The 66,000-nt window shown below is 42.8% G+C and overlaps 1 long non-coding RNA gene across 3 annotated transcripts; it reads right to left on the bottom strand.

The window, feature by feature from the left end:
- Positions 1–20,556: 20,556 nt before the first annotated feature.
- On the bottom strand, positions 20,557–35,365 carry LOC121868434. Of its 3 annotated transcripts, none has more exons than XR_006089400.1 (4): positions 35,232–35,365; positions 31,688–31,796; positions 30,493–30,782; positions 20,557–22,169 (listed from the first exon to the last, which is right to left on the bottom strand). It is a non-coding gene; the product is annotated as an uncharacterized LOC121868434 (long non-coding RNA). The 3 variants fall into 3 exon arrangements; XR_006089399.1 differs by lacking the exon at positions 35,232–35,365 and adding an exon at positions 34,990–35,041; XR_006089401.1 differs by lacking the exon at positions 35,232–35,365 and adding an exon at positions 34,716–34,956.
- Positions 35,366–66,000: the final 30,635 nt, after the last annotated feature.

Here is a 66,000-nt window from a genome sequence, read left to right as displayed (position 1 = left end):
ACCCCAGTAGAAACGTCCCCATTTTCTCTCTGTTTTCCTTCGCCCAACTTTTGTCTAGGCAGATGCTGTATGCTGGGACCTCATTTTATCATTCATCAATTTAATTTTGCTTCGATAAGCTGAGTCAGAAACATTATTGTGAAGATATGTGAAAGAATAAAAAATAGGTTCATAGTCTCAATTTCAACGTCGAGGTACATCACGATGGTCGCCAGACCAAGGGATGAAATTGGACATCCCTGATTCTGGTTTGGTGAGGAGACACCTGAACATGCTAACTTGAATTAGTAAAGTACCCGTCCTTCATCCGCCTGGTATGCCATTCCCACGCTGTGTTGTAATTTGCCCTTCTTTTAAGTGATTTAAACCCAGTGATAGTTGATTGTTGTGCAGTGTTTACAATACGTAAGTTAGTATGCTCTGGTAAAAGTCATATTCGTCTTCTTGTCCCCTGAAGCATATTATTTGGTATTTTGATTAAAACAGTACCATCCTTCATCCATTGAATTCCCTAACGCCCTAGGCCGTGTCTGTAAGAATGGATATTTGCACTATATCTTGAGGGACATGTCCGAGGGTCGATACGGATCAGTTGCCTTAGTGAGAATCTGGCACGTCAGGCCCAGACCACCTATATTTTATAGCTAGCTCAAATCCCAAGCCCCTACTTGGCACAGGTCCCACACGGTGGCCCGGAGACCACCAAGCCACACACACTACCAGCCTATCATTGGTGGGATGAATATCTACCTCAGTAGAGGCTGTATTTGTGTGATTTGGAATTAACCACTGGGATCTCAAGTTCGTCAAGATAGTACTCCATGGTAGCTCTGGACCCATGCTGTTGTGAAAGTATTATCACTCTACCAGCGACTGAATATTTATGTGTGATTTTCATGTTATGGTGCTAAAAGTATTTATCGCCAGATTATGTTATTGAGTATGTGTCCACCCGTGGGTGAAATGTATTGAATCTTCACTGATGATGATTGTGGTATCATGGCCTGAGGGCCTGGTAATAGATTTTAGTCTGTTGGTACAAACCAAATCTGTACCTGTTTCATATTCTATTTGGAAATGGCTTTGTGCAGCCTTAATTGGGTATATTATTTACCTACAGTATTTTACTGGTTGTTTTCTTCCCTGTTGGCATTTATCTCCTTCACCCTACACAAACTCCCACTATCGTCTAGCTACCAGTATTGATGTCTCTCTAAGAAAATACTTAGGAATTGTTGCTACTGCTTTGAAGCCCTCATGAGAGAAGATGGTAGCAACCCTCATAAGTAATTGTAGCCCTCCTAAATGGTGGCAGCAGCTATGGTGATGTAATGACCCATAGTATGCAGTTGACAACTGTGATACTGTGGTTTATGATTATAACCATTTCTCTCTATGCAGAGTATTTAACATAACCATTCTTTATAACTAACTAGTATTTCCAGGTGCTAATGATTTTGTTCCATATTTTTTCCAAGGTGCAACTTTTTTGTGTGGTTTGAGAAGTGAAATAAGTTCTTTAATGCATGATTGAAAAAAGTCTTGTTTAAAATAAAAACTATATATCTTTTTGTAAGAGTGTGAATAGGTTCAAATTATATTGAAGAGTACTGATGTGTTTCATCTACCCAAATTTTTTAACTCAGTGATGCCAGACGGTGAATGCATGTTTTGGGCATTCTTTAAGTGCCATGAAATGTTTCCATCGTGGGAAGTGCCCAGTGTTTAATTCTGAGTGCTAACAAAGCTTATTGCTATATGCAAAAGGTTAAGTGGATGCAATTACTGCATTTGTAATATTCTTTAAATTTATATTCTTAGAGATATATTCCATTTTATATATCTAAGAGCATTTTACGAGTTCCTCTATTCAATATTCCTGTATTATCTTTATAATTTTGAGTTATATTAACCGGGTGCTAACAGATTAATTTCTTTATTATGTATAACGAACTCTAATGTATTATACTTTCAGAATCAGTATTATATAATGTGAGGATATATGGTGATCGGTGTGGAAAATCTTCCTTCTAGATGTGGACAGAATTGTGGAGAATTAAAATTGAAGTGTTCTGATATTCTCTACTAAGGTCTATAGATGGCAAAGTGTCTGAGTGAATTTTTGATGTTCCTGCTCGTATCTTTGGGGAAGATATGCGTCGAACAGTAGTTTGAATAGTTGATGCATGGAGTGTTAGTCGTGCCAATAGTGATACCAATCCTTAGGTCATAAGTGGCTTTCTCGTGTATTGTATTTACAGTAAGGGTATACCTGTAGTATTGATTTGTTTGTAACCTATTTCTTCGTCTGCCTGTCAGGGGAGACAATGACCCAACCGCTGTTGATTTAACAACAAAAGTCAAGCACTTCTGGCTAACTCCTTTAATATGGTAAAGGAGGAGAAAAGCAGTGGATTTGGAGCTGGATCTTTAAAACAATGGGCTTTATGGTGAACCTCATTGGTTGTTGATGGGTAATTAATTTTAATCTCTTTGTGTTTAGTGATGAAGAAGAAAAAAAAAAAAAAAAAAATGAGGATTTTTTTTTTTTTGATTAAAAAGTATTTTTACAGAGAAGGGTCAATTTGCCGGTAAAGACAGAGATTGGAAGATGTATTAGCAGTTATACAATCATCTGAAGGGTATCTGTTCTCATTGATATACCAGTGGTGAATTCTCAAGTTCTGGTTGAGTATAAGTCTCTTTGACCATTTGTTAGGGCCTCTAGGTGTAGAGTTAGTGACTTTCAGGAATGATGGACTCTCAAATATGGTGCCTATTACTTCTGCATAGCTAAATACCATAAAATACTAGACAGTTTTTTGGTTTGGTGTAATTGTTCTCCTTGAGGACGTTTAGATTTAACAGCCCATTCTTGAGAATACCACGCTCGTTGGTCCCTTGAAGGGTGCTTACTCTAGTCACGGCCTGCTCTGGGTGAAACGCCGTGCTGCTGGCTTGATACGGGTCCGTTACGTCTATGTCCTACTTAGAAATCTGTATTCGTCTCAGTGTGTCCTGTCAGCATTTGACCAATCGCGTAAAAAACTTTCGCAATCTATGAACATGAAATTTAGTTCTAGCAGAAATTTTTGAGTGTATTTTATCTCTACCGGGTAGCGAGGTTGTATTTTTGTAACATGTAACACAGGCCCCATTATTATTATTACAACCTTGATAAATTATCCTCAAATATTCTCGATAGTCATAACACCTATTTTATTATTCTTATAATCTTATTCCATATTTTACCTTCATTCAATATTATTATGACATGATGTACCTAACCCCATGTGCTATTATTTTTGGTGCTATTTTTTTTTTTTTGTAATATGTATCCCAATATATTTTGCAGCATGAAGGTGTGTCACATTTCTGAATTGTATGTTAACAGATTTTCCATTTCTTGTACCCTGTCCCTGACCACATTGAGAATTATTTTTCTATTTTTTATTGATATAATTTGTGCAATGTTTTGTATGAGGATTTTATGCTTTATATTATGATTTGATGTAGCAATATACTACTTCGTGTTTCTGAGCGTTACATAATGATGAATCTTGGGAAGAGAGCTTTTGTAATGAATCCTTGATAAGAGCTAACCTGAAAACATAGAGATTCATATTACGCTCTAGCGTCCACAAAACCTTCCGGGGTCACACAGTGTCCCCAATTTCTCTGTTTTTCCCCCTGCTTTATCTGGGAGCAGATGCTGTGTCTTGGACCTGTTACCCATCATTCATTTTATTGATAATTTTAATTTTGCTTTGATAAGCTGGTCGAAGCATTGTTAGTGAAGATAATAGTAGAATATGAAAATGAGTTCATAATCTCAATTTCTAGCGATCAGAGAGGTGCCGTAAATTAATTCATGAAGACCAAAGGTAGGTGGACTCCCTAGTCTAACGGTTTTGAGTGAGGAGCAACCGTTAATGAGAGTACGTCCTTCATCCCATACAGGTATGCCATTCCCATATTTGTTACCATATATAGTTGACCCAATTGATGATTGAGATTGTGCAGAATATTTTAAATGTAAGTAGTTGGTATGCTCTGATGAAATATCTTCGTCTTTAACGTCCCCTAAACGTGTTGTTGTTGTCACCAGTTGTGGTGCCATCCCTTCATCTACAAGGTCCCCTAGCACTTAGCCTAGAGCCATGTCTCTTGTAGAATTGGATGTTGTTATCCACTATAATGCAAGGGACATGTCAAGAATCAGTAGAATCAGTTACCTGTATAGAACCACGTGTCCAGACACTTCAGAATACTCTACTTCCTGCTTTAGCTCGTCTGGCCCCTAACGCTCTGATCCCACAGGGTGGCCGGGACCACCAAGCCACACCACCAGCCCCATCATTTGGTGGATGAATCATACCTCAAATGAGCTATGTTGGTAACAGAATTAACCACCTGGGATCTCCCAGGGAGTTCGTCGAATGATACTCCATAGTGGCTGGACCCCCATAGTATTGTAGTATCACTCCTGACGACTGAGATGTTGCTAGTAACCCAGTTGCCTGGTATTTTATGGTGCTAAGTGACTGTCATGGTTGTGTTATGATGCCATCACCGGCCAGGAGTTAGAGTGTGAACCATGTCCCACCCCGGTAATGGTGTGAGTATATTGACCCTGAGGGCCTGTGTGGAATTTCGTCTGTTAATTTCATCAGTTCTTTCTCTTCTAATTTCATATTCATGTTTAATCGCTTTGTATTTGTATAATTGTTATATTATTTTACCTACAGTATTTGCGTTATTTCTTCTATTGCTTATTCTATCATTACACCTACCCAATAACCTCCTATCGTCACACTTCTGTGGTGATATATAAGAATATGAGAATTGTTACTGGCACACCAGAGCCCTCATGAAGGGTAGCAGTAGCAACCCTCATAAATAGTGGCGCTCAAGCCCTCACTCACAGTGGTAGACATTTACCTCAGTCCTCTTACTTATGCTTTATCTTTCATTCTGACTATATTTCTGCAGGAAATGCTCTGTTATCACTAACTTTTTAACACTGTTTCCTATACGCCTTCATCATTCATAGCTGCTGCATTTATCCTATAATCTTTTTGGCCAGCACAATGCTCTTCTTGAGTGTCCTCTAGTTCCTGTATGCCTTTACTTTTTATATGTAGACTCGGACAGTTCAATTTCCTCACTATAAAAGTTTCACCTGTCATTCCGGGTAAGTCTCCTCTACCTCCACTAGCCCCACAGGCAAAAATGCGAAAGCCGTTATTGATCCTGCGACCCTAACAACACCGTTTACAGTGGCAAAATCTCTTCGTGGGAGAAGCAGCTTCATATTCCACTGATGTGAGAAGTGAAGTGAATTAGGTGGACAACTCTGACAAACAAACGCTATCATTGATCGCTCGGGCTTTCGACTGAAAATTTCCGTTATTCAGAAAGTCAATTCAATGGATATCTATTGTAACTTTTCGTTATTGTCAGCGATTATTATGGGAGTCGTTGATGGCGAGAGCCTGCAGCCGCATACATGCATACATATGCTGCCTGCGCCAGCCTGCATAATATATGTCTCTCTATATATTATAACACACACACACACACACACACACACACACACACACACACACACACACACACACACACACACACACACACACACACACACACACACACACACACACACACACACACACACACACACACACACACACACACACACACACACACACACACACACACACACACACACACACACACACACACACACACACACACACACACACACACACGTCACGTCAGTGAAGTTGTCAAATCCTCCAGTTTCCGTCTCCACCTCCTCCGCCGACTCAAGTCCCTCGGAGTTCCTGCACACGAGCTCCTCAGTGTATACACAACATTCATACTTCCCAAGCTCACCTATGCCTCCCCCACCTGGTCTTCCTCCCTAAATGCCACACAACGTAAACACCTAGAAAAAGTGCAAAAGAGGGCATGCGAGATTATTCTCTCCCCTTCCTACTCCACATATCAAGAAGCGCTCAACACACTGACCCTTTCGACTCTCACTGACCATCACCACGGCCTCATCTGCAAATTTGGTAAGAAGCTTCTACACCATCCCTGACACCGGCCCCTACTACCACCTGAGATCCCCTGTCCGAGAATTGCTGTTCGACACCACAACCGCATCCAGCCCATACGTGCACGAACTGATCGCTATAAGAACAGCCCAGTCCCAACCATTGTAAAAATTATCAATAACATGTAATAAATCAGTGTATTCACTCCCAGTAAACACTGCTCCTCACACTGTCACTATGTTGAAATGAACTGTAGTTTGAGCTGATCCCCATCTAAGTTATTATATGTCTTATTTGTGTCACTTATGTTACTTGTATATTATTTGTAATTCGTAACCCATTCCCCAAATATGTAACTGTATATTTTCAGCCTCTCTACAAGCCCTTCAATAAACCGTTAATTATTATTATTATTATTACACACACACACACACACACACACACACACACACACACACACACACACACACACACACACACACACACACACACACACACACACACACACACACACACACACACACACACACACACACACACACATATTTTTGTTGACAATTCAATGACGTCAACTGAAGATTGCAATTTCAACACACACTAATAGCAAAATATGATTACGTGGTTGGGTAGTTTGATGGCTGAGATTCATACAACACGCTGAGGGTGATATGGATGCTTGTGGGGTATGGGTTGGTTGCAAGCATTGAGTAGAGAGAGTTGGTTGGTGAGGGTGCTCAGAGGAGGACAGCTTGTGGGTCGCCATGCTCGCCGGCGGGAGCGAGGACCGCCAGGCAGGCGGAGGAGGAGGAGGTGTAGCTTGCTGCGGCTGTAGCTAGAAGAGAGAGAGCTGGTTGGTGAGGATGCTCAGAGGACCAGCTTGTGGGTCGCCATGCTCTCCGGCGGGAGCGAGGACCGCCAGGCAGGTGGAGGAGGTGTTGCTGGCTGGTTGGTGTAGGTAGAAAGAGAAAGATCACCACGAGGTCAGGTCTTAAATAGCGGGGGTTGGCGTGGCTTAGTAGTTGACCTCCGCTCCGTGGGCGGCACTGGTTGACCTAGACCACGAGGCATACACTGGGGAATTCGTGGGGTCGGCTACACAGCGACAAACAGCGTTTGTAGGGGAGAAATCCACTACAATACTCCCTCCTTCCCTCCAGGCGGTGTAGGAGACTTGTTGTCTGCAGGGTTGCATAGCACATGTGAGGCAGAACGGGTGGTGCATGCCTCATGTGAGACAACGGCGATGGCGTGGATGAGCCGGTCGCTAGAGACAACTGTCCAGATACACAACATCTGTGGGAGCAGAGAGGGAGAAATAGGGTATGTGGAGGCGATGAATGTTGTGCTTCCCTCACGGCAGGTACAGAGTCGTCAGATGCGCCTGCTGGGGTGTGTGGGCCTGGGTCATGAGCAGGGGCTGCGTCAGCAGAAGTGGATGAGGGCTCGTGACAGCAGCTGGGTCCACGACAGCAGCAGGGTGCAGGACATTAGCAGGGAGTACCTGAGGGAGAAAAGAGGGGTGTGTGGGTCCGCACTCAGGAGCAGGGGCCGCGTCAGGAGAAGCAGCAGGGGGTACTGCTGGGCCGGGGCGGCGTCTGAGGCAGGACGGGCGGTGCATGTGCTTCCCTCACGGCAGGTACAGGGACAGTAGCTGTAGAGCCGATGAGAGCTGCCTCTGCGTGGGTAAGCTAGTCTTCCATGTTGCTTGAAGACTGGGAGCGTGATGTGTTTCTCCTCCATCCTGTGTGAGTGCGAATCTCCGGGGGTCACCATTTGTGGGGTATAGGTTTGTTTGGTGTTCACACTCAGGATGGGTTGGAGAAAGGAAACTCACAATGTGCTCTCTGTATTCATGTTGTATTGGATGTACAATGCAGCTTGGTGCTGGGAAGGCAGCATGGTTACAAGCGTGATGTAGGGAGAGCTGGTTGGTGAGGGTGCTCAGAGGAGGACAGCTTGTGGGTCGCCATGCTTGCCGGCGGGAGCGAGGACAACCAGGCAGGCGGAGGAGGAGGAGGTGTAGCTTGCTGCGGCTGTAGCTAGAAGAAGAGAGAGAGCTGGTTGGTGAGGATGCTCAGAGGAGGACCAGCTTGTGGGTCGCCATGCTCTCCGGCGGGAGCGAGGACCGCCAGGCAGGCGGAGGAGGTGTTGCTGGCTGGTTGGTGTAGGTAGAAAGAGAGAGGTCACCACGAGGTCAGGTCTTAAATAGCGGGGGTTGGCGTGGCTTAGTAGTTGACCCCCGCTCTGTGGGCGGCACTGGTTGACCTAGACCACGAGGCATACACTGGGGAATTCGTGGGGTTGGCTACGCAGCGACAAACAGCGTTTGTAGGGGAGAAATCCATTACATGCTTTCCTGCAGTCTCAGGTTTTATTACTTTTTACTTTTTCTTTTTTGCTGCATGAGAATGTAACATCTCACACTTATCACCTCACGTGTAAACACACACAAATCCATAAAAAAGCGAGGCCAATTTCGAATTTGACATTGGTATGAAATCTGTTGAAAATGTTACGAATAAGACGGCTTTCCAAGAAAAATAATTTTATCAACCTTAGAAAATAATTTCCAGTGTATTCTTTGTTAATATGGTATTTTCCAATTTGTGACAAAATGATGACAATGACTGTTCCAACTAAAAAGATTCAAGTGGAGACATACAGCTGTATCTATCCTACTCGCTCTTTGTTTCATAACAAAAAGATAATTGTATCTATGGTACTCACTGGTGACCTTTAATACTGTATGATTAAAGTTGGTGAGGCGAGTGAGAAGAGAAACTGATTAAATTCACGACATCAGGCAAGATACCGGAGACATCTATTATAATTATATTGTTGTTCCTTAGGCATTGGAAAATTATTAATGCCTCACACTGGTTCCGTAATATAATCAGTTTAGAAACAAATTAAAATTATATCTTATTCATTTAGATTTAGATTAGATCAGACCAGAAAACAACTAGACGGTTATAAGAAACCACAAAACAAATTGAACACGACTGCTTCACTTCAAGTTTTGTAAAATGAAAAATGAAATAGTATACAGCAACTTTAGCCTTTACTGAAATAGAAGACTTTGTAGGAGTTCGTGGTATAATGTTGTCTAGCACTCAGGATGGATGGAAACTCTAAGGTGGTTTTCTCGTATAATATAAGTTATATGATAGACAGTCTGGTGCTGGAGGTGCCGTGTGGTGAGGAGCTGCTCAGTAGAGACGTTCGGTGAGTAGCGTGTTGAAGGAGGTAGATGTGCAGGAGCTTCGTTAGAGAAGATGTTGCCTGTTGCTGGCCTCCTGGTTGAATGAATGCTGGACAGCGAGGAGCTTGTTGGAGTAGGTGTTGCGTGTTCAAGAAGAATGGCCAGAATGAGAGCTGGTTGGTGAGGAAGCTCAGAGAAGGACAGCTGGTGGGTCGCCATGCTCGCTGGCGGGAGCGAGGACCGCCAGGCAGGCGGAGGAGAGGCGAGGGCCGCCAGGCAGCGGTGGAGGAGGAGGTGTTGCGTGTTGTAGAAGTGAGGCCAGAATGAATCTCAATGGAGAGACAGAGCTTATATACCCAGCAGCCGTGAGTCACCTATGAGTCATGTTGGGAAAACCCGAGAAAGTCGCCGGTCTTTGGTTCCGTTGCTAAGATAATGCGGCGCATCTGGTGACGCCGCTCGTTTGGTTGCTAGGGAAGGCGGTAGCAGCTGGTGGCTGTGGCTACGCAGTTGTAGGCAGTTGTAGGGGAGACGTCCACTACAACTTACGTACGATTTTATTCTAGCTGCCGCTTTCAAAACTCATATATGTAATAATATTACCATAATACACGAAGCAGTTTACTAAATCAAACGCCAAAATAATATAATGTTTTATGATTAAACTAAATTCTTTGCTCGATAAAATAATGTATTTGCGTTGTGAGAGAAATCGTCAAATCCTAGTAAATTATATATATATATATATATATATATATATATATATATATATATATATATATATATATATATATATATATATATATATATATATATAGCAAGGTTTTGTATATATATATATATATATATATATATATATATATATATATATATATATATATATATATATATATATATATATATATATATATATATATATATATATATATATATATATATATATATATATATATAGTTCTCCCGCATGAGGAATTAACGTGATGGATACCCTGTGCACGTTAAGTATAGTACAATATTGTATTACTGTACTAACGTAAAGCTTTAGAGATCACAAATGGAGTGGCGGACCCTCTGAATAAACATACTCTCAAGGAGTCAATAAATAGACGATTTCTGTTAAATAAAAAATTAAGTGTCTGTCAAAGTATATTGCTTTTGTTTCTACGAAATAAAACTCACACTCAAGACGTAACGTGGGGTATATATTTGTGAAGAAGAAAAAAGTAAATAAAGAGTAAAAAATAGTTATCACTTCATCTCGAGAAATGATAACTAAGAATGGCAGAAGGATGTACGCTACACCGTTAGGTCCAGGAACCAAGCCAAGTCAGAGTCTAGAAGAGCTGAAAGGAGTTCCATATGAAGATTGCAAACACAGCCATGACAAACCCTACGGCCTTCTACCGTTTCGCCAAATCGAAATTAAAGATGAGGACATACCTGTACAGGAATTTAGTTTGAGATTTAAGGGTGGTAACAGAGACATGACCGATCGCTCAAGCGGCTAACGAGCCGATCAGTGGTGAACGATGGCAAACGAACGGAGGGTAGGGGCAGGTGACCTTGAAAACAGGTAGTGGGATGAGGCCGAACAGTGACCATACACTTCTATGCGACGGGGAAAAGTGGACCCGTACCTGTGCCGACTGGAGAATACCTTGTACCATAAAGTAGTGCAATATAAATTACCTTGACATATTTATTATTTCATATTATGTTTTATATTTATCACACTGTTCATATCAGCGCACAGTAGTGTACAGTAGTTGCCTGTCATGTCCTTGCAGTCTAGTAACAGAATTGCAACAGTTTATTTAGCCAGAAAAATACAGATACAGAGTGGATAATAATAACAATATTAACATGGCTGAGTCAGTTGAGAACCTGAGCTCTCTTTGAGGCACCTGATATATACTATACATTCACCTCAAGGAAGTATTATGTAACATTTAGTATCACCTGGAATAGTACAATAGCATGGTAGTAATAATTACATCTCATAGTGTTACCACGGTTATCACTTCAACATTTATTTATTTTATTATTTATCATTTTATTTTTTTTATTTATACATACATATACACATACCTACACATATATACACACACACACACATATATATATATATATATATATATATATATATATATATATATATATATATATATATATATATATATATATATATATATATATATATATATATTAATGGGTCATGTAAAATAAAAATAGGTAACTTCTGGCAAGTATTATAAAGGGACTGTAGGGGAGATGAGCCACTACAGGACCTTATCTTTGCCCAACTAGTAAATTGTACAGTACCGAAGTTGCTGTATCATACATTACACTCACCTTTGGATGCCATGTTCAGAATGAATACTTTGAGGAGCAACAACAGTAGCCAATAAGTTGTCAGTGAAGTGGCATCAACAGATATGTAAGCGACTGTTTATTCCAGATTCAGCCAACCGCGATCAACAACACTCCTACCCTCTACACAACTGTATAACTGTAATCATTGCGAGTCCACTCTCCACAACGCTCGGCCAGTAGGCCACCCAGATGAGTTGCCCGTTCGGAATTCCATGAGATATATGTAATGCACGTTTTCATTTCTCATTTTTTATGCATTCACTTCTCCCAGTTTAATGTTTTAATTAATATTCGATGGAAATAAGTATTGTGAACTAATTATCTCTTCCACATAAACTCTCAAACGAAACATACATGAAAAATAAAAACATTGGTCATGGCGTAACCAGCTAATCGGCGAAACAAGGCACTGTTACTCGTACGGGAGTAATTTAATCCCTGTTAGTTGGATGTTTGTCTTAGACGTGGCACTGGATGGCTGGTGTGTTGGCTGTCTGTTCACATCTGCATCTCAGCCTTGAAGACTCACGTGGGTTTAGGGGGTGTGGCGGCAGATATAAACACGGCTCAAGACACCGGCCACTCCTGTGTTGTTTGTGGGGGAAAAACAAAGGAAATAATAGAGTTAAGGTTTAATTTCTTTCCAGAAAACAGGAAAAGGTAAGCTCATAGTTACAATATGTGGTTGATTCTTAAACAGTGACTGTCAAATTGCAGTTTAATTTGTCATTTCACCATTTTGCTTACTAGCCATTCGGGTGGCAGACTGGCAGGTCTCTTAATTTTGTTACCGTTAGCATGGACTTAAGTGGCAATAGGAAGAGGCAAATTAGAAGCGACAGTGTGGGGTACGGGATATTTGGGTTCGCACTCAGGATGGGATGGAGAAAGGAAACTCACAATGTGCTCTCTGTATACATGTTGTATTGGATGTACAATGCAGCTTGGTGCTGGGATGTGGCAGCGTGGTTACAAGCGTGATGTAGAGAGAGCTGGTTGGTGAGGATGCTCAGAGGAGGACCAGCTTGTGGGTCGCCATGCTCTCCGGCGGGAGCGAGGACCGCCAGGCAGGCGGAGGAGGAGGAGGTGTAGCTTGCTGCGGCTGTAGCTAGAAGAAGAGGGAGGTCACCACGAGGTCAGGTCTTAAATAGCGGGGGTAGGCGTGGCTTAGTAGTTGACCTCCGTGATGTATGGCGGCGCTGGTTGACCCAGACCACGAGGCATACACTGGGGAATTCGCGGGGTCGGCTACTCAGCGACAAACAGCGTTTGTAGAGGAGAAATCCACTACAACAGATATGTTATTTTTCGTCTCTGTAACATAATAGGTTATATGCAGATGAGTTTGTGCCCTGCCAATGAGACTTAGTCGATCCAGGGCATCTGTCACGTGGGACTGGCATTACTTATCACAGATTCAGATCCTTTGTTTAAATTAAGAACCAAAGACATAATATTGTTCCCCAGATGTCCTATATATTCCTTTTGCCTATTGCTGTAGTTGTGTTGTTATTGTTGGACTGACACCTCACACCTGTACTTATGACCAGCCCTCATATCATGGCCAAGGAACACTACTCTGAAGCTTTATTCAAGATTTCTCACGATATGAAGCTAAAAAGAGACCACTCAGGTCGTCTGTTGATTGCTGATGCGTCTTACCATTGGTTAACTTTTCATCTTATACAACCATTGCTGCCTAAACAGACAAAGTGAGAATAGGTCTGAGTAAATTATCATAGATTACAATATGTACCTAATATCAGTTTTTTAAGGTCCGCCTTAGATGAAGAATCATCCAGCTTTGAGGCTTAACAGTCATGTAGATGATAGGAAACATGAAAAGAAATTGTTAAGAGCACTGTTTACCTCGCTGAGAACTCTTTACTCGTAAGAGTTAGAGTTATGCAACTCCACTTTCTTCATCGATGGGAACTTGGGACAAAGGCAAATCATATGCCTTCTTAGTGGAAGAAGGAAGATACTCTGGACATACAATGAATCATAACCCCAACATCGAGTTCTTCAACAACAATCACCTGAGCTGCATGGTTCAGCAGCATAATGATATCCTTTAGTGCTAGACACAGGCTGTAAGCACAACTTAGCTCTACTTCGAGCAAGGAGACGATTGGACTCCGTTCTGGGAATCCATTATAGCCGACGACGGAAAAGGAAAGATTTGGTTGTATACTGTACTCAGCTCTCAACATAACCGGTAAACCAGCGCCCCCCGACTCCTCTCCGGGGGCCTGGGTCACGACAGGAGGGTTGTACAGTAGCCTATTCATTTTTGAATTTGTGCCATCCGTCACTTAATAGTTTGGGTTGCAGCAAGTATATTTAGTACATCCTGTTACATGTAATTCTACTCATTCAATAATGTCCTAAGTGTTTCCTACGTCATTAATTCATCTGTATTCTGCATTTCAAATATTGCATAATTACTTTTACTTCTATCCTCTTCACCACTGATCGGCTCGTTAGCCGCTTGGGCGATCGGTCACGTCTCTGTTACTCACTGTTGGCAAGTACTGGGCATGCACCGGCTCCTGAATGTACCTGAACCCGCTCCAGTGTTGGTCAAGTCTTGTCTTGAAAGAGCTCACACTCGGTGCCATCACAACACTTTCTGGTAGATTGTTCCAAGAGTTTACAACCCTCACTCCGAAAAAGTTTGCCCTCACAGTTTTCTGGACTTGCGGCTTCTTCAATCTTGAGCTGTGACCCCTTGTGGCAACTCTTGTTGTGACTTCTTAATACTGTACATTATAAGTCTTCCATCTTTCGAATCACTTTATCACATCTATACCTACTCCAGGCCAATCCCTCTATGTGCTCATAAACATAATTTAAGACACATGCATATACGTACACACAAACAAAACACACACACCCTCATGTACTCCCAAACACAGGGCCGGATTTACCAATAGGCCAAATAGGCCATTGGCCTAGGGCGCACCGGTATCTGGGGGCCCACTGAAACTAATTTGTCGCGCAGCGTGCCAGCGTATAACCTTGTTTCAAGTGTACACGAGTATTTCATTATATAATATATTCACAATCATAAGGGCCCTTGTACAATAAGTATAGGGCCTGGAGTATGGGGCCCCTGTACAATAAGTATAGGCCCGCAGTGGTCTTCTGGTGGGCCATGGGGTGGTTCTCAGGTGGGCCACGGACTAGGCCCTATAGTAAAATGAAGAAAATAAGATAAAATAAGATAATAAAAAAAATTTATATATATTTTTTTAAATGTCCGTGTCCCACCATCAATCTATCTATCTATTTATCTATCTATCTATACATACATATACAGGTTGACAACCCTTTATGCGAAATTCCAAAAACCGAAAAGCTCTACAAACCGAAAGTTTTTTTGAGGGGCATTTTTTTTTCTTTTTTTTTTTAAACAGGGATTAGCCCACCCGGGCATAAATCACTGACTCACATCGGGGCCTGGTGGGCGAAAATGTAATAGTAATAATAATTATAATAATAATAATTATTCATAGTAAATAAAAATTTTAATTAAAATACTGTACACCAAAATAAAATAATAATGATAACAATAATAATGATAATAGTAATAATAAAATATATTAATAAAATTAATAATAATAATAATAACAATAATACTGTAATAAAATAATGATAACAATAAAGAAATACAGTACAAGAATGAAAAAAAAGATCAAAAGTGAGAAATGCGACCTAGACCTATGAATTATTATTACAGTATTATTATTATTATTATTATTATTATTATTATTATTATAATATTTTCGCCCCCTCCAGGCCCCGATGTGGGTCAGTGATCTATGCCCGGGTGGGCTTAAGAAAAAAAAAAACTAACCATTCTGAAAACCGAAAAATTCCGAAATCCGAAATGCCTCTGGCCCCAAGGATTTCGGATAAGGGATTGTCAACCTGTATACTGGAGAGAGAGAGAGAGAGAGAGAGAGAGAGAGAGAGTTGAAGAAACCTTCAGCGCCTTGACGTGTGAAGGACAGGATCGTTTCACGTTCAGTACGTGTCAGGGTTACCTTTGGTTTGCTGACAGCTCGCTCAGCCAGTCAGTATCTTCTCAGCCTCAGCTCAGTGATATTTTATATTGTGTACGCGGCACTCATTATTTACTAAAGATCTTTTACATGTTGCATTAAATGGACTTCAGTGTTATATTACGTGTGTTTTTGTGTCTATTTTTTGTGATATTGGTATCTCTTATAGACTTACAGTATTTTTTTGCTTACAGATTATTCTTGGGGATTCTCATGAGATAAATATGTCGTCCCTGAAAAAATATCTGAGTGGCTCACAAAAGAGAAAGTTAAAGGTAGCCAAAGCTGCACAACTGCAATCAGTTCCAAAGCTGACAACATTTTTTAAACCAAAAGGAGATTCAGAGCCAAGTACCAGTGACAGTAAACTCCCAGGGGATGACACAGTAGATGTTCACTTTCATGATTCAGATGACGAAGCGAGGTCAGCTGAGTCACAGTCACAGAGATTAAGTAAATCAGCACCTACAGCAATGGAAGTACCACCTGTGACTCAAGCTTCATCCGATTCATCTCAGTTGACTTATAAGAAACATTCTGTGGTACAAGGTGTCAGTGTTGATTTGTGTGTATCAAGTGATCCAGCTGACTGGCTGACAATTGATGATAAACTGATTGAGTTTTTATTAAACCTTCCTCTTGATCTAAATTGTGAACAAGGTGACTTCTCAAGATCTGCAAGAAGTGAAAATGTGGGTGAAAAGGAAAGAGTTCGATATGTGCCCAAATCCTTGTTTAAACGTCAAATGGCAAATGATGAAAAAGTTAAAAGGGAATGGCTTGTATATTATCCAAAAAACTGGAGATGTATTTTGTGTTTCATGCAAGTTATTCAGCAAGCTAGTCTCATTGTTTACTAGTGGGTTTAGCGAATGGAAAAACTGCCAGCATAGAGTTGCTGAACATGAAAGTAGCAAAGAGCATAAAATTTCAGTTCCCGGTACTACTTGGGGTGTGAGGGCAATTACAGCAGGGCGAATTGATTCCACTTTGGCTTTGCAAGTAGAATTGGAGAGAAAATACTGGAAAGAAGTTCTATTGCACAGAGTTGAAACACTAAAATTTTTAACATCAAGAGGTCTTCCTCTCAGAGGTAGTGATGAAAGAATAGGCTCCAGCAACAATGGGAATTACCTTCTTGTACTGGAACTCCTGGCAAAATTTGATCCTTTTCTTGCACAGCATCTGGAGAAGTATGGTGCTGTAGGTAGTGGAAAGACTTCATATCTCTCAAAAACGATTTGTGAGGAAATGGTCAATCTGATGGCTGAAGAAATTCACTCAATTATCATAAGTGAAGTGAAACAAGCCAAATATCATTCAGTTAGTGTAGATTCCACACCGGATGTTAGTCATACTGACCAACTTACATTCATAGTTCGTTATGTCAAACCTGATGGCAAACCTGTTGAGCGATTTCTAAAGTTCACAGACATACATGACCATGGTGCAGAGGGCATAGCCTCAACTGTTGTACAGTTAATTAAAGATGTTGGTTTTGATTTGAGTGACATGAGAGGGCGGAGTTATGACAATGCTGCCAATATGTCAGGCATTTACACTGGTCTACAAGCCAGAATTAAGGCTATGAATCCCCTGGCATTTTATGTCCCTTGTGCAGGTCACTCCTTGAACCTTGTAGGAACATCAGCTGCCAGCAGTTGCCTTTATCTAATCTAGCCCAGTCTAACCTAATCTAGCCCAGTCTAACCTAATCTAGCCCAGTCTAACCTAATCTAGCCCAGTCTAACCTAATCTAGCCCAGTCTAACCTAATCTAGCCCAGTCTAACCTAATATAGCCCAGTCTAACCTAACATAGCCCAATCTAACCTTGCCAAGTCTAACTTAATCTAGCTCAGCTCAGCCTAACCTAACACCCTCTCTCAGGTAACATTACTGTATTTAATCAAGTGGAATAAGCTGGAGACACTAAACTTCATGTAATTCACCAATTTTCTGCAGTTTATTTGAATTCTCTTAATACCATACCTCTCATGGGTGCCTCTTGGTTTCATCAAAAATGGTCTGTATATGTTTATCCTCTTGGCCATCTTCACCATTTATTATTAAACCTCATTTATCCATCTCTTTCTTCACAACTGTCTCCATTTTTTTTTCAAGATTAATTTAAGTTTTAAAATAATTGAGTGCATTAATTTCCACCAAAACCATTTTCTCAAGTTTTTGTTTTACCTCGGACTATTGCCGCCCAAGGGACTTCTGTGAACAGTGATTCAGGTTCTGGGGTCAAACTGCAGTAATTGGTGTGGTTATCTTATCTATGTCACCTCACTAACCTGGAGATACTTTGGATATTTTTTAATACAATACATTTGGTGTTGTAACATGGCAGAAGCATCTCCTTTGTTCTTCCTTCTCCCTTTATCTCTGAGTTTCTCTTTATGTATTGTTCCACCTTTCCTTTCAACACACCCTCTTTACTATTTCCTCCTGCATCTTTCTCTCTTGTCTGTGCCCTATTTTCAGCAATTCCACAACACAAAAACTTTAAAAGGACATCTGAAAGCTTGATTAAGATTGTGAGACTTTCAACGCCAAATGAAGAACTGTGAATTGGATATAATCTATCTCTTATCTTTAGCTACTTCTTAAATGACTTATTAATAAGCCAAACGGCATCAAGTTAGAAGTACAGTACACCAATAGGTCATCAAGCTCCATCTCACTGTTGAATAATAATGCAGTAATTCACTCTAAACTTCAACAAGAATAAATCTATTCAGCCATTTAAAATCAAGTGTGACCCTGCCATCTAATGAGGTTTTCATCACATGAAGGTCTCAAAAGAGAACAACCACAGTCAGCTTCACTTCTTGATCCCTGGACAGAGACAACTGGACGGAAAACAAAGTTACCGGTAGCTTAATATTTAAACAACACATCCCGAGTAAGCATCACTACCTCAGCCAGCAGCTTTTTGTATTGTGATATCTCCACCTTGTTGATTGGTGCACAAGCCCTATGCTCTTCAAATACAGTAATTTTTCATGTGGAACTGTGAGGTTAAGGAGCAACAAATGCCACAAATACTTAAGACATAAGCATGAAGTACTGTGGCATGTATATTAAAGAAGAGACAGGATTGTGCATATAGAAAAATTTGGTATGAAAAGCCTTAATAAAATCTATGTACTGCCTAGATAATGCACCCTTGATGGATATCCCAATGTGCTGTATGTGCATTGGGATATCCATCAAGTGATAAATTTTTTTTTCTTCTAGGTTTCTCTATGTTAAATGGATATTACTACTATAAATATCTAACTGGCAATATCATCAGCTATGTGACCAACTCTTGTAAAAAAATCAGATGATGGGAAACTGTAGCACAATACTGTACTTTGTGTTGGGACGTCCTGACCTAAACTGACTGACTGAGCATCGCTTTCCCAAACAAATACCACATACAGAGATCAGCAACAAACCTCACAAGCAATGTCACATCTGGAGGCCACAAAAGAACCAGATGACAAACTGCCTGTGCATCCCATACGACACCACTGTGTCCAGTTTCAATGATTATCATACAGTATATTAGTATTTAAAAACTTTTAGGTTATTAATATACAGTTGAGTATAATAAATTTATTTCACTTTAGCTTCATACTTTTTGTTTCAGCAGTTGTAAAGGGTTTAAACGATACACCAAGGAACAAAATTGGTTCTGGAATAGTGAACAGTTCTCAACACAGCAGTATTTTTGGTATACTGTACTGTACAGGTTGACAACCCTTTATCCGAAATTCCGAAAACCGAAATTTTTTTTGTGGAGCAAATATTTGTTTTATTTATTTTTTAAACAGGGATTAGCCCACACCAGGCATAGATCACTGACCCACATCGGGGCCTGGGAGGCAAAAATGTAATAGTAATACTAATTATAATAATAATAATGCTAATTATAATAATATAATAATTATTATTCATAGTAAATAAAAATTTTAATTAAAAATACACCAAAATAAAATAATAATGATAACAATAATAATAAAATATAATAAAATTTATAATAATAACAATAATACTGTATTAATAAAATAATAATAATAAAGAAATACAAGAATGAAAAAAGATAAAGTGAGAAACACGTCCTAGACCTATGAATTATTATTACAATTATTATTATATTTTCGTCCCCCAGGCCCCAATGTGGGTCAGTGACTTGTGCCCGGGTGGGATATATATATATATATATATATATATATATATATATATATATATATATATATATATATATATATATATATATAATTCTGAAAACCGAAAAATTCTGAAATGCCTCTGGCCCCAAGGATTTTGGATAAGGGATTGTCAACCTGTACCATGTTCGAGTTTAGTTTTCTTTCTTTTTATGGGTTTACAGTTCATGTTTCATGATACATACTGTACTGTATATACAGGGGCCCCAAATTCGTGGGGTTTAGGTTCTCAAAATGGCTGCGAATCGCCAAATCCGAATAACAATAGCTGGGGGGGATTTTTTACTGTGTACGAAAAAATATATATTCCCTTTGTGTGTTTGCCCTTAGGACAATTATTTCTTTTACCTGTACCCCTGTATTGTGTGTGTGTGTGTGTGTGTAGACATACACACACAAAACACATACAAATAAATAATAATGGGAAAATACTCTCACAAATAATCAGAAACAAATTTATAAAAAATGTGAGTTTACCCTCAAGTCCATGGTTTAATAAATAAAGCACATACTTGAGGGTAGACTGTCACATTGTTAATAAATTTGTTTCTGATTGTTTGTGAGAATATTTTCCCATTATTATTCATTTGTATGTGTTTTGTGTGTGTGTCTACACACACACACACATATATTTACAATACAGATAAAGAAAATTACTGTCTCTAGAACGAATGGCTCTCTGTCCCAGCCGCGAAAATGCTGGCAACTTTAAAACTGCCTACACACATTCTTGGGTACATCCAGTGTGTCATACGCGAATAATAGCGGACAGCAAAATAAAAATCCGCAAATTTGGGGGCCCCTGTACTGTATATATTAATAATTGAGAATTTTGAGTATCATTAACGCACCTCAGCCTGGCAGGAGGACATATGCTGGGAACTTAAAGAGCCAAAATTTTTTTAATATTTGAGAAGTGATTAAGTTGTGATGGTTGATGTGAATGAGAAATTAAAAAAATGGATCTAGCCAAAATGGCATGGGCCAGTTTTAAAGATGTTACAAAAGGCAATTAATTTTACTTTGAGAAATAGGCTTGAAGTGCAATGTACAATCATCTGTCACTAGCATGGACACTTTCAGCAGCCACCAGGTGGCTAGAGGCCTTCAAAATATGCTACTACAGGAAAATAATAGTCAATATTGATAGGCAAACATATTAAAAAGTATTAAGCCTGATTAGAGAAATAAAAGAAATACTGAACTGAAAATATATAGAATAAGATAAGTGAGACTTTTATTATTTAATTAGGGATGAGGAAATACTGTAACTGTCAGGAAATTCAAAGACAAAACTGAAAGAAAGAGGGCCTAGGGAAGATAAGAGACTGTGATGCAATTACAAGCTGTGTCCCTAAATACACAATCTGACAGAATTTATAAACATACAGTACTCAAAATGTTTGGAATGAAAGGTCAACTTCAGATATGAGGACGACAGACTCGACACTTTTCAATTTTGGAGCAAACATGAATGATGATGATGATGACAAATCCACTATAACAAGCTTTACTGTACATTAATTTGAGAGGAAAAACAAAAACACCACTTTGGTACTTTTTTGTTATTTGCCCCAATCAAAATTTAAACATTTCTAAGTACAGTACCAGATTTAGGGTTACCGTGTAAGACATAATGGCCCAAACAGTGGGCAATGATGGAAAAACAAGTGGAATAAGCTTGTGCAGTAGACCATAGATGTGCACTCCACGATTGACCAACTTGAACTGACATTAATGCCATGACCAGCTCACATGACACCTATAGTTCAGTATTGTATTTGTTTACACTAAGGTAGGGCGTTCGCATCCAATGGCTGCATGGACATCACACATAATCATAAATATCTCGTAATTTACAATTTTACCAGATATTACAAACATTGTAATATACATACAGGGTATGTATCAAAATATTTTGATATGTCATATACAGTACAGTATTTCAAAATTGTACCAAATATGAAATTTGTAATAAATATTTTGTAATAAGAAAACTTTAAGACTTATGAGTGATTTCGAATTTGAGAGGTACGAATTATTGGGTTTTTACTGTACACTACTTATACTTAACATATGGCTAACACCTCTGCCAATTTTAAAAACTAAAATAGCTTTTATCTCCATATTGAAGATAACAATTTCATGTCTCCGAGTTATTTCTAGGTGGTAAATGACACGAAGGCAGTCACAACCATCGCAATCAGCCACGCACTGCATTTTTGGCGTCAGCATTCTAAGCATCTGTAAACGAGAAAATACGTAATGTACGTTGGCATACTTATCTCTGCTTTAAATTTATCAATGCAGTTTTTATTTTTGTATTGTTATTTTGAAATATGTGGGAAGAAAACCATGCTATACATATTTTAATACCTTGTACAGTACATTAGTTAACTGTGTACAGTGTATGTGAACAACAATTTCCCAGAAAATTGTTGGACAAGGGACAATGAGAAAGCTAAATGTAAATAAGAATGTACAGTACAGGTGTTTCAAATACAGTCACCCACAAAAGCCTTGTTGCCTCTCCTGCTATTCAACAATCTCTGAGATTCAGACTTGTGAACCCAAAGCAGTAGACACTGATGCACTATTCTGCCCGTAAATGCTTCAGATTCATGAGTCCAATCTTGGGGTTCATGGATTAGGAAGAGAGGCAACAGGACTTTGGTGGTTGACTTGACTGTACCTGACAATAGATGCATCAGCATTTGGAACATTAATAATGAACTGAATCATAAGAGATGAGGAGAGAAAATAATAAAGGAAGTGAGAACCATAAGGACAGAGATAACAACCTTGTCAAAGAAGGAAAAGATAGGGAAGTCTTGATGGGGGGGGGGAGGCAAATACAAAGCAGAGAATAAGAAAAATAAGAGGAGGAAGTGTAGGAGAAACTGAGCCATGGATTAGTAAAGTGTGTGTGAAGTGAGAGATTACTGAAAAAGAGCACAAAATTCAAAGATAAACAGAAGACGGGAAGATAAAAAAGATTATAGAAGAATGGTATGAAGAATATCCAGTGAGCAGTGTGTTAGTGAATGACAGCAGAATCAGTCTTCCAGTGGTTTATGGGAGAAGTTATATTAGTTAAAGAATGACAGTGAATGGTGAGACTGTGTTTGCCCTTTGTTCTGGCCATTCTGCAACATATCAAAAAATTACTTGCAACTTTGGAAGCAAATGGAGGAAAAAATATGGTGATCCTATTTATTCAATGTTCGTTATGTGTGTCTAATAGTAGAGAGAGCAATTTAAAGTATTATGACTGTATTTCACAATCTAAAAATTATGTGACATTTATTAACTTTATCCAGATTATAAAATATGAGGTTACAAAAGATAATAAAATGGCATTTGTTCACCATATTGATAATTTATTGTATATGTATAATATTCAATGAAAGTTAAATCTAAAGCTTATGATAAAAAAATTCTTTTGTTTAAAAATACTGTGAATAGGATACAATACTTGTAGAAAAATCATCATCATCCAAATTTTATGACCATTGTCCACGCTTGCATGGGTTAGCCATGACTACAATAATTATAGGAAAGAAACAGGTAAATGGATAACATACTAGTGAACCTTCAGTATAGACACTCCACAGACAGTAAGCCATAAGAAGACCCACTCAGGACTCCAAAATGTCCAACATCTAAACATAAAGGAACATACACTAATACCTTACAAGATAATAGTATGTGCAGATCCAAAAAATCCCAAGACAGGATAAATGGCACCGTTTAAATTTCCCAAAATGGAACTTTATTTTATGAGATTCGATTCCAAGGTAGCCAGACGATCCCTTTTGCACCCTTAGGCCAGACCCCACATCACTTATGAACAGTGCTGAGCTATACACCATGAAGTTAGGACAAGTCTCTGAACATTAAACCTTAGGACTGTATGACAAACAATCTACCCAGAGGTATATGTCCAAAATTATTAGAGGAAGCATTTAGCTGCAAAAATACTAGAAGCAAGTTAAGAAGTTCTCTCTACCTGGTGTGTTCAGTGGCATATCATGGTCTTTTTTTTTACAGCGGAGGAAAAAGGATTATATATTTCCAACTGGACAGGAAATTGATTTACCTACATAACATAAGCTTTTATCAAGAAAATAAAACAAGAGTGATTCCAGCACTACTGATAACCATATCCACTTAAAATAATTTATGAGGGTGAAGTAAACGAATCAGAATACAGTCGGCCCTTAACATACGTGGGTTTAGCATACACGGATTTGCAAATACGCGGATTGCCCCGCCGGAGGAATATTCTGTACAGTGAAGTAATATACTGTAAGTACATTCAAATTGCGCGCCATTCAACTCGCGCGCGGCACCTCACACGGGACACCGCCCGCTCCCGCAACCTCACACACACACGCATAGCTCTCCCTCACTCAGTCAGTCTCGCTGTAACCACGCTTGAGTTGACATCAGCATTGTAATTGCAAAAATATTACATTTCCGTGAATGTATTATATCAAGCACAGTATGAATAGAATATCACTAATATAACAGTATTTTAACCAAAAACTATTAAAAAAACGAGTAACATATTTTGAACATCGGAAGGTTAGGTAAAGTCTTTTGTTTTCATGTAGTTTATCCTAATTTACATTGAAATACATTATGTTTCAGCAAAACTACTATTTATTTCTGAGAATATGGAAATGTAATATTTTTGCTGAAATGACATACGTATTACAGTGGAAAGTGACGAAAGCAATGACTTTTGATTTCTTTCGTTCAAAAGATGTTACCGTAATCGCTTTTCGAATGGTTTTCAGTTAAAAAACTGTTGTATTACAATAATATTCTATCCTAATTCACTTGTGATGCAACAGTTTTTTAACTGAAAACCATTTGAAAAGCGATTACGGTAACATCTTTTTAACGAAAGAAAGCGAAAGTCATTGTTTTCGTCACGATTTTATCCCACTTTCCACTGTAATACGTACGTCATTTCAGCAAAAATATTATATTTCCGTGAATGTAGTATATCAAGCACAGTATGAATAAAATATCATTGTAAAATAACACTATTTTAACCGAAAACTATTAAAAAAACGAGTAACATCTCTTGAACATCGGAAGGTTAGGTAAAGTCTTTTGTTTTCGTCATGTACTTTATCCTATTTTACATTGAAATACATCACGTTTCAGCAAAATTACTATTTATTTCTGAGAATATATTCATTCAGGTGCAGTTTAGGTAAAATATACATGTGATGTAACATTTTTTTAACTGAAAACGATTCGAAAAACACGTATCCTCTAGCCCTGTTCAAGGAGAAGACCGGGAGGAGCTGTTTGGTGCTTAAGACGATGACAAGAAAAATCATTCTGAAGGATTTTAATGAAAATATTCAGAAATATGATATCTTAGTATTTATTCAAGTGAATTAGGATAGAATATTATTGTAATACAACAGTAGTGACGATGTGGAGGAGGCGGAGGGATAGAGCGGTGAGGAGTGGTGACTGGCGGGAGCAGGGACGAGTGGAGATGCCAGCCAGTACATTACGGGTGTACAGTATTAATTGTTTTTATAGCTCTTTTTGCATTTTAATATTAAATACTGTACATTACGTTTAAACAAAACTACTATTTATTTCTGAAAATATGGAAATGTAATATTTTTGCTGAAATGACGTAAATATTACAGTGGAAAGTGATGAAAGCAATGACTTTCGCTTTCTTTCATTCAAAGGATGTTACCGTAATCGCTTTTCGAATGGTTTTCAGTTGTGGGATTATGAGGCTAATGATAGGATAGAATATTATTGTAATACAGTACGGTACAACAGTTTTTTAACTGAAAACCATTCGAAAGCGATTACGGTAAAATCTTTTGAACAACGAAAGAAAGCGAAAGTCATTGTTTTCGTCATGATTTCATCCCGCTTTCCACTGTAATATGTACGTCATTTCAGCCAAAATATTACATTTCCATATTTATTTCTGAGAATATATTCATTCAGTCACATTTAAGGTAAAATATACTTCTGGTGTAATATTTTAATGAAAATACGGTATCGTAGTTTTCTTTTGTTTCAAATTTAATTAACAAAGATTGATGTTTCAAATGTAATGAACAAAAATTTATGTACAGTATCTATAAATAAACTTTAAAAAATGAATACTTTGTTTTACATCGTCCTGTGCTACCATACTATGCATTTGGCCACTTTCGGCTTGCTATGATGACGCAAGAGATCTGCCCTGGCAACTGTACCGACACTCACAGCTGGTGGTGGGTTGGTGCGTCGTTTCCATTGTTTACTGGTAGTTACTGATAAATATTTTCCAACCTAACGAAACTATTACCTGTTTAGAGGTCGACCCCCAATTTTTTGCCAAATAATTTGGTCTTAAAAACTCGAACTACACACAGGTATATACGGTAAATAAGGACATGGGGGGCCAGGTTTTTTTTGGGGGGGGGGCAGCAAAAGTACACGGATTTTTAACATTCACGGGTATCTCTGTTACCTAACCCCCGTGTATGTTATTTTAACATTCACGGGTATCTCTGTTACCTAACCCCCGCGTATGTTAAGGGCCGACTGTACTGTAGTTCGCAAAATACACCAGAGGGCTCGCCCGATGACTGATAACTAGTACTGTATATCAATTCTCACTGGGTTAAATTACCGTAATTAGTAAAAGAAGCAGCAAATAAGGAAAACCCACTGGACTGTTGCACTCGCAAACCACTCCTACTCTACCTGCTACTTGCGTTGCTGTAGCCTAGTACCAAAATATGCCACAACCTACAGCAGTGACAGTGTTGCCAACTAAGGTGATTGGAATATCAGTAAAATTCTTTGTAATCATGCAAATTTGATAACTAAATTCAATTTAAAACATTCAGCACCACATATCTAATATACTGAAAATTTCCTGTGTACTTTTTTATTTATGTTGATATTCTTAAACGTAACTGATATGTTTGTTTACATTATGAGTCCCTGGGTTTACAGAATGATGTGAATTATATGAGTGTGTGACAGGGTGGGCTCAGAAAAATTACAATCCTTAGGGAAATTTATAACAAAATATGAAACAAAAACTGCTACTGTGATGCCACCTTTAGGCACTTACAAAATTAAAGGGAAAAATAGACTATGATGTATGCAAGGCTTTGGTTTCTCTTATGGCCACCAGAGGGTTCTGTTGAATGGTCTAGCTCACAAATATATTAAAAATAATTTCTGTATAAATGTGTTGCATTTCACCTGCCCAAAGAAAAGATTAACCACTAAATTATAAAGGGCAAATGCAGTTCATAAGTTGAGAAAAGAAGTTTCATAGTCAACAGTAACTTCGATGGAGGAATAATCACTCTAAAAAGCAGACCTGGCCTACATTTGATAGTAAGTGTTATTCAAATTCATATTTATGGATACTGTAACGTTAACCCATAAAAGGTCAGATTATTATACATACATGGTACCCCCCCCCCCCCCACCGGTTGAGAAAAATAAAATTTTTGTTTTATGGCCCTAAAACCCCCAAATGACCTAAGAAAACAATAACTACAAGCAAAAGTAGTAACTGGCCTTGTTTAACCCTTTCACTGCATTTCACGCACTTTCCATTTTATTCTTGTTACCGCCAGACAATTTTATTCAGCTTAGGGTAACCTCCCACTGTGATAGGGCTAAAAGTGCTGTGTGGCATTTAAAACTCAGGCTGGTGCAGTGCAGTACAGTATTGCTAAACCTACTCACTCCCAGTGCTGTCACAGTACTTCCGGTCAGTTTTGCAGCCATGTACTGTATATACAAAATGATTTTTTTTCACACAAGAAAATATGAATGCAGCAGTATAGCAAATAACACTAAAAAATTATTTATGAATTAAACATATGGATGTTTTTTATATGGGGCAACGCTGCTCACTCAAGGTAGGGGGAGGTATTTTCCATCCCTCTCGGTTTATTTTCCTTACATTTTTACTAATATTTTTCACTTATATTGTACTTAAATTACTATGGCACACGGATAGTTTAATGACAGCAATAATATTACATTAATACTAATGTGAGTTTATTATACACAACTCATACAGGCCTCAATATTTTTACTATTTACAAATATTTCACTAATATTATCTTAGCTCTCTCTTTGACTCTCTTTAGAAGTGCAGCACGATATGATATTCCTCAAAACACGGTTCGAGGCAAAGGGCAATGTCACATTCATGACAGTGGTACCGTGTATCACTGCGCTTCTTAGGTCTTAGTGTTGTGTGACTGCACACATGACATGCCTTCTGGACTTTCTTTTTCTTCATGTCTGGTCGTGGCTGCATGGTGCATGGAAAGTGATGACCTATGAGGAGCATAGGGAAATCACCATGCTGACAACATCCAGGGACTGGGCATTCCTCAACATTCTCCTCATGCAGCTGCTGCATCACCTCAATGGCAAAATTTTGGAGTTTTTTTTTTCCCCCGACTTTTCCATATACAATATGTGTGCATTCACCATGGTCATACCATAAGATGAAAGAATAGTTTTTTGTACCATTTAAGGGATTTGCGTGCACACTTAATGGAGGAAATCATTGCATCGGATTTATCAACCAGACGCAAGTTAGTATTATACTGTATCACGCACTTGGGCTTCATAATGCGTTGTCTTGTGCGCGGATCACGTTGTTGATAGTCGTAAGGAGGGCTACTTCTCTCTCGTCCTTCCAAATAATGGCCAGGATATGCTTGGTTTGCTTATAAACTACGTCTCCCTTGTTTGGTAGAGGATCAAAATGCGGGATGTGCTTCTTCTGCCTCTTTACTGTCCCACATGTTCATGTACCCATGGAGAGGAGAAACTCAAATAGAGCAGGTCCTGTGTACCAGCTACCCGCAAAAAGACAGTGGTTGTTGTTGAGTAACGGAGCCATGAGAGTCTTTACAACAGCTGATGCTCTTCCCAGGCTCATATCATCAGTCATTTCTGTTGCATTTCTGGTGTCGAGTACAATATCTAGCAAGAAGCCAGTCTTGCAGTCACCTGTGGCACTTAAGAGGGAATATACCGGCGAATCCCAATATTACCCTCCAGAACATCAGGGTCTCCATAATGACGACATTCTGGTATGGATAAAACACTTCTTTGAATTTCTTTTGAAGGTGATCAAAGACGGCCCGAATCTTCCTCATGTTGTCATTGTTCACGAAGCCCTGCAGGTTGTCAAAAAAGTGAAGTCCTTTCAATATATTGGTGAATCTATTCACTGACATGACTTTGCTGAAAATCGGTGTCTGGATGAGAGGGTCCGTGCTCCAGTAATCCCTGTAATTATTTTTCTTCACAATCCCCATCAGCATCACCAAGACCAGGAATGCCCTCATCTCGGCTCCTTTAACGTCATACCACTGGTACTCACGAGACTGTGAAGTTAACACCTTACCCCCTCTCATAAAGTAAATGTAGCGGTTCGTTTCTCTCACCATAATGTCAAGAATCTCATCATTCCAGAAATAGTTGAAGTAGGCACTCTCTCGGCTGTCTACTGCGAATTCTTGTATTTTTATTCCTGAATTTGATGCATCAAATTCTAAATATTTGGGTACAAAATCAGCCCATCAGTCCAAGCCCACTTGTCGGCAGGACTAACTCTGGCACAAACAACAGGTGTTCTTCCTTGACCATGGCGGCGTGTTGGCGCCCGTCGCCTGGTGGGGAGGGAGGGCCGGGAGTTACGTGTTGCCGTCTGCCGCGTGTCGGTTGGTTTGTGGTGGAGGTATTGGAGGTCGAGTGTGGTCGTGAGTCAGGATCATCCTCATCATGTGGGCTGGTTGACCCTGAGGAGGAAACAGATGACCTCATCCTCTACCTTCGACTTGTACTGGGCAGACGTAATCATGCAGTGGGAGTAGTAGGGGTTGGTGAAATGGAGGGAGTACTGGACGTTCTTGGAGATGGGGAGGGCAGCAACCCTCTCTCCACTTGCCACTCATCGTCATCGCTTTCCTCTTGTTCAAACACGTAGGCCGGGTCACTCACTATCATCACCTTCAATATCACTATCAATACATGTCTCTCTGTCACTACCATGTTCATCGTTACCCCTACCAAATAATTCGGATTACACCTCATCCTGATTGAGTGACTGGTTACGTTCACACGCCATGGCTATCTAGACTATACTGCATAGTCCCACAGCCTTGACTGTGGGTGGAGAGGGGAGGGTGGGTTGGGGTGGGGGTTTCTAAAGGCCGAGTGGCGGGAAACGTTTGCATAAGATGCCAGACACCACCAACCAACAGATTATGGTAACTAGACTCTGTTTTAAAGGCGCGGGAAAAGTATACTGTATTTGGAAAACGTTCTAGTACGTGAATTACCAGAGTTAGTAACACTGATGATCACATACTTGAATGTTAATGACCAGTTATGGGTTAAAGCAGATTTGCATATAACAATGGCTTAAAATCTTGTAATGTATTGGTGCAGCGGAGGAAATCCTATCCGATAAACAAATAGTGTTCCCAGGGTGGTGTTTCTATAAATAATTAGAACCTTACATGTTATTTCCTACCTGAGTGTTAGTTCTATACTGATGGCAACTGTCATATTTCTCTCATTTCATTCATTGTTGTTGCTGGTATCCATCTCCATTCTTCTCTTGCAAAAAACAGTGGACTTCTATGGGTTTTCTTGAAGGTGTAGTGTTTCTTTGTAAGTACTGTACCCGGTAACACAGTCTGGCTCAGTACACGATGGAATGTATGTTGAATACATAATACAGTACAATACTGTATGTAGATATGGATGGGGCCAAAGACTTTCCTTCTTCAGTTTGGGAGCTAACCATTCTCCCTCTTTAATCTGTTGAAAAAAATATTAACTTCAGTTTGCGAAAGGAAAATTTTATCTTAAAATCTAATTTCCTACTGGAGTCGGTATCCAAGTTGGCTCTTGTAATACAGGATATGGCAGAAAATAGATATCTATTACCCTGTAGTTCCAATAGATCATAAAAAAGATAAAGACATCCCAGCAAATTTCACCTGATGATTAAACACCCTAATGATACCGAGAGGTTAGGTTAGCATTAGGGTGTTTAATCATCAGGAAAAATGAGCTGGGGTGCCTAATCCTCACCTTCACATAATCCATCCCAATCTAGAGAGAGAGAGAGAGGGCAGACACTTTTAGTTTTATAGGTCAAGTAGAGCATTGGAGTGAAGTGGATGTGACAACTTTGTGAATGTCATAGTAGTGAGGTATTGACTGGGTAACACCTTCTGCCATAGCCTTTAATCTTCCTCTTTGTATGGTGATGATTATGACAGGGAAGGATAGATGGATAATTGGAAGAACAGTCCCCCCCCCCACCCCCACCTGTAATATGGTATGAGACATGATGACAAAGCTACAAAAGGTCAACGCACCAATAAGATCTGTCTGGTGAAAAGCGTTAAGCTACAAAATAATGGATAAGGCAGTTGGAAAAGAGATAAAGAAAAGGGGGAGTGTGTGTGTGTGTGTGTGTGTGTGGTAAGCTGGAAATGAGTGGCAAACTACGAGAACTTCAGAGCTATGTGCTGGAGTAAAATTATTTTTACCAAGAACAAAGGTGATACTTTGAAACTGCACAGTGATGTTTAAATTCATGGAAAAAACATATTTACTTAAGTTGTTTTTACTAACCTGTCACTCTTAAAAAAATACCTTTGCCCGCTGCAGGACAAAAAAGATTTCCGCAACTGAGAAAGATAATGCATACTTACCAACATGATACAGATATCTTCCAAGGGACTCGCGTCATCCATAACTGTATACGTTGGAGGACATGATCCCGCTTGATGCTGTCTTTCTCTTCGTCTCTTCGGTCATCACCTGAAAATCATTTAATGTGGTTAGTTCCAAACACAATAAAAAATGTATCACAAAATGTTGTTATTTCGGGGTTGTATATTTTCTGTCAACGTCAATGCATATAGACAACTAGAATGAGCACCAATATGTCTAATTATGCTTCCATGTGAAAATTTATCTTCTCATGTGAGGGACAAAACATAAAACTTGAATTCTAGTACAGTAAACCCCCCCCCCCCCAAAAAGGACAATATAGGACATTCGGTTTTAACGGATTTTCAACTACTATAGTGTAAATGGTTTGCCCTAATTAGTCCAATATCAACTACAGAGACATACAATTTAAACCCTGATTATAATTAAACTAACACAAAAACCTCATTAGCCATTAAGATTCCAAGAAACACAGCATCTCCCTTCAGGACCTCCTAGTAAAAAAAAAATTCCATGAAAAGCCTTGAGAATAAAACTCAAGTGAGATGCGGAGGTCAAGCAGCCATACCATTGGCCTTTTCAGCTGAGAATCCTGTACTGTACTATAAATAGACTGAGTACAAAATCCTCAGGGAGTATATTCCATACAATTGCACTGATGGCCTCTCCTGCAGAGAAATCTTGTAAGGTACATGAAAGACTGGGGTGACGCCCTTTTAATAGTAAATGTTGACTCGCCATACCACTGACGCTGTGACAACTCTGGCCCTCACCACTTCACTCCTGTTCACTGGTCATCTCAATTTTCACTTGGAGCAGTACACCGAGCTTATTTCACCAGATAATTGGACACCCAAACCTAACCTAACTCCCCAGGTAGCATGAGGGTATTTAATCCTCAGGTGAAATAAGGTGGGGGATGGTGGTACAGTACAGTGGTATCACATATGACTCACCAGGGTCAGATGTGAGAAAGAGGTTATCCAATGTGACCCTACCAAACATTGTAGGTTTTTTAAAGGTACGTACTCCACTTTCCTCCTGTACTAACACTGGTCAATGAAGGTTATAATAAAGAACAAAATTACTGTCTGGAAGGCTAATTAGCTGGTAAGTGGAGGAAATAGTATGAACCTTCCCATTCCTCTAAGCTGTGCAGTCAGCCAGTCATAAATATTTCCTACAAATATATGAAATGCAACTGGCTCCATATGTTTTCACACTGCCATCTTTGTGTGCTTTTATCCATTTGACTTTCTAATTCCACACATTTTTAAACATCATCCCATAATTCTCTACCAATTCTCAAATTCCCACACTGTTTCATAATTTGTTTAAGTCTAATGGTTCTGGAATCTTGAGTCCAGGTGTCCCTAAATATGGGGTATGTGGTGCAGAAGGATTTTCAGATCATACAGCGGGGTCGAGTTCTGGTGATGGAGGGCGTGGTTTTGGTGGTGAGGTGGGAAACGGTGGTGAAGGTGAGGCACGTTGGTGGTGTGTCGGAGATGCACGAGGAGCATGATGCAGCTGCACGCCTCACTTGTGGTTCCCTCCTTTTTATACCTTTCTTATCATTACACTCAACCTGCACAAAACTTAGTTCTCCGGTCTCATTGGATAAATCACTTTGCTCATCGGTATCTTTAACACCATCATGCCATTCTTTCAAGTCACTAACATCACTCAACTCTTCAAAACGTTTGATGATTTTCTTAGGCAGGAGGTTTCCTTTTCTCCCCCTCAGCCTTGAGCCTCTCTTCGCCTTGGAGGACTGCATACAATGTCTACCACCCCGTGTTTTTTCACCTTCCATTAAATTAATAACTTAATCACTTACAATTTTTAGTACACAAACTCACGAACACCTTTGTTCACTAATTACATATATTTTTCTTCACTTGCACTTTTTTACAGTATTATATACAAAATTCACAAGAAGCATGAAGGAACATCTTGTATTCTGAGAGTGGGTGGGAATACTGGACCAGATAATGCAAGAGGATACTGACCTGGCCCACCCCCTGTGTGTAGTTACCATCCCTAACAACACCCTAAGCTTCTCCCACAAGGTTCACACACACTAACAAATGCATCGCTAAGAGCGTCTGCATCATCAACATTATGTTAAACAATTGTAACCTAAATAAATAATATTTCTCCAGTACAGTACCGACAGAAATTGTGTCGTAAGATCCAGGGCGGGTAAAATTTATGCAAAAGGCCGCAATCCCTACAGCTAACTTCAACTGATAATGGCTGCCGTCCCTTTAGTTAACTTCCACTGATGATGGTTGCCGTCCCTACAACTAACTTCCATTGATGATGCCTACCGGCCCTATAGCTAATTTCGACGATGACGGCTGCTGTTAAAGGGTTAAGAGGCATTTCTTTTGAAAATTAGTACCAAATGACCTATGTCATAGCCCTATTTCAACAATTTTGAAATGACTGGGATACTTCATGTACAAAATTTTAACTTCACTTTCTTATTTCAATATTCCCATTCATGGTTACAGTTTTTTTGCATTAAAACTAACAGAGGAGTCTGAACATATTAAAAATAAATAGAATGAAGTTAAAACTAATTTACTGCTATAAAGGTTATCAGTAGTCAGTCACATAGAAATAACCTCAAGAATCATCAAAGCAAAGGCTAGTGACCTGACCTGACCTAACTGAGGTTTGACCGGTCCTACTGATATCCGAAAACCTTTAAATGACATCAACACCCATATGGCTAACAATCTTACCTATTCCATTTATGATTTGAAACTACACTTCTTAAATTAATCTGAAATAGTATATCATTGTTACCTTTCCATTAAAGAACTAGAAATAAAAGGGGTGCTATAGTTAATAAAAAGAATTATTTTTTTCATTTACTTGGTTTTCGTACTTCAGGAGGACCTACTTAAACTATATACCCTATACTGTCATACGTAAATTAGTTAATATTTCAACTTATTCCTGAAACACTGAATTTACATAGTCAATCTACCTTACCATTCACATATTATCGTTAATCAGAAGGTTAAGTTTACTTCTAGGTAAAATTGGACCTGTTGGCTGGGTGACACCTTGACCGTCCCGCTGGCCGCCATGGTCGCCCACTACACCTGACCTATCATATACGTTTACCTTCCTACTACCATCAATCGTCAAATTCAACAAGCCAATTTATTAAAATCATATTCTTTATTATATACAGAATATACTGGTACATCATTAAGAGTACAGAATAGTGGTTATATTACAATAATACTAGAAAAACACTTACGCTTAGCCGAGATACAACAATCAGCTGATACATGTTTACCATGGAAGACGATGGTGTTCCAATATTATTTATCATATACCATTAAACAGTTAAAGATATAATTCCTACTAAAATAAAACAAAAATAAATATATAAGGTTATAAAAAAATAAATATTATAAAATAAGAAAATAATAAAGATATAATAAGTTAGTATATTATTTAAAAAGATTGAAATATACCGATAAAAATATTAACTCTCACCTGATTGGCTATCGTGAGGCAAACACTGTGACGTCATTGTCATCTGAAATTCGTAGTTGAGTATTTTCCATGGCGGATGTGTTTGTGTGTCACTCTGATAAAATCTCTCAAAATCTCATTCATCTGTGGACGTGAAATGGTAAGTACTATCTGTACATATTGTAGCACCATTCAAGATCACCCCGGAAGAATATATCCGCCCAGTCGGTCCTATTTACTGAGAAATTAGAAGATATATATCGGCAACTGAAAAATGAGTTTTTAGGTCTTATTACGTGAATTTCGTACAATTTAAAGCTGTTATAGTATTTGCGAATACTTATTACACAAGATAGTCCAGAGAGTGAAGGATTTGACTGTATGGAATTTCCAAAGTCGTCAAGAGTCACTCCTTACCGACCACCACTGAAAATTTTCGTGCCCTGGACAAATGTATATAAATTACTTTCTGTGTATTGATGGAAATGTTTGAAATGATGTTTTAATAGTAATATTTTCTTGCTCTTGTGCCCAGAGTTGCACAGTTATCAAATAAATGGCGGTGGCAAGATGCTCTCTACTATTATCCCTCACTACACATCCTAAGGTTTTAAATGTGTTCTTATTCGTTTGTTAAGTGTATTTGTTGCTTCCCCCTTCGCTTTTGTATGTTCATAAAAAACAATGAAGTGTAAGCGTAGTTGATGTTAAGTTCTAGTTAACGGGGTCGGTGTGCCAGTTTGGTGTCCGCCACAAGTTTGTGTGTTCGGGAGAGTCCACTGTGTGTGCCGGGGGAGGACCCCACATCACTCTCGTCCCCAGCCACTCTCAGCGTAACCACGTAGGCCTAATAGAGAAAGGCGGTGTGGAGTTGCTCTGCAGTTTTTCCTCAAAAGTTCGGGTCTGAAGTGGACAGCAGACATTCAAAGTGCGTTTATGGTTAAAACATGCGTTTGTGCACAGGCTGACGTGAGTAGAAGTTTGCAAAACCGCATCAGATGCTCAGAAATCGACTGAGATGGGGACTCCGGTTATGTGACAAAGTCCGGCGGTTTGGCGTGGCGTTTTGAAGTGAAACTGGCAATTCAAGGAGTTAAATAAAGGTATTGTGTTGTGCTTCTACAACAGAACAAGTTGAAAACGTCATTTTGTAGTGCAGTAAAATAACTTGGGAAAGGTGTGTGTTGTGGGGTGGTAAAGGAGGGTGTAGTGGGAGTTGGCTGGTGGTGGGGGCCATCACACTCGCCCAGCGTCGACTCCTCCCTCAACTTTTTGGCAGATTACACCTCGCCTGAAGCTGAAGGGGCTCTTAAGAGGATTATTTCAAGACTGAAATCTTCGTCAGACGAGGATAATGAAGCCACGGCTGATCGTTTACGAGGAGGTAAGTTGATCGGGATACAAACCTTTTCTGTCTTTATATACGCCCATATTTGTACTTATAAGGTACCACCCAGTTGTATGTGACTCACAAATTGTCAGCAGACCTGGCGGGGCTGTGTGGTGCGGAAGATCTAGTAAAAATATCGTGGTGACTTACTTGGGAGGCGGATAATGTGTCGTCTCAGGGGTTGGGTGATATTATGATAACATACGGGGGAGTGAAGGAGTCAGCCAAGTTTGTTGTTGTGATAAGGACCGCGCTCACTACTCTACTCGGACCTACCTGTGACTCTTGTCTGTCTGCAGGAGGAGGGACAGGTCATGGGAGTTGAAGAAACTTGATAGAAAGAGTGGTTGAAGTCTTGAAGTTAGTAACGAACGTCAGTGTGTTCATTAGGAGTGCTCGTTGGGTGTACTCATCTTATGGAAGCAACGTGTATTTCCTGAATAGACGTGGAATTATTCTACATGTGCAATTTTCGTGTCCTAGAGTAGGAAAACCTAGTGGCATTATGGTGGGTAATAGCAGCTGGCGAGAGAAAGCCGTAGAGTTGTATGGGAGGGAGGGGACCATGGTGTGGGAACCAAAGTACATGTCACCGGGTGATTTTATAACATGTCAAGTTTCTCAGACTCTTGAGTACGTTAACCTTTTCAAGTACAGTGGTGGAAATATTTCTTATACGGTGAAGTGATGAACTGTGTGTATGTGTGTGATGCAGGAAGACCATTTTCTTTTCCAACTAAAGCAGTTGGGTCCCCTGTGAACGGGTAGACTTGTTCGTGAATGTTCATCATTATTGGGTATGGGTTACTCGACGGCAGACGATTGTAGTTAGTGTCTGAGGGAGAGTGAATGTAATGGTTTGGTCTGAGGCTGATTAGGGTTATAGAAAGAATGCCTAGAGTATGATTACTTTAAATCTCGAATATGTTACATACTAAACCATAAAAAAGACGTCAAGGGTGGTTAAGTGGTTGTTGTAGCTGACCTAACTGATGAGGTCACCTACAACACAAGCTCGTGAAATCTGCAGTGTTATTGAAAGAAATTTAGATGAGGTAATTATCTGGTTATTGTAGGCAGTTATAAAAATTTCTAAGGGTTGTTACTCATCAGTTTTCGTATGAGCTGCCATCAAACCGAAATGTGATGCACTTAGGTAATCATATACTGACGAGGCAAGGCCATGTTTATAATGCTTATCTGAATCATAAAAGGAACGTATGCAAATGTATTGGACTGTATCCGTTTGAAATTCTTCCTGAAAATATTATTGTAACGTTACAATTCTTTGGCGTTTTGTTACAATGAAGACATTTTACCGGAAGATTCGATTACCAGACTCCTTAAAGAAGAAGACGAGTGTTTTTGTTGTAGTTATGAGTTACATATGGTTCGTGTGTCTGACGGATGTGGTTTGTTGACGCACCAGGCAAAACGAACCGACGTAAACAAAGAAAATGGATCTCCTGAAGATTAAACACCCCAGTTTATTTCGCCTGGAGATTACTTATTTTAATGCTAATTTGTGGAGAGATATGTTAGGGTGTCTAATGTTGAGGCGATCCTTAAAATGTCAGATTCAAATGTTTTGTGTGTGACGTTGAAAGTGCGACCAGAATCTACACGTCTTTCCAGGATTCCATATTGTGACATTTTATTTTTGGTGACACGAACTTATTTTCGATCACCCGGAAGATTTGGCACCATTGTTATTTTACTTCACATGATAAAACAGCAGACGATAACCTAACCTAACCCAACCCCTCCAGGTAACCTTAGGGTGTTTTAATCACATGAAATAAGCTTGTGGTTTACTAAATGTTAAAAGTGATGTGTAAATGTTTGTGTTATTGAGTATTTGTACCTGATTTTTAACAGTCACCGGTTAAGTAGTGATGTACCCCGGTTGGTGTAAGGTTGGCCCCCGGCTCTGATGTTTATAGATTGCCGTACTGTATATAACGATTTTTTTGACTGGCTTTAAATAGCTGATATTAATTAACTAAGTCATTATAAAAGAACGCCATCAAGACTAAGGGGTTGCTTTTGTGAACTCCGTATGGTAGAAATGGGAGTGGTGGCTGCTGTATAATGCTGTACTGTACAGGCAACTCAGACTCCCAAACCGATCAATGTTCATGATCATTCAGACTCGACTGATGAAAGTGTTTAATATGGTTTGGTGACATTTTTAGGGGAATTGTAAACATTTCTTTCACAGCGGGTGGGCAAGTTTCTGTCCGGTCACCTGAAGATTAGGCACCCCAGCTTATTTGACCTGGTGATTTTAAACAGGCTATCTTGACTCCCCCTCGGTAGCGTGAGTGTGTTTTAGTGGTGTGAAGTAAGGTGGTATGCCTAATCAAGTGATCCTAAGGTTCAATTGCCTAACTTATTTAGTGTCCTTTGTATACTTGTCTGCAGATAATAATTTATCTGGTGGTGTTGCCCTTCCCTTACTGATGAATTAATCATAATTTCATCTATTTTTTGTCATTACTGTTATAGTGTAATAAATTGATAATCTGTCATGATTACCCTAATGGTGTTGGGTAAAACTGTCTCACTCACATTACTCATTATTAAGAGCGTGACATTCCGTCTCCCGGGTAGGTCACTGCCACCCTTGAACAGCTCATGTTGAGAGATTGGCAACAGCTGTTATGGAGAGGGAAAAAGCCTTCTCGGTGTGACAACGAGGAGAAAGAACGCGATTGATCATGTATAGAGAGAAGAGGTCATGGGGAAAGAACTAATGATGTACCCATTAGGAAAACTGTGGGACGGGGGTGTTGGGTGAATTAATGGAGGCGGATATATGCACTATTGAAGAACGGGAAAAATGGAGGAAAGTGGAGGAGTTGGTTACCGAGGAAATGATGACAGACACACTACCTCGTGGACGGCGTGTCAAAGGGGGGATTAGAGGAACGACTTCGATGACATATACAGTGGTCTTAAAGCAAAGTCTTCTGGAATGCGTCATGATAAAGTTTTTAACCATGCATCCTAGATGACGTCTGGCTTAAGGGGTTTTAAAGACACACCTCCACGAAGACGGGGTTTTAAAGGTAAATCTATCTGTTGCCAGGTAGGCAGGCAGGCAGGCAGGTACTGTAGGTGTGTTACTCAGGTGATGTTGCTGAATGTTATGTTAGCGAATTATTAACCTCGGGCAGGTAGCCGTGGGAGAGGAAGCTTTTTTTGTGGTTTATTGTTAGCGTTAATTCAGGAAAGAAGATGGCTATGTCAGTGACGCGCAGCCCAGGTGACTTGACTGATTTGTGATGCATGAGCACACTCCAGCTGGGACGTCTGCCGAACCCAGAGCCACAGGACTGATACCCGAGGCTGGGTTAGGACAGTGAACCTGGGCTGAGTGGTTGTGATGACGTTTAAGCTGTGTAGGAACACCTTGGGGAATGGTTGTGCAGAATAATATTAAAAATGTTACATAATAGGAGTTGTGAGGACACTGGGGAGGTGCTGGGGGGTGTTGTGAGGACACTGGGGAGGTGCTGGGGGGTGTTGTGAGGACACTGGGGAGGTGCTGGGGGTGCTTGGGGGAGGAGGACACTGGGAGGTGCTGGGGGTGTTGTGAGGACACTGGGAAGGTGCAGGAGGACACTGGGAAGGTGCTGGGAGGACACTGGAAGGTGCTGGGGGGTTGTGGGAGGACACTTGGGAGGCGTTGACACTGGGGAGGTGTTGGGGTGTTGTGAGGACACTGGGGAGGTGCTGGGTGGGAGGACATTGGGGAGGTGTGGGGAGGACACTGGGGAGGTGCTGTTGTGAGGACACTGGGGAGGTGTTGGGGGTGTGAGGACACTGGGGAGGTGCTGGGTGTTGTGAGGGCATTGGGGAGGTGCGGAGGACACTGGGAGGTGTTGGGGTGTTGTGAGGACACTGGGGAGGTGCTGGGTGTGGAGGACATTGGGGAGGGGAGGTGTTGGAGGACACTGGGGAGGTGTGGAGGTGTTGGAGGACACTGGGACTGAGGACACTGGGGAGGTGTGGGTGTTGGAGGACACTGGGAGGTGCTGAGGGAGGACACTGGGGAGGTGCTGGGGGGTGTGGAGGACACTGGGGGAGGTGCTTGGGTGGAGGACACTGGGGAGGTGCTGAGGGTGTTGTGGGGACACTGGGGAGGTGCTGGGGGTGTTGTGGAGGACACTGGAGGACACTGGGGAGGTGCTGGGGGTGTTGTGAGGACACTGGGAGGTGCTTGGGTGTTGGAGGACACTGGGGAGGTGCCATGGTACCTGAAGTTGTTGTGTGTGTGTGGGGGGGTTGATAATCGGAAGTGCTCTAACGAAGGGTTGAAACAGGGAAGGTTGTACAGTATTATGTTGCGGTGAAGAACGGTATTGATTAGAATTTTATGGTATGGTTATTAAACTCCTGTTGTCGTGTTCGGCCAGTGGGGTGGGGAGGGGGGGAGGCGTTGTCGTCGAGTGAGAGTTGATTACCTGTGTGGATACTGTCGGTAGGTAGGAGGACCGGAAAGGCTGTTTTATCTTGTCGCACTGGTAATGATACAAGACAATCTAAGCTAAGGATTTTGATGGTTTAGTTTGGTTAGTGTTGTTTTATCCACTGTCGAAGATCCTGATGTTTCGGACCCTTAACTCTACACTATACCTGGAGAGAGTAAGGTTAAGGGGTTTTCTTTGTCACGTGAAATAAGCTGGGGTGCCTCATCTAAACGTGATCCGTTGTCGTTAAAGGTATATACTGTATTTTTTTTTCGCAAAGGTTGGTTGGACAGTGAGTAAAAAGTTTTGTTGTGGCGGGATAAAAGGAATAACCACTCGTCTGTTGGTGTGACGCGTGGGATCCAGGAGGGCGAGTAAGGTAAACACGGGCGAGCGGGTGAGTAGAGAGGCCAGACCGTCTGCCCCCGACACTGACGTAAGACCCCGGGGCCCAGAGGAAGGGGGTGAACGGGACGCTGCTGGATGGCTGGGGTGGCAAGAAAAATGGTATCTGGGCCAAGGTGGGAAATGCAATCTGGTGGACCAACGGCAGGGAGTTTCTAGAGAAGGAACAGTCTCCTCGTTGAAGGTGTAGTATTGATTTGCTGTTAGGTTAGGTGAGAAATTTCACTTGGGCTTTTAATATCTACGAGGGATCAGTTTCGTTGTTTACCTCGAGTTGAATGGCCATGTAGTGTCGATCATCCCCGTGCACACTGGTTATAGTGAGAGGAAGGACAGGTAGTGCGGAGATGTTAGATAACAACCCCGGGTTTCCACGTTCATTGACGAGGCACGAGAGAAAAGAGCACACACACACACACACACACACACTATCGTAGGGAAAGTTGAATTGTGAGCGTACGTACAGCTATGTCACCAGTTGCCAGTTGCTGTGTTTCGTAAGCTTTCTTGTTTTTCTGGTGTATTGGGCCATTTAGTTGGGGTTTAATGGTTTACACTGGCGGGGTGTTGCTAACATTTTGTTTTTAAACATTGGTAAGATTTGTTACAGTCCACCCTTGAAAAGTGTTATACAGTCGGCTATAGAAAATGTAATATACAGGTAGTTTGTGTTCCGTTTGTTATCGTCAAGTAACCTGGGTGGTCATGCTACCAGATCCCTCTTTACTGCTGCCAACAAAGAAATCTTAGTCTACACCTTAAGCAGACGTGGTTATGGAGTACAGGTTTATTGTGACTGATTTATATTTTTTTGTATCATAGCTCGTGAATATATGACGTTTATTAGATCTTGTCGAATCTATTTTTAATATATTTCATTTTTAATTATGTTAATGACTCTCAAGGACTCGTCAACTGGTTCCTGTGTGTTGTTGAGGAGAGGGAGATTATGGCTGCCTAATACACCCTTCTCGCGGTGCTTCCTCTTCCCCTCTTGTCCCGCCTCTCGTAATCCACAACTCTGTCTCCCCTTCATCGCTTTTCTCTCTTTTTTATGGTTTTCTCCTCTTTGCTTTCATGAGTTTTATCTCCTTGTTACACGTGGGTCAACTTTTTATTTGTTTTACACCTTCGCCTTTAATCTTCTGCTCTCTCCTGTCACTTTCTTCTCATTTTCTATTATATTTTTCTGTGGTCATAATCTTGGCACGTGAATATTTCTCTTATCTGCGTCTCGCCTATTTTTTCGTCACTTTATGTTTCCTCGTCTCTTCCACATTCTGCAAGGAGGGGGTGGTGTGTGGGGGTTCCTGATGGTGGGAGGGGTAGTGTAGGTGTTCCTGGAGGAGGGGATAGTGTGGGGGGGGGGTGGTGGAGTTCCTGGTGTCTTGTATACTGTAGCTCATCAGCCTTCGTGTATTGGGTGCATGTCTGTGTTTTTGTTGGTTCATTCCTCTCGACTAGACCACTGGCGAATCTCTCCATCGGTGGTGGTGGGGGGCTCGTTTTTTGTCCACTGTCTCAAGAATCGCCACTTAAGAGGTATTTCATGGCGAACTCCTCCACATCTTAGGAGTGATCACGTGAAAGGTTGTGTAGAAAGTTTTGAACTTTTACTAGTCAAGGTATTTTTATTTATTTTGTGTGTGTAGCGACTCCCGTATATATATAATAAGAATGTGGTATTACTGTGATGTATCGACCATTCGCCTTAATTCAAAGACAAAAAGAGTTAACCCTCTTATCTCTTCTTACTTGAATAACAGTTTGAGAATTTCATAATCACCATTGAATCTCGGGAAAAAAAACAATTTATTCTTTACCTGTGCTCTTAACACGTAAAAATGTCTGTCGGTACAATTTATACAACCGATCAACGTCAGTATTGTTCTTTACACCAGTACTTATCACATTTGCTTCAGTGCGTGAGAGTATTGCTAGTCGAGAAGCACCCTGTGTAGATGTTATAAAAAAAACCTTCAATTAGGTGTCGTAACTGCCTACCGGTTAATTATAAGGAGAAAGGTGTTCTCCCAGATACGTAAATAACTCGTGCTCATACTTGGAATCAGCTCGTCCTTGAACTTGCCCGGGTTTTTTTTTTCCGAGGTGGCCATTGATCCTGAAGAGAAGGAGAGGTGGCAACAGCTAGGTCGTCTTAACATAGAACTGTTCTCGTCATGCTTGTGTTTGTTTGGGATTTTCAGGCTCCTGCTATAGGTGTAATGTTGTGGTGACCCTCACGTGGTGCGTGGGTAAGCTCCGCACCTGCACCCCCCCCCGTCCCTCCTAGTCACAACACCTCTCACCGCCATCCACACGTACCTCCCCTCCCCCTCTCATCCACCCACACGTGCCCCCGCTCATGCACCTACACGTTCCTCTCATCCACCCTCGCGTGCCTCCCTCTCCCCTTTCATCCACTCACGCGTTCCTAAACCACACGCCACCCCTCCCCCCCCTCACTCACCCACTCACAAGCATGCCTCGCCCATGGTGACGCAAAATAGATTAACCAGTAAATAACATGAGTGGGGGGGTGATTATCAGGTGAAGTAAGCTAGGGTGTCTATTCCTCAGGTGATCCAAATTCTCTATTGTTGATAAAGAGGGGGTGTGTGGTGGGGGCGGGTTAAGTTACTAAGTTTAAGAAAAGTTATACTTATGGCCTCCTTAACCCAGAAGGCTGTTGGGGGGTAATTAGTTATTTAAGTATTGGAGGGATGGTTTTGTTGACTTTGTATACACGGATTCATCATTATATTGTAATTTAAGAATGAATCACATGAAGATTAAACACCCCCCTCTTCCTTATTTCACCTGATGATTAAACCGCTCTCATGTTAACCTCACTTGACCTTAATTTCCCCAGGGGTGGCTAATGCTCAGGTGGGACTGTATGATAAAAAGAGTCCCGTGTTTTATATCGATTGGTTGTGTTCAGTGGTGGGGTTTACGCCAGTGTTCATCTAGTGGGGTTTTTTTGAGGGGGAGGGGTTACCTCACTCAACTCCCGTCTTAGGAACCTCTCGTAGTCTTTTATGAGGGATGCACTCTATGGTGGTGGTGGTGGTGTGGCTGGCAAAAAGCTCGTCTCCAACTCTCCTTCCTGGGCTGGCTGGGTGGGTGGTGGAAATGGTGTGAAATTATGAACGTTCTCAAGTTGTTCTGTGTTGGGGGGGGGGTGGGGGGTGTGAGTAGAACATTGTGTTTAGTGGAAATGGCGGGAAGGGGGATGGGGTACCGGATGTGTGTGGAGGGAAGTGATTCATTCGGTGGGAGGAGGTGTAGGGGTGTGTATAGGCTGTGTAAGAATCAGGTTACTGGGTAGATTAAGTCCCCTCTCCCATCCCCCTCTTCTCAAATCACAAAACAGGCTATAAAAAAAAATCCCACCACGAAATTCTCACCTGACACCTCCAATATTTCTAGTCAGGAATATTTTCACCTGAGTAGCTACACCTTTGTTTTTCCTCGTCATCGCGTCTCCTTCGGGTGTAGCGCGGTTACCATGGTGTTAACCCGCCATTATCACCTGTCCCCGGAATTGTTTTGACAGGACGTTGGATTGGGTTGTGTTGATGCCCCTGCTAGTTGTGTTGGGGAATCCTCTCTTGTATTGGGTACTGTGGGCAGACCGAGTACCCAAGATCTTCGATTATCTAAGCAAGGTGTGAAGGAACAGTAGTGGAAGGATTATGACAACTGGTAAGGGACGGAACATTTTATGATGTTCGCGGAAGTACTGTACAGGGATCTCGTGTGTCCGGTCAGACCCCCTTTAAGATAGATAGGAGGGTGGTGTGGGGGGGGGGGTGCAACCTTCTGCTGTGGTCTACTCATACAACACCCCTTCAGACTGTAAATATGTAGCAGCCGACGTTTGGGGTCATTATACCGTGACCAACTCAATGGCTAAGGCCTATACGCGTGTCTGGGGAGTTGTGGTGCTTTGTCATTGTGGTTAGGTTAGGTTGGTGTTATTGTAGCTACTGGGCAACATCATGGTTATTTACCTGACGTGTGTGTGTGTGTGTGTGTGTGAGGCAGGATACATCCCCACCTGTGTCAACATATATAGCATATATTACTTTTTGTTTGGTTTATCTTGTATATTAAGAGGATAATCGTTCTTGTTTGTTTATATGTGCTTCTGTGAATTAACCTGTGGTGGTAGTGGACTAGTGGTCATAGTTCAAAGTGGATGAGGGTGTGCGGCGTGCGTAGGTTAGGTATATGTTGGCACCTGGGAACACCTGAGGGAAGTGGGTCCACGCAGCCAGCATCCGTACGCCACACCCACCTAATGCAATAAACGTAAGCATGCATGTGTGTGTGTGTGTGTGAAAGTGGGGGGTTAGGTGGCACTCATTTATAATAATACTTCATTCTTAAACGGAAATGGCACTTACTGTCTTGCGTTGTTTGGCGGCATTGGAAGTATTGGGGACTGGGTACATGTTACCTAGATGGAAACCCAAGTCTTTTTCGTGTAACTTTAGCGTAGTGGTGATATGTTTTAACTCACTGAGGCTATATAAAAGAACTGTTAGGCCTTGTTGTGTACCCGAAGACAGACACACTCCTCTGATACTCCACACAGGAAACTTATCTAACAAAATGTCAAGGATCAGAGATGGTGGAGGTGGGTGTGTGAGGCGGTGGGTGGGTGTAGTGCGCCCTGGGAGTAACCTCGGGCTACCACCACCCTCTTTACTACGCGGGGTGTATTGTTGTAACGTCCGTCTCGTTGTTACATCAAGCTGTGCTCCTCCTCTGGCACTCTCCTGGGTGTGGAGATCGACGGATGGAACACCTGTTTAGTGTGGGAAGGTTCTCCCCATGTGAGTCGGCGGGTTAAAAATAGTTTAATCTAGAATAGTAATATGTAGGCGTGTCGTGCAACATCACTTCCACGCTTCTGATAGGTCAGTCGGGCAGTGTAAGTGGTGCGTCGCTAGCGGTGGGAAGGGACAGGGTGTGGCCTAGCTTAGAGAGGGATGGAGCGTGTGATTGTGCGTGGTGGAAGTGGAGGTGGGATATATGTGGCAGTTGTCACGTTGTGGAAAATTTGGTAGAGGTAGTGTGTGGTGGTGGAGTGTCAGAGATGAAGAGGGTTCTTGCGTATGTGGTATTGCAACTTTTGTATTTGTGGACACTTGTGTGAGGGAGGGTGGTATACAGTACACATGCGAGGATAATTGGTTGGTATACATGTGTATGGTAGGTGTATACATATGTAAAGAGAAGGTGTTTAAAGTTTGTGGGCGATACCTTGAGTGTTGGAGCGAGGCCTCACCACGTGGAGGGGGGATGAGCCATAATTGAATACTTGGTGCTGAATGACGTAACTGCTGTGCGAGTAAGTGGATTCGTCATTGATGTTAATTTGTGTTATTCCCTCACTGGGTAGACCACTGAACAGGGACAATTGATTTGACATGCTGAGTGGCTGGCCTAGAGCACTGTTATATCTTGGGCGAATCACATGAAGATTAACTCCCTGGGAGGTGTTAGGGTGGCTAATCTTCAGGTGAAGTAAGCTTGGGTGTCTAATATGCAGGTGGGGTGACCATGGGCGTCTATAGCTCACCTGTTAAGTGTGTTGGATGGTGTGTAGAGTGGGCCATGCGAGTGACAGACACTACTACTACTTTTCTCTCTGTGGGAGGAGGAAAGGGAGGTAGCACCTATTTCTGGGCGCTGGTGTCGGTGACAGGGTGTGAGGTAAGCGCTCGGGGTGACAGCCACCCACCCTCAGTCTGGCATGCATCGCTGTTTATGTAGTCTTGCTCGCCCCTGCCGCCATGTTGGGGGGGACACCCGAAAACCAGACGCGGCGGGAGAGTCGTTCGACCACTACTGACGACCCGGGGGAGTATTTAGGAAAGCAAAGTGACGGGTTGTGGGGAAACACTTGGCGGTGAGCGGCTGCCTGGTAACATTTTGTTGTGGGGTTAGGTGTTGAGTGAAGAAAAATATGTACAGTAAATTGACAAAACTCTGTACCTAATTGTAAGCTAAGTATCCTCCCTGTTATTCTCTCAAACATAGTGCCTTTATGAAGACCTTACAGTGTAGTTACCTGTTTAAATTAACTACTACAACATAAAGGTAGAAACTGATTATATTAACCTGGCCTTACCTAGATTTATTCTCGTATCTCTCAAATTATCTAATCTAAATATTGAAGAAAAAAATGCAATCATGATAACAGGTAACGTTACTATAAATAATAATAACTACCCTATTATACCACCCTAACTACCCAAACTGTCGAATATAAATTACCTCCACCTCCCATAAATAAATAAATATACAGCATCTCACTTAAACTGCCACCAATTATCAATAACCCCCAGTTTAACCTAATCACCTCTGCTCAGCCTACTCACGTCATCCCAAGTTAGATAAATCGCGTCACAAATTGCGTCGACCACCTGCGTGTAGAGGAAGTGAATGTGTAGTGGGGGCGAGATTATGAAGACGAGAGAAAACACACACACACACACACACACACACCATCTCCTTAGTCTGTGCTTCGTAACGTGAAAGAAAACGGAGCGGTTATATCTCGGGTATTACAGGAGACACGTATTTACCGAGTGGTCATGTTTGGGGTTGTGGAGATGAGGTGAAAAGTGTCCCCAGCTTCTTGTTATGGTAAAGACATGTACTGGTGGTGTAGGTAAGTGTGTACGTGTAGGACTGGGTTTGTTTACACACACACACACCCCCGAAGATTAGCCTACCCACCTCATTTCAACTGATGATTAAATAACCTAACTACCTGAGACGGCTTAGGACGTTAGGTTAAGGTAGTTAAGTTAATCATCAGGTAAAAATAAAGTGAAGGGGGGGGGGCGTAATTAATCCTCAGGTGAGCTTTCATTAGTCATTTTTTTTCTTGTGTAGGGGAAAGATCATATTCACCTGGGAGGGAGGAGGGATAGTTAAAGGGTCGCCTGTGTTGAATTGTTTTATCTCACTAGCTGCGAGAGAGAGAGAGAGAGAGAGAGAGAGTCTCTCTTGATACGCTTGTCCATAATATAAGGGTAATGTAATGTTCTCTCTGGCTCCCGTATTAAGCTTCTGATCATGTGTTGTACCTCCTGTAACTGCTGTATGGTGCTCGGGTACAGGAACTCATCACTAAGATTTGAAAACAGGTTTTTTTTTTTATCATTCTTAACTGATGAAAATATAGCTGGCAGAAGCGTTTGTTGTTGCTGCATGTCACCCCATCTACCAGACCCCCTAGACCCCCACCCCATCCCCCCAGACCCCCATCCCACCCCAGACCCTACCTAGACCCCACCTAGACCCCACCCCATCCCATCCTACCCCAGACCCCACCCCCATCCTACCCCCCAGACCCCACCCCAGACCCCACCCCCATCCAGACCCCACCCCATCCTACCCCAGACCCCACCCCATCCTACCCCAGACCCCACCCCATCCTACCCCAAGACCCCACCCCTAGACCCCACCCCATCCTACCCCAGACCCTACCATCCTACCCCAGACCCCACCCTAGACCCCACCCCATCCCATCCTACCCCACCCCCATCCCACCCCAGACCCTACCCTAGACCCCACCCATCACCCCAGACCCTCCTACCCCAGACCCCACCCCATCCCTACCCCAGACCCCACCCATCCTACCCAAGACCCCACCTCCCCACCCCATCCTACCCCAGACCCTACCCCATCCTACCCCAGACCCCACCCCATCCCTACCCCAGACCCCACCCCATCCTACCCCAGACCCTACCCCATCCTACCCCAGACCCTACCTAGACCCCACCCCATCCCAGACCCCATCCTAGACCCCCCCAGACCCCCTAGACCCCACCCCATCCTACCCCAGACCCCACCCCCATCCTACCCCCCGACCCCACCCTACCCCCCACCCCTACCTCCCTGCTGCTGAACTGTTGTGTGAGGAAATGCACGTGTCATAATAGCTGGTGGAGGTTGGTGTCACGCACTCTGCCAACAGTCATGTCCGCCACATTTTGATCGCCGAGAGAGAGAGAGAGAGACCGTAGATTGCTAGTGGTATATAGTGTACACATAATGAGAAAGTTATCTTTAAATTTTTGGGGTTGTATATGAAGTCCGGCATAGTTGTACAGGTGTTGTTAAGACCATGAGGTGATTGTTTCTCAGGTGTGAGGAACATTATAAACTAAGGAATGGCGTCTCGTTTCTCATTTTCTGTAGTTTTATGTATTTGTTATGATTTTTCTGTACCCGTGATAACCAGGATTGTCAGGGTGTGGTTAGGGCGCGTTGGCAATATTCAGTGGATCTTAGTCGTCTCTCTCTCTCTCTCTCTCTCTCTCTCTCTCTCTCTCTCTCTCTGCCGCCGTACACACACTTACGTCATTCTCGCTACGTACCCGGTATCCCCCATGCCCACATCACCGCACTTTTCCTTCGTTATTTATTAAGGAAGGGCTTGTGAGAGGGGGTGTGTGTTATACGGAATCACATTGAACCATTCCCACGTTCGCTGTACATTAGGGGTGTGTGTGTGTGTGATCAATGTAGGAGTGAGCTGAGCAAATGAAAAAAAAATTACCTCCCATCCCTCCCTCACCTCTCATAACCCCCTCCCTCATCTATTCCCTCCCCAGCTAAACACAACTCGTCCCTTCATTCACAACACACACCTACACTGCCACACACCCAACACACACACACCCACCCACCCACCTTGTAACCTACCCTCCATACTGGTGTTTGTTGGTTGACTTGTAAACTTTACTACTGAAAGAGAAATGATCATATAATGTTTACCCCCCTCATATTGTTTATTTAACCGTTTGTTTTATTTATAAGATTAACCACCCTAACATTTACCTAACATGACGTGGCCTGACATAACATTAACGTAACCTAACCTAACCTAACCTAATCTGAACAATGTAGAGGGCTAATTACTCTCTCTCTCTCTCTCTCTCTCTCTCTCTCTCGTGTAATTATTATCTATGCTTCTGTTCTTCAGGTCACTGGTATTTAGATGTTGTTTTAGTACAGTATAACACATTGCTTCTTAAGTGTAATCTCTGTTATGGATTGCTAGCCCTTCACACCATCCATCCCTCTGATTAATTGTCTCAGGGCTTGGTGTGTGTATGTGGTGTTGGCCGCCATGGGACAGGGATGGATGGGATGGGAGATTTGGTGGTGAGAGAGGGGAGGGTGGTGGTGGGTGTATCGAGATGGTGTTGGAATGGACCAGGAAGGAAAAAACAAAAAGAGAGCTGAGAAAACTATACCGCTTTAAAGCGCTTCCCGAGAAAATAAAACTCCGCCTGGTGACATCATTTATCACACCGATATTAACTTACCCAGCAATACCTCTTTATACTATGAGCACCACTCAAATATTAAAATTACAGGTGGTTCAAAATGAAGCCCTAAGATTCGTCTTAGGCAAAAGATACCCCTTCACCAGAACCACAGCCGAGATACATAGAGACCTGAGAATGAAACCCATCAACCAGCAGCTGTACACCCTGGCCAGCAGAATCTGGCAAAAGATAGAACGATCAGAGCAGGAACTCCTTCAAAGACTCCCACCAGATAACGACAACAACCATACATGGTTCCCAAAAAGTTACCAAATCTCAAAAGGTCCATTACCATCCCCGATCTACACGGCCAGGCAATAGACAACCTCCCTAGACCAACATCCGCCAGTAGGGTCTGCGGAATATGAAATAAGGCCCTTAAAACACCCATGTATGGGATAGGGTAGGATGTCTAGTGCCTGTCCCGACAGACAATAACTAACCCATGACACAACCCTAACACACTATTAGCTTAGCTAGGCGGCCAGCCAGCCCTCTCTTACCTCCTAAACTTCTTCAATTTCCGAACTATAACTTCCTTCCCCCACCTCTAATCTTCTTTCATCCCCTCTTTTCTCTACAAAAAAAATGGAGGTTAGTTTAGGTTAGGAGTGGCAGTTCATGGTGGGGGGGGAGGAGCCCGTGGTTGTTACGGACAGCAGTTCATGGTAGCAGGGGATGGGTTCAACACTAGCATCTCTCACTCAGTCACAATGGGTTACAGTTATGGGCGTGGGTGGGTGGGTGGGCGGGAACAGGTGCCTCTTATTTAGCATGGTGTTTTTCAAGGTCCGTGTTTGCTTGTTTATTCGTGCTTCTACCTGAAGATTAAACACCCCAACACTATACTTTTAAAAATCTCAAAATTATATCAGAGAGACTATACATATTTATACCCATCCTGTTAATACACCTCAGAAATATATAAGACCTGTGGCAAATACATCTTGGTATTTGTGCGTGTATTTGTAAACAAGACGAGGCACTTTGGCTGAGGTGTTCGTAAGTGTAAGTGTGTTAAATAGGGGATTGTTGACTTAAGTGTATCATCGGGTAGTGAATCTTCTCGCCTGGATCTTTGGGGGAGTTTTTTGCGTGACGAGCGATGCACTGTTGCGTATGTGAGTGGAATTTGCATAGTTGGCAAGTGTTGGTGGTCGGGTTGAGCCAGTAATGCTCTACCAGATTTAAGACACAGGTGTTAGAGAGAGAGAGAGAGAGAGTGTGTGTGTGTGTGTGTGTCAGTCAGTTATGGGTCTTTGTGGTGTAGTCAGTCAGTCAGTTTACAGTAGGTGAGGTCTTACTTCTACAGGTGGGTCTTTAAGCCTTACCTTGCCTAACCTAACCTAACCTATCGTATCCTATCCTATGCACTACAAACAACGGAACATTTTCACTGGTAGTTTACAGATTGCCTCATTTAACAAGGATGCTGATGACTCACTTGACGGACGGACGTTTGTCTTGACGGCACGTGAGTGGAAACGTTCCCCCTTCCGGCCGCTAACTTTTCCCGTCTCGTTACATAACTTTCCAACTGTTCAAGATCAATTTTCAACCCAGTCTTTTTACTGGCGTTTACTGTACCATCTTGGTCACCTACATACATACACACATGGACGTAACCTGTGTGTATGTGTTTTTTTTACCTAATATAAAATATATTTATTTTTATTTACAAGGAGATTAATTTAATTTTTACATGTTTACAAGAACTTTTATTAATTAATCATTTTTACAGGTGAGGGTGCAGGTAATTAGTTCTTGTAGACGTTGTGGGAAATACCTGTTTAACTCTTTATATTCGTCCGGTGTCGGCCAGACAACAACAGCACTCGTTTGGACACCTGCTGTGAGGGTGTAGTGAGGTAGAGGCCGTAACGTGAGGTCCCGTCTTACCTCTCGCTCTCCCACACTACCTCCTATACCAAGCTGTTGTAATGACCTCCATACACGTCAAATGCTACGAATCTTCTTTACATGGACAGTAATTTTCTGTAGTCTAAACAAATTAATTATAGTTTTTGTTGTTTATCCTCATAATGCCATGGTGAGGAGTCGTTGGAATGTAAACAATGGTACAGGTATAATTAGTATTGACTCAAGTGTGTGTGTGTGGTCATGTTGGTGGTGGTGAGGACACACGCCGGGGTCAGTGTTCCCCCACAAGTCTGCCTCAGCGTGTTGGGTATCCTTGAGCAGGGACAGGGAGGGAGGGAGGGAGGCGGACGAGCGTGAGGGTGGGTGGGTGCGTCTGGAGCTTGAACACCGCCGAGTGTCGTGTAAGGGTCTGAATCGTACACAGGTTTACCTGTCACTCATCAGGTGGGTAGCGGCGGCGGGTGGGTGGGTGGGCGGGCGTAGGAAGTAGAAGCTGTGGGAGGGACGATAGTGGTCATGATCTAGGCGGGTAGTGTGGGATTTTTTGTTTTAAGTGTTGATGAGGGAGTGTGGGGACTACTGTAGGGGTTGTGTGAGGGGGAGGGGGCAACACCGCCATGGGAGAGGCAGGTAATCGGAGCCTGGCAGATGGGGCAACAGCAGCTGGTGTGGTAGTATCAGGATGGGGTGAGGCACTGTCTCTTGAACAGCTGATTCCGCGTGGTGGTCGTGGTTGAGGCATGAGTGTGTGTCCCCGTCGCACCCGGCCTCCACTCCTTGGCTCGGTTGACGAGTACCTCCACTTTTGTTTTATCCCACAGAGGCTCTACCTTATCTAAGACCGGGTATAAACAGTAGAGACTCAAGGTTGTGTACCCTGCTAGTATTAGGGGATGCCTGTTACCCTTCTGTCTCTCACATACACACGTGGTAGTTGGTTTGTGGTATGGAATATGTGCCAACTACTGTAATAACTAGCCTCGGTGAAGGTCCATTCATACATTTGGTCACACGTTTGGGTGATGGAGGTAATTGTATGTTTGGTCCAGCGCGACATTTGTCAACACTGATGGAGATTAGTTTAATGACCTTGGGGAAAGTCGGGTGCTTAACAAAACCTTGTTATTAAGATGGTGATTTTTAGCATCGCTTGTTCTCTGGGGCCGTTGTGATCAACATTTAAGCAACTGTGTTTATGTGACTTGTATCTCAAGTGTTTATAGCAACAGTTTGTTTAGTAATGTATTTATATTGCTTCATAATTAGTGTGAGTGCATCACTTGATAGTGGTGTGTTGTGGGCAGTGCTACATAGGCACTGATCTTGTTTACCTGGTAATAATGGTGCTTAGTGCTATCTGTACCTGTCTGTCTGCCTGATTTGTTGTTTACAGTAATCTGTGTAATATTTATCTTGTTTGTGTGGGACTGATAATACTTTTATGTGTGTGTGTATCGTGGTGGTGTTGCTGTGTCTTGTGGTGACTGACACTAGTGACCACCTGTCCACAAGTTGGTGTTGGTTCACATGCTAGATTTTTTACAACTTTGGCAACTATGAACGAGTTCTCTCTCTCCAATATTAACTAAGGGACAGACTCACTGAGGGACTTTTTCTCCCCTGCAAGGTTTATGCTCGCGCACTGCTGTCGGGCGTACGGCCAACCAGGCTCTTAAGTGCAACTGTGACCTATTGTTGGTCACCCTTGTTATCTCCCTCCCGTACCGGCTGGATGTAGACGCTCAGCATTCCTGGCGGTCTCCCGGATCTTCTCATACTCGTCTCACGTTTCCTAAGATTCTCAGAGGCTGTTACCATCTTTTGGTGTTGGTGCGTTTCTTGTGGCAGAATACAGTAGTCCTTGTTTTTGTGGCACCCTGGCTCTCCACTCCGAGTGTGGATCGTCCGTCACCTAAGTTTCGCATTGCTAAAGTCTTTTGGTTGACATCACTGGTGATTGCAGTACTGTATTGATGGACTGTATGGAGGGCTTGATAAGGTGCCAGCTGTCTCTCACTTTGATTGTTTGGTGGAGTGTGAGAAAGGAGAGGGGGAGGAAATGGTGTTGTTGAGGCAATATTTACATTTTGTTAAGAAAAATATCAACCTGTAGCTGGACACTTGTGTTGGTGTGGTTCCTGGCGCTCCCACACCTGCGTCGTGGCGGCTAAAGCCGTGTTTGTCCTGTTACCATTTATTTATCTCTAACACACAAGGGACACACCCCAGGTGTATGGTGTTAATGTCGTTTAGATAACACTGTCAGGAACCAGTGGCGCTAATTGCCACTAAATCTGTCACCTTGTGGGTGTTTGTCTCTTGAGGAAAAGGGTGGTGCACACACACACACACACACATATATATATATATATATATATATATATATATATATATATATATATATATATATATATATATATATATATACACACACATACATAACCACATGTTCAGAGGCAACTTGAATAAAGACGAAAGAAGGTGTTCCATCGCTTCCCCTTTTCCTGTGGTTTTATCGAGATTTATCTTGTCCACATTTCCGTTGTGGATCTACATGAAATATATACATATGAATTTATTACAGTGTGTTCTTAAACAGGTTTAGAAAACCTTTCATGTAAGCTGTGAAGACTTGGGTGAGTCACAGGTGGGAGCAGACCAAACAACGTTGACTACACCCAGACATTACACATGGCACTTGTGTGAGGGACGCTGGCTGCTGCTGTTGTAAGATGACATGCTGTTTCCTGTATATCTGTCTTATAAAACCGAGGACGGAAGTGGAAGACGACGACCTTGGCTCTTACAGCTAATAATTTAATCACTGGTGAATTTTGTTTACAAACATGAATGGAAAAAAGTCGGACGTAGTACACACAGGTTGCCAAATGTGTTTGTTATGAGCCTTGACGTTTGTTATCTGACTCACGGGGGCAAGGATCGGACACGTGTCATGTTGTGACCTCACTATCGTGGGTGATGAACCACTAAACCAAGTCTAGTCTAAGCCTCGATATCATAACGTAGTTAGTGTGTGCAAGGTAGCATGTCTTCTCGTAGTCAGTTTTTTATTATATTGATAGAAATGGAAAAGATACGGTAGCTATATATGTGTATTTCATTTTTGCTTACGTTACTCACGCTACTGAAAATCTCACCCATTGAAGACAGAACTTACCATCGCCGTTTGCTGTAAACTCGATAATGGGTAGACCAGTGTAAACCTCAGCAGAGAATACGTTATTGATACTGGTAGTGATATAGAAATTTATGAATGGGAACTTATTTTCATCCCAGATCATATCACTCGAGTCTTCAGAAACCTCCGGCGTTCTGGTGTTGTCAACTAGCAGTATTTAAAACACTGATCCTCCCCCTCCCCTGCTTTGTTGTGAGGAGATTTCCGAGTTGATATAAAAACACATTGAAGAAATCGCCAGAATGCACACAATTGCGTTTTATTTCTGGACAGACCAAGACACCTGAACCACCTCCTCCTCCTCGTTCACTCACTCACTCACTCACTCGGGCGTCTTGAGGTCGTAGTGTCGCCGCCAGCTGAATTATAATCATGACTAAAATGTTTTTCAAAATATTTCACGTAGTTACTATACCGTTTTAACTATGTGCAGATTACTTGGACGTGGATCTTACCGTGGTTATTGTTCATACCATCTGTGTTATTTACCCCACCCTCGTCTCCATCCAACCCCCACCCGAAGTCTTCACCTGCTACCATCACACACGGCGAAATTACGCGGCAGTTTCTACGACATTTTATTCGTATGCGTTGGCTACACAGGAGTAAACATTGTAGGCAGTTGGGTTTGAGTCAGGTAGAGTAGTGATGTGTTCTCCCACCTCACTGCACCGCCTCCAGCCAACTCCAGGTAAACTTTACTCGGTTACCACCTGGTCTCGTGTGTGTGTGTCAGGTTGTGTACGTAATGACGCTGTTACTACCTAACTACTGGACGCTATTAGGTTTGGATCACCTGAAGATTAGACACCCCAGTATATTTCATATGTTTAGACACCCTGGCATATTTCACCTGATGATTAAACACCCTACCGTTATATGTACACCTGTGGAAGGTTGGGGTGTTTAATTACCAGGTGATTCCCAAGCTTGATGAAAACCATAGTACATTTAGTAGTAAGTTTACATAAAGGGGTGATGTAGCCTTTATATGTAGCCCTGGGGGGGGGGGGGGTTAGGTTAGTAAACCTTCAGGTGAAATAATCTGGGTGTCTAATCTTCAAGTGATCACACTCGTTGCCCGTGACGATTCCTATCACACATAAACATCTTGCCAACACCAGTCCCAAACATTTTCGATCAAGCGTCACAGGTGTGTTGGCTCCCATCACATAGTAATTCCATTTTTATGGTGTGTGTGTGTGTGTGTGTGTGAATAATAATAATAATTAACGGTTTATTGAAAGAGCATAGCAGCCAGAAGGCTGAAAATATACAGTTACATAATTGGGGAATGGGTTTCGATTTACAAATAATTATATAAGTAACATTAGTGATACAAATAAGATATATAATAACTAGATGGGGAAAAGCTCAAACTACAGGGCATTTCAACTTAGTGACTGTTCAAGAAGTAGGATTTACTGGGAGTGAATACACTGGTTTATTACAAGTTATTGATAATTTTTACAATGGTTGGGACTGGGCTGTTCTTATAGCGATCAGTTCGTGCACATATAGGCTGGATGCGGTTGTTGTGTCGAACAGCAGTTCTCGGGCTAGGGATCTCAGGTGGTAGTAGGATCCGGTGTCGAGGATGGTGTAGAAGCTTCTTACCAAATTTGCAGATGAGGTCGTGGTGATGGTCAGTGAGAGTCGAAAGGGTCAGTGTGTTGAGCGCTTCTTGATATGTGGAGTAGGAAGGGGAGAGAATAATCTTGTATGCCCTCTTTTGCACTTTTTCTGGGTGCTTACGTTGTGTGGCATTTAGGGAGGAAGACCAGGTGGGGGAGGCATAGGTGAGCTTGGGAAGTATGAATGTTGAGTAAACACTGAGGAGCTCGGATGCAGGAACTCCGAGGGACTTGAGTCGGCGGAGGAGGTGGAGTCGGAAGCTGGAGGACTTGACAGCTTCACTGACTTGTGGTTTCCAATTTAGTTTGTTGTCTATGGTGACGCCGAGGAGCTTAGTGTAATCTACAACCTGGAGTGTGTTCGGACCTAAAGTAATGGAAGGGGGTGGGACAATGTCGGAGGAGAGGTTGATGTGCATAACCATGGTCTTGGTATGGTTGGTGGTGACGTGGTTGTTGGTGGCCCAGTTTTGGAGACTGTTCAATAAATCCTGAAGGGCGGTATAGTCGGGAGCAGAATTGTTGACGCTGATCCCAATGGTGGAGTGTGTGTGTGTGTGTATAAGGTCGGTCGATTCCTGGGGTATGGCCTTGATCCGTGGGACAGGAATTTACGTGAGTGTTCATTGGTATTTAATTAATTCCTCGTGTTTTTATTGTTTTTTCTCGATATTTACAAACGCTGAGTCGTGTGAAAGCGCATAAAATTGTATGACCTTTGACCTTGAATTTGACCCCCCTGTGGTGCCGTATTTTCTTATTGTTAGTTCCCGTAGCTAGGTCACCTACCTTCACTCTGTATATGTAACCTTACTGTCGTGTGGTGTAGAGTTCAGTGTTAAAATTATCACAATAAATCGGGTATTTTCTTTTCGATTTCTGGCTGGGGTGTGTGTGTGTGTGTGTGTGTGTGTGTAAGAGTCATAGTAAAACAAAATACCTTCATTATAAGAGCAGACTCAACATGAACAGAACGGGGAGTAATGAACGCGACCCAGGTGACCCCGAGGACTGTAAACACACTGGTTGGGATGCGAAGGGGAAACACAGTTAAGTTAGGTTGGGGAGGGTAGGGGAAGGACATTACTTCACCAACACTATATGGAGTGTGTCGGTATAAATTACACAGCCTATACCAAGGTGGGGTGTGTAGGAGGCTGGTGTTGCGAGAGTACTTTGTGGTGTTTGCCAGAGTACGTCGTGGTGTTTGCCAGAGTACGTTGTGGTGTTTGCCAGAGTACGGTCTACACTACTATGTCTTGCTGTATACTTCACCCGAAAATGATCTTGATATTTTTACGTGTGCTGGTGCCTTAATTATTGGTGTTGTCAGGTGTATGTGTTGACCCTAATATTGAGAATTATATGTGGCCTTGTCTGTTGCACCCAGTTATGAGGTAGGGTAGGTAGGTAGGTGGAGGAGACGTCAGGTGTAAGGTAGGGCGGGGAAGGTGGGCAGGGTGGGCGGGCCGGCCAGGGCGTGACAGAAGCTAGAGTGCCCGCGCGGAGGGAGTGGGGAGGCGTCACAATAATATAGCGGTGGTGGTAGTAGTAGTAGTGGCCGCAGCTCTGTTGACACTTCCTCATTCTCCTCCACCACCTTACACACACACCCCTTCACCTTCATACCCAACAACATCTTCCGAGGTTCACTTAGTTAACCTATAATCTATTCATAACTTACTCCAGGCGGTGAGATCTTTACTGCGTAGGTCGTAGTAGAACCCCCCCCACCTCCCTCTCTCTCCCTCCCTTTCAGCCTTGACTTGCACTTCCCGCCGTCCATTCCTGTCAGCATTGGTAGCGCCGCCCACTACCCTCCCTCCCTCCCTCAGCTCCATGCTCTCTAACGCGCCCCCCTAACCCCTTACCCCTCTCTCGCCTCTGAACCACTCCCACCCCCAGCTCCACCATTATCACCCTCCCCCTCGCGCTTGGCAGTGCTGCTTGGTGGGGTGGGCGTGTGTGTGCGTGTGTGTGTGTGTGTGTAGAGCAGTGCGCCGCCCGCCAGTCTGCCGGAGTGGTTGTGGGTGGACACTGTGTTAACTGATGTAATACCTCTCTTCCGTGTATCTTTTACTTCTCCCTTCCCCACACCATCCCACACGTGTCTTACTCTCCCTCCCATTCCACCCTTCCTGTCTTTCTTATAATCTGTTCCACCTAGACCCCCCCCCTTCACGCCCTTATCCTCAGTTCCTGTATACAAGTGAGATAATAGGCCTGAGCGGAAGTAACAATGCATCAACTGAAGATCAGGCACCCCAAAGGTCAGTGTCTGGGGGGGGGGGGTGGACCTACGCGCCTTATAAGAGTAAAACATAACGTGATGCTGTATATATCACGTTAAGATCATCAGTTATATATCACGTAAGACCTTCAGTTGTATATCACGTTAAGACTCAAATACTTTATTTAATTACAGTCTATATATAATTGCCTCACTAGTGCCCGCAACGTGTGATTATATATTGTAGGGATTAGCTTAACTCAGGCACTCGCTAACTCACTCACTCGCTATTGGGTAATGAGTTAATAAAAAATATAACTCATTGTTTTGTCTCCATTTTTGGTGTTAATACGAACGCAAATCCACAGCTTATTTAATGGGTTTACGGTGTGTGTGTGTGTGTGTGTTGAGGATATAGGGTGATTAGGCCGCTCCCCCCCCAAGCTTATTTTACCTGGTCATTAAGCGTCCTTAGTGGTCATTTAACCTAATTTATCTAATTTAATACTAATCTAACACTAGCTTAATCTAACATAGCCTAACACTAACCTAATTTAATCCAACACTAATTTAATTTAACCTAACACTAACCTAACAAATGTAACTTACACCTAACACTAGTGTATCTAAAATAACCTCTTTTAATCTATCACTAACTTAATTTAACCTACCCCATATACCGGTTTCGTGTTATTTATCGACCGGCAATGTTATTTGTGAACCGGTAATGTTATTTATGGCCCTGCAATGTTATTTATGGACCGGCAATGTTATTTGTGAACCGGTAATGTTATTTATGGACCGGTATTGTGCTTTATGAACCGGTAATGTTATTTATGAACCGGTATTTTATGTATATGCTATCTGATTTTTGGTTCATACTCTTATTGTTTCAGCCACAAGGTCAACCCGGGATTTTTTATAGCGTATTTTTTTTACCTTTTTGCGCGATTCTCTCTCTCTCTCTCTCTCTCATTGGCTTTTAAAATTATTAGTTTGTTGAGAAGGAAATAGCTCAAAATACCATCACACGATTGCTATATTGTATTACTAATTACTGAAGAATAAAAGGGTGTGCCGCGCTAACTTGACCTGACATGACCTAATCAAATTTAAATATCTTGTTAGACCGCACACTATAGTAGCATCCAGTACAGTATATTACTTATCCGTTAATGGCACTGTTTGTCTTGTCGGGAAAGGTCAAGCGGACGTTAGGGAGGGAGGCTGACGAAACGGTGGGCGTCATATAGTGCGTTCTTTTTTTTGGGGGGGGGGTGGGGTCGTTAATAGGTTTATCCCCGACGTGCGTGTGGCAGTGAGTGACGCACTGCCACACTGATATCCTCCTCCTCCTCCTCCTGGCGGCGGTAAATAACACGACGACCACCTGCACCACCAACCTGTCCTGGGCATTGGGTTGGGAGAGGTGGAGGTTCTCACTCTTTCTCGTTCGTTCGTGAAATATGTTATTCCTTTTCTATTAGTAGATGTATAGATGTTCCTTGTTGTGTGGAGGTGGTAGTTCCCCGTGTGTGAATGGGTGTTGGTTGGCCCTTGTGTTTGTGTGTAGGGGAAAAAATCGACCTTTTTGTGTGTGTTTGTATCGGGTATAAACATCACCCGTTTTGACGGTAAAATCTCGCTTCCTTGTGTGTCGCATGAGGACAGTCTTCTGTGTGTGTGGTCAACCCCTCCTCCCTCCCCACATTGCGAAGGGTGGTCGCCTCCAATAGTGTGTTAAAGGTGATCACCCAGGTTGTGTGTGTTATCACCCAGCTGGTGTGTATGGTAGATATGCGGACATAAATGCTGCGCGGGGTGGCTGTGAACGTTTTATGACCCCTACGAGGTATTATGTAACTTTTAGGCCTATTACAAAAGTGTAACAGGCTGGCCGTGAACTTGATAACACTCCCCCCACGATCTCGGCTGTGCGTAGCGTTGTAGTGAAAGACGTGGTTATATGTACGAGTGGAGTAGCTGCCTCTGGCCCCTGTTGTTATAGTAAGAGGGTAAATAAGACCAGTGATGTGTGTGTGAGTGCGTGCGCTCTCTTACCCCACAAGTTCACCTGACTGGCATAAACTACTGTGTGGAAGAAAGGTCGATGGCGCACTTGGGAATCTGGCGGCAACTACGGTATGCTCGGCCTCCTCCTCCCCTCTGTCTGCCACGCCCCCTTCCTCTACAACCTCCTTTCGTTAATATCAAGAGCTATGGCGTTCGATTTCTTCCTCGTTATTTCTCGTGTGCACAAACCTACTGGAGGAGTCATTATGACGAAGAGCCTTGAGTTTTGTCGACATTGGAGGCCTTACAAGTTGGTTCCACCCCTCCCCTTTCTCTCACCTTTTCATGTGATACTGAGGCGCGGATCTGGTGGGAGTCATTGAAGGGGTTTGTCAAGCTCGCTTATAGAGGCCGAGAAAAGTGAGAATAAAATAGTTTGGTATTATGAGGTTATACAATACTACTACTGTGGTTATTGTTATTAGAAGACTTTTGTATATCACCATAACGCCCTATGGTTATGATTTTTAATTTGGACACAGTCAGGCATGTACCGGTTTTACTGATTTTAAATTTCGTTTGTATTTACTTGATCTTAAGGGTGGGGATTGTCTGTTCGTAGTGAGGGTGTGGGGTTTGTCGTGTGGTACGACAATTTAAAAGTAGATGTGTTGTGAAGCGGGTAGTGGGTGTTATAGGACAAGTCATACGTGTGTGTGTGTGAAGAGGCGGGTTGCACAGCCACAGGACAAAGCCTTTTTGACTGGCTCTTCGGTCACTGAATACTCGACGCTTCAATCTGCCAGAGTATGATGGTGTAGTAAGGATACGCTCCATGTGGATTTTGCTTCAAAACAGTAAACGGTGCTGCAGTTACCGACTGTTTGTGGAAGACCTTTATCGTGAAGGTGTTGGTGGTGGAGCCGTAATGTCGGGGTCGGGCGATTCACCACCACGACCGCTCCCGTCGCCGCCTTTATCTGTCTGGCAGCGCCGTACCGTTGCTTCATCGAACCTCGCGCTACTCATAGGAAGCAGGTGTCGTACGGCACCATACCACTATTTATTGTTTCAGAAATGCACATTTTCATTATCCTCCTCATTTTATACGTCACACGTAGCCTTCGTAAATCACTGATTTATTCATTTCGAGATATTGTTAACACTAGTTTCACCAAGCTGGTCACAACAGCTGGGCGAGTTAGGCTATCCACTGCCTAGTCTGATCTGGCAGGTTGAGTCGTGCCGCTGGCTGCCTTGTTGGTGCACCCTCCAACAGTTGCCAATTCGTTATAGTCTGTTTTTACATTTTGCTAAACTTCTCTTGTTTTCGTGAGCTTTATTTATTAACCACTTGTTTTATATATTGTAAAATCTATGCAAAAATAATGCTTTGCAAAAATACATGTAATATGTCGGTAGTATATTTATATATATTAGTTGCCAGTCTCATTCTTTAGCCTCTTGTTGAGACCAAGAGAGCGTCTGGGGACGAGAGCTGCGGCATGTGGGCACTGAGAAGAGCTTGGGACGAGCTACATTATTGTTGTGATGGCGGAGGATCGGTAGTGAGAGTGGCTGGGGACGAGAGCGCGCCACTACCTCTGTCTTGGCGACACAGCCCGGATCGCTTCGCCGAACGTTTTCCATAACCTTCGTCTTAGTTTCGTCGCGATGCACTTTTATTTGGAACTAGTGAAATGCACGTTAGGGGGCGTGTGATTTCTTTTTTTATTTCAACTTCAATTCACATGATAAATTACGACCAACTTATCACCTGAAAAGAGTAATCGAACGTGCTAGAAATATGATTACTATGTAGTAAATAATCGATCAGGTCTTTGTGCGAACGTCTTAGTAGCCTGTTGTATTTGCAGGCAGGAGTGTAAAGAGCGCCCTTGAATCCTCCGCCTCCCCTGGCAGATGTGCGGCGCAGGCGAGCAGGGAGGACCTGGTTCTTGCCGCCCGCCTCAGTGCCTCACGTCTTGCACAGACACTTTGGATGACTTGGCTCGCCTATACTGCATTACCAACACAGTACCTGCTTTCGAATTAAATAATTTGGTATATTAATGAAAACCATTTTGACCTGCCGGTGTTATGCGTGGCGCGGTGGACTTCTGCACTGTACAACATGGGTAGCCGGAGGTCGTAGTCGCACAAGTGCTTATTCATACGGCACCCCCCCCCCCCATACTCTACTGATGGTATTGGGTACTAAATAATGCACTTATAGTGTGGGTTAATAGATTCACTGTTAAGGGTCAACCTGGCAATATTTACAATGCTTCATAGACTAACTCAGGTGTAACAGCGAACTCTGGTCGAACTATTACAGTAAATAAAAATCGAGGGGTAGCGGTTTTGTAATCCGTTATTTGTGTTCCTTTCCAACTGTCCGTGTGAATGTGGAGAGTGGTAGTCAGGAGAGGGCGGGGATGTGGTGTTGAGCATGGTGTGTGTGTGTGATGTGTTGTTGCGGGCACACCAGCTGACTCGCCCACACCCCTGCGTCCGCCCCTCCTTGGCCAGGCAGCCCCCGGCTCTCTCGCCCCGGTTTATATCTCCCTCCAGTCCTCTACCGTTTTGACTGAAGCCTGCCACACTTGTGAATGAATCGATACACAGGCCCATGCGCAGTACTCACCTGCCCAGCCACCACACCCTCACAAAAGTGCATGCCGTCACTCATGCACATGTTGACCCACTCACACACTGAGCACAGTTCACAGCAGGGCATACACCCTGTCCCAGCCCTCTCCAAACGTCCCCTAACCCATCCCCCCACCTACCTACCTCCCACCCCTACCTACCTACCTCCCACCCCCCACCTACCTACCTCCACACCCCCCACCTGCCTACCTCCCACACCCCCACCTGCCTACCTCCCACCCCCACCTACACCTCCCACCCCACCACACCTACCTCCCACACCCCAACCACCTACCTCCAACACCCCACCCACCTCCCACCCCCACCTACCTCCCACACCCCACCCACCTACCTCCCACCCCCCACCTACCTACCTCCCACACCCCCACCTCCCCTCCCACACCCCCCACCCTCACCTACCTCCCACCCCCACCTCCCTACCTCCCACCCCCCCACCTACACACCTCCCACCCCCCACACCCACCTCCCACCCCCACATACCTACCTCCCACACCCCCACCTACCTACCTCCCCACACCCCCCACCTACACACCCACCCCCACCCCGCCACCTCCCACACCCCCACCTACCACACCCCACACCCCCCACCTGCCTACCTCCCCACACCCTCACCTTCCTCCTCCCACACCACCCACCTCTATCACACACCACCCACTCCTCCACCCCCCACCTACCTGCATCACCCCCACCTGCCTGCCTCCACACCCCCACCTCCCACACCCCCACTGTCAACACACCCCCACCCTGCCCCCCCCACCCCCCACCCACCCACATCCCACACCCCACCTGTCACCCCCCCTCCTCCTCCCACACCCCCACCCACCCACCTCCCACCCCTCCCACCTCCACACCCTGCCACCCCCCACCCCTACCTCCCACACCCCCACCTCCCCCCACCTACCTACCTCCCACACCCCCCACCCCCACACCCCCACCTACCCTCCCCCACCCCCCACCCCCACCCCTCCCCACCCCCCACCTACCCACCTCCCCACCCCCACCACCTCCCCCACCTACCTCCCACACCCCCGCCTCCCACACCCCGCTTACCACCTCCACACACCCCCCGCCCACCACCTCCCACACCCCCACCCTCCCTTCCACCCCCCACCTACCTACCTCCTCCCTCCCTCCACCTCCACCCACCTGCCTCCACACCTCCCCCTCCACCTCCTCCCACACCCCTCCCTACCTACCTACCTCCCACCCCCATACCTACCTGCCCCCCCCCACCACCTACCTCCCCACCCCCCCACCCCCCCACCCACCTGTCCACCCCCACCTCCCACACCCCACCTACCTCCACACCCCCACCTACCTGCCTCCCCACCCCCACCTACTCCCCCCTGCCTCCCTACACCCACCTACCTCCCACCCCCACCTCCCACTCCACCCCACCTACAGCCTATCCCCTCCCCACCCTACCTACCTCCTCCCACCCCCCCACCACCTACTATCACCCCCCCACCTCCCACACCCCCACCTACATCACACCCCCTGCATCACACCCCCACCTGTGTGCGTGTTT

Source organism: Homarus americanus, unplaced genomic scaffold, assembly GCF_018991925.1.
Source record: "Homarus americanus isolate GMGI-L3 unplaced genomic scaffold, GMGI_Hamer_2.0 scaffold19318, whole genome shotgun sequence".
Taxonomy (NCBI): Eukaryota; Metazoa; Arthropoda; class Malacostraca; order Decapoda; family Nephropidae; genus Homarus; species Homarus americanus.
The sequence above is the reverse complement of the archived record's forward strand: the minus strand, read 5'-3'. Positions and strand labels throughout refer to the sequence as shown.